Source organism: Aegilops tauschii, chromosome 7 (assembly GCF_002575655.3).
Source record: "Aegilops tauschii subsp. strangulata cultivar AL8/78 chromosome 7, Aet v6.0, whole genome shotgun sequence".
NCBI classification, from domain to species: domain Eukaryota; kingdom Viridiplantae; phylum Streptophyta; class Magnoliopsida; order Poales; family Poaceae; genus Aegilops; species Aegilops tauschii.
The window spans coordinates 335,320,729-335,392,817 of record NC_053041.3 but is presented as its reverse complement, the minus strand read 5'-3'; the positions used below and the strand labels follow the sequence as shown (position 1 = coordinate 335,392,817).

Sequence of the window (72,089 nt, the reverse complement as noted above, 5' to 3'; positions counted from 1 at the left end):
TAGGTTCCACGATTTCCTTCCTGTTTGCTCGATGTTCTACGTCGGCAGGGCCCGACCCCGCGCATACCTCAGCCACTGTTGGGCCGTCCGGATCACCAGGACGGGACCAAGGGGTGAGGTGCTACGTGGCCAGTTATGCTCCTGAGTCGCGATGCTCAGGAGTCCCCCTTGATGCGCAAACAACCTGCGGGGAGGAGATGCAGAAATAGGCCTTAGAGTTCTACGTTGGCAGGGCTCGACCCCGCGCAGACCTCAGTCGCCGTTGGGCCATCCGGATCACCAGGACGGGACCAAAGGGTGAGGGCTACGTGGCCAGTTAGGCTCCTCAGTCGCGATGCTCAGGAGTCCCCCTTGACACTCAGACAGACCTTCCTACCTTTTCCTTCACCGAGGCTCCGCTCGGGAGGGACGCGTGACGACCAGGTCCGAGGGACCTGGTAGGGTGGCGCACGCTCGGGCGTGACCGAGGAGCCCCCGTGCCCAGCCCCCTCGCGCGACTCTCCCGAGGGGAGGTGTTGCGACGAGGCTGGACACTGAGCCGGGAGGCTCCCTGAGGTTGGTACGGCCATGGGGCCGCCCTCAGCTGTTTATCACCAGCGCAGAGCGTAGCGCTTCCGCACTTGCACGGGCATAGCCGCTCCTCGACCGTGTCGACTTCCAGCGTGGAGCATGGTGCTTCCACTAGTGCGTGGGTGAGGGCTCCCTTTTAGTGGAGCCCCCGGGGCGTGTATAGCCCCGCCCTGACACGTGGCTTGCACAGCAGGGCTAGACGAGGTGTGTCTGGGCACTCTTTAGCCAGAGCGGGACTCACGAGGCCCTACCTGAAGGCGGGTTGCGCCTAGTCTTGATTCTTGATAGCTTCAACGGTCCTCCGAGATGGTTAGGCAACCTGTGCCGGACGAATCTCCTGAGGTGATCACATGAGAAGGCCAGACACCAACAACCCCAGGAGGTGACGTGAACGGGGCCGGCCCGCTAGACAGAGCTCAGTCGTTGGATTTATCGATGCTGCAGGGATGGACCCGAGCACAGACACCGTGCCTAGCCTACTCATGTGAAGAATCCTAAAGAAAGACAACTAGCGCGCAACTCCTTTGGTAACGAGGGCGGTCGCAGGTGGGGCATCAAAGTACCGGATAAACAGGTGACAATCATAGAACGACTCAAGCACAGAGGCAGGTTAGCTTAGATAGATGCAAGAGCGATACATGCCACTGGGACGAACCCGAGCGGCCTGGGGAAGATGCAGCCCGAGGGGCGCTCCCAGCAGAGTAAGCTAAAGATGCAAAAGGATACACATCGCAGGGATAGACCCGTGCGACTTGGGGATAATGCTACCCGAGGGGCGCCCCCAACTGAATGAACTGGAAAGAGTCACCTGATACCGTAGCCGGATCGACATTGGAGTAGCCGAGGATGCATGCCGAAGAGTTGTTCTTCACGAGCTACCAGGGTCCTGAGCCTCGGGAGGCTCCGCGGGCCCTGGTGGCTCCTGGGGAACCGTCGTGATCTCCTCCAGGACGGCGTGATGTCTGACCTCCTGAGCCGCCAGGATGCTCCGCAGATGGCGCTGGAAGGTGACAGCCGCGTTCGGCAAGCCGAATGGCATGCGAACATAGCTGTGAGGTGGACCCTCACACCCTCCAACGCGCGAAGGCCAGAAATGTCCCTGAGATGCGGCCCTGTTGAGCCCTGGAATGTCGACGCAGACGCGCAGCCCGCCGTCCTCGCCAGGATGGGGAGCTGCGCCGGGTGGTGGGCGGCGGTCGCCGCGTATGGCCCTTGCTTCTTGAAGCTCCTGGATCACCTTGGTGATGAACTCCCGAGCACTAGGCACTCCATGCCTCGTGCCCTCTTGAGGGAAACATGCAGCAAAGCACGCCTCCACGTGGTGCCCGAGTGCCTCCCTTGTGACGTTGGCTAGGTCTGAGGCCCTCCAGAAGAGAGCCCCCGAGCCCAGCTCGAGGAGGGCGTCGGGCGCGCCTTCCTATGCGAGGGAGGGAGGTGCCCCGGCAGCAGGCGCAGATCCTGAGGTGGTGCCGCTGGAAACGCCACTCTCATGAGGGCCTAGGTGGAACAGCTGCTTCTTCTTCTAGGGATGGCCTCAGGAGGGTACATGATGTCTTTATTGTCAGGGTTTTCGACTGCCGTAGCCTGGTAGGCTCGCTCGAGGGAGCACACCACATCTCTTTCTTCACATGGAACCGTGATGATGCCGCCACTCCCAGGCATCCTGAGGACGTTGTAGCCGTGGTGGGTCACTGCCATAAACTTGGCCAAGGCTGGATACCCAAGGATGGCATTGTACGGTAGGCGGATGTGGGCGACGTCGAAGTCGATGAGCTCGGTCCGGTAGTTGTCACGCTGGCCGAAGGTGACAGGGAGGCGGACCTGCCCTATTGGGGTGGTGGAGCTGTCGGTCACTCCTGAGAAGGGCTTGGTAGGCTGCAGCTGATCGTATGGCACTTGAAGGCTATCGAATGTCTCGACGGACAGGACATTGAGCCTTGCGCTGCCGTCGATGAGGGTCTTGGTGACTTGGACGTTGCTGATGACGGGTGAGCAGAGCATCGGGAGGGCGCCAGCTGTTGCCGCGCACTTGAGCTGGTCTGATGAGCTGAAGGTGATGGCGCATTTGGACCACCTTAGCGGGCGCGTGGCTTCGAGCCTGGGAAGGGCCGCGTTCACCTCTCGAGCTGGGGCTTCTGCGCCACCCAAGATGCAGGCGATGGCACGAGGCTCTTGGAAGCCCCCAGCCCCCTCGTCCTGGTGATGGTCGTCGTTCCTCCTTGGCAATGGGGCAGCAAAGGGAGCCCGGCGTTGCCCTAAGGGTGGTCCTCATCAGGCTGGTCTCTCCAGGCGCCCTCGCGAGGCTGGTCCTGCTAGTGGTCCTCACTAGGCCGGTCCCTCCATTCCTGGCGAGGGCCGCAGTCGTCCCAGCGTCCCTCACTTCGTCCTCCTCCTTGGTCGTAGCCCTGGTCGTTGCGCTCGGGGCGTGGACTGAAGCGTCCATCACGAATGGCCCTGAGCTCCTTACAGTCATTGGTGTTGTGGCTGTGAACGTTGGGGAAGGTGCAGAATGGGCGGTTGGCCTTGGACGACTCGGGGTGGTCGCGACCGCGCTTCATCTCTGGCTCTGCCGCGAGCACGGAAGCCCCCTTGCGCTTCACATCCTTGATCTTGGGCTTCTTGTCCTCCTGGTCGGCAGCTGGGAGCTCGAGGAGGGAAAGGCTCCCCTCCTCAGCTCTCGCGCACTTGGTCGCCATGTTAAACATTTCCAGGGCCGTGCATAGCTCCTCGTGGATGGCGAGCTCCTCCTTCCTCTTGACGTAGCGGATGCCATCGAAGCACGCGGAGATGATTGCTTCATCCATCACCTTGGGGATCTTGAGGCGGACGCTGTTGAAGCGCTGGATGTACTTCTGCAGGGTTTCCCCTGGCTGCTGCTTGATGCGCCCCAAGTCACCTGCCGCCGGTGGGCGGTCGCGAGTGCCCTAGAAGTCGGCGACGAAGCGCTCGCGCATCTCGCCCCAGGAGGAGATCGATCCCGCGGGCAGGTTCAGGAGCCACGAGCGCGCGCCATCCTTGAGGGCCATAGGGAACCAATTCGCCATGACCTTCTCGTCGCCGTTGGCCGCCTCGATGCTTAGCTCATAGAGCTGTAGGAACTCTGCGGGGTTGGGGGTGCCGTCGTAGCGCGGAGGCAAGTCCGGCTTGAACTTGCCGGGCTAGACGACACTACGCAGCTCAGGAGTGAAGGCACGGGAACCTGCTGTGGTCACCGGAGCCCGTCGGGGGGGGGCAGAGCCTGGTCTTGATACCCATGCACCGTCGCGGCAGGTGGCGCACGGTCTTGGCGCTGGGAGCGCAGGAGCATTTTCTTGTGGCCGAGGGACTTCTTTGCAGCTTCCTTCTTCATGCACGGGCGCCCGGCGTGGCAGGTCAAGCCGTGGGACCGCGTGTCTTGGTGCGAGGGCAGCTTCTTGATGCGGAGGTGGTGGAGGTGCTTCGTGGGCGATGTCGCCCGTTGTTGGAGGTGGTCGAGGTAGCGAAAGGGACGATGCAGGAGAGCCCCCAGCGGCGCTAACAAGCTCGGCGATGCGGTCGAGCCAGTCGTAGAGGTCGTCGACTGGACGATAACGCAGGAGCTCGCGTGCCATGAGCAGTGCAGCCTGCGCGTCCGTGGGCGCGCGACAAGAGTGGGACGACGAGCCGGCCAGAGTCAGCGACGGGGTGGTGGTGCGTCTGTCCCGCCGCACTGAAGGGTGCAGCGATGAAGCTTGCTACTCATTCCCTGCCGGGCCGGTGGCGATGTTGGCAGCGGGTGATGGAGAATGGCGGGGAGGCCCGCCGATGGGAGCCGTCTGAGCGACGCGGGCGGCGAGGGTGGCGCGGCGCTCGGCACGAGCTCGGCGAGCGTCAGCCATGGATTCGGCGGAGCAGTGGAGCGCAGATCGACAGAAGAAAGGGTTCAGCGCACCCCTACCTGGCGCGCCAAATGTCAGATTACGGGTTCCGGCAAACCCTTGAGGTTCGAACACTGGGGTGCGCATGAAGATCTCTCTCTCTCTCTCTAGCTCGCTCTCGCAACGATCTCAAGGCCTAACTCGCCGAACCCAAAGAACAAGTGACACAAGGGTTTATACTGGTCCAGGCCACCGTTATGGTGTAATACCCTACTCCAGTGTGGTGTGGTGGATTGCCTTGTAGGCTGAGGACGAACAAGTACAAGGGAAGAACAGCCTCCTGAGGAGAGGTGTTCTTGAGCTCGGGGAGCTTATGAGCTAGCCTTGGTGGAATGGATCCGGTCCAAGATCCCATCCCCACTTTGGTGGTGGCTAGTCCTATTTATAGAGGCCCGGGTCCTCTTCCCAAATATTAGGCGGGAAGGGATCCTACAACGACCAATTTGAAGGGGGACAACTAGTACAAGTTATCCTGACAAAAGGTGGTCTTCGCCTGCCAAAGACTCTGGTGGTGACGCCGTCGTGGGCTCCGTGATGACCTCCGTCCTGCCGTCCTGCTGGTCTCGGTCTCGTTGCACCAATATGGAAACCTTTGCCTGATGCCTCGGGACTCCTCGCCTGCGCTTGCCCCTTTAGCACCAAAGAGGCAACCAGTACACTGCGCCCGCTGGCGCCCGCCTGGCCTTGGTCGTCATGGCTCACGTCACGCGAACCTCTCGAGGTGCCTGAAAGTGCGTTATATCGACTAGAGGGGGGTGAATAGGCGATTTTTATGAATTCTTCACTGAGGAATTTGCGGGTGAGGAAATTCCTTAGCGAAGAACTACTTGCAGCGGAATAAGTACTCAAAAGTAAACATAACAGAACACAAGCATAGTCATCATGATGAAATGAAGACAAGCACAGAGTACAGAAAGTGTAAGCACAGGATAACACAGGATGAAGACAAACAGACTGAAGAAATTGAATTGAGGAAATTGAGAAAGTCTTCAGTCAAAGTCTTCAAACACAGATATGAGGAAATGAAAGAGTTGAGGAAATAGAACCAGTATGCTTGGTGAAGATAATGATTTGGTAGACCAGTTCCAACTGCTGTCTCAGTTGTACATCTGATTGGAGCGGCTAGGTATTTAAACCTTAGGACACACAGTCCCGGACACACAGTCCTCACCGTATTCTCCTTGAGCTAAGGTCACACAGACCTCGCCCAATCACTCATGGTAAGTCTTCAGGTGACTTCCGAACCTTCACAAACTGGGTCACTCGGTGATCCACAATTCCTCTTGGATGCTCTAGACCATGACGCCTAACCGTTTGGAAGAAGCACAGTCTTCAAAGGTAACTACTAGGAAAAGGCCTGTTAGTGGCGCACCTGTTTTGCCCATTAATGGCGCACTAGAGGTGCACCACTATTATCACGCCATTAGTAACTAATACTAATGGCGCACCCCTGGTGCGCCATCAGTATACCAGACAGTAGTCGCGCACCAGGCGGTGCGCAATTAGTATGTCCCATGGTGCGCCATTAGTATGCCTCCCAGGGGGCCATATTTACCTTGTGCTCTGGGTTACTAATGGCGCACTACTAGACAGTGCACCACTAGTGTGTTTATTGCAGTGCGCCACTAAAATGCTGTGTGGTGCGCCACTAGTATGGATATTAGGAATATTTTTTTCTTTTCTGATATTTGCGCAGGTTACAAAATATATTAATGCACAGAATATAGACAGCACAACATATAAACAGAAGATTTATCGAATACAATAGAAGATTAGTCTCCGAATACAATTAATCATATTAGTCTCCGAATTCAAAAGACCGAACAAAGTTAGAACATTACAAGTCTCGAGACCGCGAGTAGCGAGTTTGTCTTCACATTACAAGTCGATATCGATCATCTAAACTACCATCACATAGAAGAGAGCTGCGGTCATCACGATGAGCATCATCGCGATGAAACTGGTCTTCATCCGGTTCCTCCTCCGCTCCCTCCTCTCTCCCACTAGATAGCGCGCGTATCTAGCTTCCGCCTCCGCCCTAGTGGTGTACCCTTTGTAACTGTTACCGCTGAAATGGTGAACCTGTCTCCGACACTCCTCCCAGTCGTCGTAGACTCCGGGAACCTTATCCTTGTACACGACATACGACGGCATCTCTATGCACTAGCCAAACAAAACGTTAGTAGCAATTCACAGACAATACATAAGCAATATATAAGTATGCAACAAAAGGATCGGAAGAGAAAAGCAAGACATTAATAGCACAATTCATGGTCCTACTAATAAATAGCATCGATTACATATAAGTTGAGCGACTGTCCAAACCAAAGAGACATACAAGTTCATTAAAGTTTAATTACAACATGAGCTATCGATATTTCAGAACTACATAGCATCACTACTTTCGACTCGACTCAGGGACCGGAGCGTGGATGAAGCCGCCATCTGTCATGATGGTCATGAAATCGCGGGCGTTGTCAGCCTGCATTTGTAGCGTTGTTTCTATCTCACTGTTGGACGGTTGATATCTGAGGTAGAACTGCCCCGAGGTACGAAGGACATCTTGATGGATGATTTCCGCAAACTCCGACTGGATGCGAAAGAATTTTTGTCTGATGTCCGCGTCTTGGATTGCCAACAAGCGTGCGGCCCAATCTTTGAGATTATTTGGTAGCAGAAGGTGATTATGGTCCCGTACGATCGCCCGCATGTGATGGAGGGCGTAGTAGGCATCCTTCTGACTGCTAGGCGGCTGCTTGACGCAGGGGAACGTCGTATTGTGGGTGAACACGTGCTTGCCGTACCTACGAACTGGCCTGCTGAAGGTGCCTCCAGATCTGGCGTAGCCGGGGAGAACATCATCAAGAACTTTCTTGATATTTGTGTAGTCTTTCTTCGACTGACGGTCCGAGTCGAAATACGTGGCCATGGAATATTTCGGGCTTAAGAGGATGAGTGTGCAATGTGTGTCACTGCACAAAACACGGAATGTTAGAAAAAAAAGAACGATCGAAATCTAAGAAATCATATGTTACGGGGCGGTGAGGGGATGACTTACTCGGGAAAGTAAGGCACGAGGAAGTTATCCTTATCTGGGTTTGCCAGAATGATGCCTTCGAGGTATAAACTCGCGACTTGCCGGTCCCCAGCGCTGCCCAAGATCTTGGCACGCATGTAGAAGGGGTCAACTATCATGATGTCCGGGGTCTTTTCTCTAATGATCCGCATCTCCGTACTCAACGAAAATAGCCGAACGAAGGTGTAGTGCAGCGGATGAAGGTTAAACATAGCGAAGATGTCATCAAACCGCAGGACGATCGTACCCCCGATTGCACTATCCACAAAGCCCTTGCCCTCTGGCACCTTGGCCATGAAAACCGGGTATGCCACATCATTCTCGGAGAGACGCCGCTTCTCCAAAGAAAGAACACTGTCATGCAGACTCCGCATAGCACCGGTTGCAGCATTGAGCAGATTAGTCGGTAGCATCAGCCTACCCGCCACATGCACCCTCCTCGAGATATCCTTAGGTGAAGGTGGACCGTCCTGAGCACGGATCATACTCGGTACCGGCTGGCTCGCACCCTTGTTAGTCTTTCTTTTCTGTCCCTTCTTCTTCTGCTGTAATGGGATCGAGTTCTGCTCAGAGACCGCCTTCTTGAGTGTGTTGGGGCTGATAATATTTTGCACCTCGGCTATCTGAGGCTCGGTGAAGGCGGCAGCTGGAGGCGTCTCCTGAGAACTGAATGCCGGACGACGCCTGTTGCAATTGGGTTTCTCCGTGGTACCAGCTAGATCGTCTTTTGCAGGGTTGGGTTCTTGAGAAGGAGGCCCCAAGAATTCTTCACCGTACCCATGTTCGTTGAAGTACTTATCGACGTTGGTAAATGTACCGTCGTCGTCGTCCGGATCCTGTGCCATATGCATGTCCGGATCCTGTGTCATATGCACGTCCGGCATGTCCGGTAGCGTTGCGGGGGTCTTGCCATGGCTTGGCGCCGGCACGACTGGCGGTGTTGTCTGTGGGGTGGTGTCCCCGGCCCCCAAACGAATCTGGCTCTTCGGCCAAAGCATGGGCCAGCTTATGCAGGCGCTGAGGGTCATCACATCATCTTCGTCGACCCCATGGGGTCGATACGGAGGTAACATGTCGTCGAAGCCCGGCAGCACCCGAACCAGTTGAACCCTATAAATGGTGGGTGGCATCGGATTACCGTGGAACACGCGGCTGCCCGGTTGAACGATTCTGCCCTTGGCGACATCGACCAACTCGTCGTTCACGAAGTGCAGGAGAGTGCACGGAACGTCGGCGGCGCCCTGTGAAAACATGTAGGGCGTTAGGGATGCCCAGTTAAAGGCAAGGAGATGAAGTCATCAGCCAAGAGGCTTAATTACTTACCGTGATGGCATCGAGCTCGGCTAATGTCGAGGCACCGCCAACGACGGGCGTGCAATTCACGGAGGGGCCGCATGCTGCCGAGGTGCCGGCCGGCGTATTCTTCCCACACCCAAGTGCATTAAGCTGCAATGCCGGCGCCACCGCGGGAGACACCAATGCCGCCTCCTCCGGAGACACCAATAGCGCCGCCGCGGGAGACACCAATGCCGCCTCCGCCGGAGACACCAATGGCGCCGCCGGCGCGTTGCGCGAGTTGCTGCCCGTGAAGCTGGAATCGGGGGCGGCCCCTGTTGGCCGCCTGCCACCCACGACTGCAGCCTAGAAACCAAGGTAGGTATAATGGCGGTGATCGTCGCTCCCAGTTGGTCTCGCACTTGCTCTTCGACCATCTCTGGAATCCACGCCACTTGTGCCTTGAGTTGTTCAACCTCGCGCTGCTGACTTTCCGAGCTGGTCTTTCTCTCCTTTCGCCCAGCGGTATAGTATTCCGACCATTTCATGGACAAGCCTTTGCAGGCCACACGGCCAGCTGACGACGGCTTACTGAGCTTATCCTTGTTTTTCATTATGTTCAACTCCCTATTTAAAGGGGTGTCGAAAGGGGAGCTCTGAGACGACCCCACGCTACTGCTTTCAGTTTCCTGCGGAAGGAACGTGAACCATTTAGAAATTTGGCTTCATTAACTAGAATGCAACCATATGGAGCTAATTACGCGGGGGTGTATTCCTTACCAGAACATGCTCAAGCGCCTTGGTCTTCGGATCCGTGGTAAGCTCCTTGGTTACCGGGTCAATCTTGTACTGGGCCCTGACATAGTTCCTAGTCTGGTTTTCACGGTATTTCTCGAAGCGGGGCGGTAGGCCTTGCTCGGCACGCTCCGCGTCCTCCTTGTCCCATATAGGTTCCGCCACTCTGTAACCGCCGGGACCGTGTTTGTGGACCCCTAAGTTCAAGTCCCGCATCTCTTTCCCCCACTGACTTGATTCCTCGGATGCGCCGCTCTCGCACTTGATCTTGAACTCCCGGTAGTCAGCTTCGCTGATCGAAGGATTTTTCTCCTTGATCTCCTCATAACTATCACCTTTTTCAATCATGCTCTTCACCGCGCCTCTCCAAGTAGCCAAGGCCTTGCTCATCTTCGTGAGGGCGACACCGTTCACTTTATTTCCTGAGAGGCGTGTGCTTGCGAAGTCACCGGGGAACTTGTATCGTTCGTGCAGCTTCGTGAAGAGGAGGTTGCGCAAATTCCCTCGGTCACGATGCCTTAGGTTCTCGGTGTTGATCGAGACGGTGCTCCGGAGAATGCACCCGAGCTGTCCCGCGTACCCCTTGACTATTTCTTTGGGCGCCGTTAGATGCCCCTCGGAGGACACTTCAGTAAATTCCTCCTTGATGGTGCTGAGCACATTCGGGCGCTGGTCCTTCCGTTGCCTCTTCGGTTGGCTGCCATCTGTGCGTGCGCCGCCATCATCAGTGGTGGCATCCTCGGCGGCACCATCAGTGGTGTCATCCCCCACGCCACTAGGGGTTGTGTAGTCAGGATCGGTGTCTTCCGCGGCATCCTCATAGCGCTGAGGTTCTTCCTCCATCTCCTGGGACAGCTCCCAAATGCCTTGCCGCCCGAACCGCCGGCCTCATCGTTGTGGGCCATGTTTTGCTCTAAATAGGAAAAAAGTTTGGTCAAAAAGTTGGTTATTGTCAAGGAACAAGATCTCATCATTTGGGGTTTGTGAGGAATTATCATGGTCTCATCATTTAGGGTTTTTCGACACCGAGGCATCCTAAAAGCTAAGCTTTTATCATTTAGGGTTTGTCGATGCCGAGGCACCCTAAAAGCCTAAGCTTTCATCATTTAGGTTTTTATCGACACTGAGGCACCCAAATAAAAGCCAAGGTTTTATCATTTAGGGTTTGTCGACGCTGAGGCACCCTAAATGCTAAGTTAAGTTTTCATCATTTAGGGTTTATCGATGCCGAGGCACCCTAGGTTGACTGATATATATGGGTACTCTAAATGGCAGATCGCATCGGCAGCACCGCCTACTCGAGTGCCTAGGAAAAGAGCGCTGGTGCTTCCGATCATGCTACCCCCTCACAGCCAGAGAAACAGAGAAGGCAACTTGCAGGTTAACCTATCCCAAACAGAGTATTATATCACACACACACACACACACATATGGTGACAAATAGAGTAATAACTATGAGTTGATATCACACTTCTATATGTATAACACAAGAGGCAGTTGATCCTACTTAATTAAGTACTAAGATACCCCGGCCCATGCATTATTCGCAAGTACCCCATATGTCCTATTTTTAGCAAAGTCATGCTAAAATTCACGGAAAATTTCAGCATGACCTTTGCTGAAAATAGGACATATGGAGTACCCGAATTTGCCGGAACGGAAGTTAATCGACATTCCGGCAAACTCAAGGGCCTCTCGGGGTACTGACAAAATCATCACGACACGATGGTCGGAGACAAAACCCAGCAAACTACTTCCCTTCACTCGGGGTACAACAATATATCTTCTAGCCATGAAACCGTACCCTGATTCTCCTTTCTTCCTCTTGCCGAAGAGAAGTTGGCTGCAGAGGATGGTCCAACTCAGATCAGCCTGCAGAAGTTCATTGTATAATTCTGTTTAGTTCCAAGCATATACGAATACTCTTCAGAGTGGGCACAAAGATGGAAGCAAACTAATAGCACAAAGTGAATAGCAAATCGGCTACTGAAACTATATTGAAACCATGCTGAAACTTTACTGAAACTACTCCTTGCAAGCAAACTAAAACTACTCCTTGGAAGCAAATTGTCTTGGAAGGAGTATTGTGTGCACAAATCTACTCCAGCTAGTTGCTTTCACTTAGAGATTGTTAGGTAGCCGATAGCACAAACATCACGAGTCATTCTTCAGACTGTTACAAATAGAAACAATGGCAACCAAGGTTAAAAACCAACAATCCTATATATTATTTTGAAACTTGATATATTGAAATCACTTAGCACTCTCTTCCTATGTTCATTCAACACTTAAAATTGAGAAAAATAATACCAACTAGGATCGGTATGACCTTCGTTTTTCATTTTCTGTATGATCAATTAAATCTTCTGCAAGCTTATATGAAAAGGCTCAGCAACTTGAAACGTAACTCTTGCTTGGTGTTCCAAATCATTTCATTTATATTTTAAATAACTGTAGGAATTATTTCATAATAGAATTTACCCCAAAAACAAATTCCTTTAATGCCATTTTCAAACTGTGAGTTGCCTCTGTTGCACTAAAACTAATTCAAATAATTTTTATAAAATTGCCACAAAATTTTTGGGAGACCCTATAATTCCTATAAATCATTTTTGAACAAAGACCCATCCTACTCTTTGAAATTTTTGAGAGAAACACCCACTTTTCCATTCTGATCCATTTTCAGTTTACAACTACAACCCTATTTCCCCTAGCTCCTAAAAATCTGCAAAATTATCCCAACACAAGAACAGTACCTACACTCCTTTTTCCGAAACATCTCCTGATCACAAGTTCTAAATTTTCAATAGGCCATATGGATTTGCTGAATCAGCATAAACCTTTCAAGTACCAAAAATGCAGCATTTTGTCATGACCGATTTTCAAATAAAACGTTTATTGAGAAACCGATCCCTTTAACGGACCAGTAGAGAAGAATCCTTCTTACTGGTAGACAAATTCTTGATTACAGAAAAATCCAGGAGTACTAAATATAATACAAAGTTGAGCGGAGACTGCTCAACAATTTATTACAAGCACGCCGATATTAAACATAAAGGCGGATATGGTGGCATAACTACTGACTCGTAATAAAAGTGGTGGTGGATATGTCACAGTGAAGTGGGTGACATGACTCCGGAATCTTACAGTTCATCGAGCGTCGGAGTGAGGCTCGAGGACTCTTATTTGGGTGGCGGAAGCGTATATAATACAAGTGACCAAATCCAGGATCGCACGGGACTGACTGGGACTCCTCTAGGCGTCGGACTCGCTATCATACTCATCATCCATGAGATCGCCTTCGTCAACATCTGGCCAAATCAACAAGCCAGGTGAGTACTATGAAAGTACTCACAAGACAATTGGGACATAAGATATAACAAATGTAAACATGGTGCATATGAACAGATTAATAAATGCGCACTCAGACAATAAAATAGCAATGCATGGGAAATAAAAAGGAAGTCGGGCGGTAGTCCTCCCGAAATCCCAAAGTAATACTGAATGCCAATCGAGTGTCTGAATTGACTCCTCGAAAGGATACAAATAAATTAACAATGCCGCAGTCGGGCGTCAAGGCGACACCACATAAAGGGCTTATAATGGAATATAAATGACAGTGCGTGCCACAGTCGGACGTCTGAGCGACATCACGTAAAGGGCTTATATCAAAAGTAAATAACGAGAGTGCCACAGTCGAACGTCTGAGCGACATCACAAAAAGGGCTTATATCAAAAGTAAATAATGAGAGTGCCATAGTCGGACGTCTGAGCGACATCACATAAAGGGCTTATATCAAAAGTAAATAGCAAGAGTGCCACAGTCGGACGTCTGAGCGACATCACATAAAGGGCTTATATCAAAAGTAAATAGCAAGAGTGCCACAGTCGGACGTCTGAGCGACATCACATAAAGGGCTTATATTTCATAACTCGATATATCAGTAGCTCGTGAAGTTAAATCATTTCAAGGTAATACTCAGGTACGAGATAATAAAATGGTTAGTCCATCCACAGGAATAACATTCAACCGGGTTTACCACTCAAGATTGTTCACCGAGGATTTCCACGGATACTGACACAGGGACTGACACTGAGACTGATATGGATATGTTGACCAAGGTCCTTGACCATGGACACGATGACTCGGAGGGTTTTGACTCTGCAGAGTTTGTACTCTTAACCACAGCCAACGGATTTCAGTAGTCACAAGGGACTAGTTCCGTTTACGGTATTTTAGGAGAAACACATCTAACCAGTACACACCCATTCCACATTCCGATGCCAGGAATCACCCCAAGCAACGTTCAAGAAAAACTTTGAGACGGGGAGGCTACAACCTCGCGTAGCATGGGATCAAATTTATATCGCGCGCTCTAAGGGGTGCCCCCCCTCTCGGTCCCAACCGGAAACACCCATGCCCCCTGACCGGATGACTGGCTTTAATCCAGCGCCATGGAACCCTCATCCCGGCCCCTCTATTTGGTGTGTACAAGGAAAGAGGTTTGCAACTTACTAAACCGTATTCTTTGCAGAAAACATGTGGCAGCACGGGAGGGGACGAACGGTAACGTGGCTCGGTCCACGTTAATGTCGGAGTTTAATGGATGACATAAGACTGGCATGCTACAACAGTACCATCTTACTACCTCTCATGTCACCACATGATAGGTCATCTCTCATCAAAAGATCACAGCAAACTTCGAAGCACACGGTTAGTTGCCTTGCATGCAACGTAACACTCACCGATGCTCATATGCCATGCACAAACTATTCAAGAAAACATGCAAAACACCCATCATATCAAAGGTTCAAACATGCTTGCCTGGTTCGGAGAAGTCGGAGTCTAGCTCGGCGAAGTTCGCGGCTCCGTCACCTCTTCCGGAATCTACGGTATAAAGAAACCGTATACTAACGTGAATACCGTTGCGCGCATAAAAATTGTTCCAATTTTTTTCCAAATAAATACTATAAAAAACTAGACAAAAATATAAGACTGACAGAGAAAGAATCAATCAAAAAGCATCTTTTGTTTAAAAGATATAAAGGTTTTAGTCCAAGGACTAATCTATGATGAAACAGAAAAGATCCAGGGGCTTGTTTGAAAAGGCAGAAAACGCTTCGGTACGAAATACGTCAGCCCAGAGAGAGAACACAGTTTGCCCGAAGGCGCTTTTAGAAAACAATTCGAAGGGAAAAAGAGAGGCTGACGGGGGGGGGGGGTCCACCCGTCAGGTTTAAACTCTGAACAGAGCTCGCCGGCGCCCGAAGGCTGCGGTGGTCGCCGGCGTTGAACCACGGCGAGGCAGAGTGATCGGAGGGTACCTACGGGTTCAGGGTGTTCTTCCACGTCGGTGGGTGGTGGATTTGACAGTTGGCGAGCACCACGTCGACGGCGACCCTATCTCCGGCGGACGGTGGTTCGGGAAAGGGTGGAGCTCTCCGGTGGATGCTGCAAACTTCAAATTGGCGCGCGGGTCAGCGATGTGGATGCACTAGGAGGCTACTGGCAAGAGTTAAGAGGCAGGGGTGCACGCACGGGAGTGAATCGTGCTGTATCCCGAAGCGGGTCGAGGCGGCCGGAGTTGGAGAAGAAGACTCCCTCGAGGCTCTCCCAGTGGCTTGGCGTGGTACTTGTGGGGTGTAGGGATGGTGCGTGCTCGAGTTCGAGCTCGGGACCTCCTTTTATAGGCGATCCGAGGAAGTGGCCGTGAACGGGATAACGCCGGCGAGAAATTACGGCGAGGCAGAGGTTGGGCAGGGGGTTTAGGTGGCTAGGCATCATCGTGGTGGATCACTGGCACCGTTTCTCTGCTCAAACCTTGGTCGGGCTTGCGTAATACACTGGCCCTCGACGGAATGGCCGTACGGGCACGACGGCGGCAGGGAGCGCGCTCCGTGCCTCCCAGTTCACGACGACGGCTCTGCGGCGCGCATAGAGGAGGGGACGGCCACGCTGTGGCCTCTGGTGGCTTGGGCGGTGCTGGACGGCGCCGTCCCACGCTGCGCCTCTCTCGCAGCCGCAGCGGGCGCTGCTGCCGCCGCGCATGGGGCGCTGCACCTCGGCCAGCCCGCCACCGACGTCCGCAAGTGTCCAGGCGATCGTGCGGCGCAGGGATAAGAATGGGGAACAGGGAGCAAGGCGCCACCGTGGCTACTGGCGAGATCGAGGTAAGTTTCTGAAGAAAACGACACCGGCTTTCTGAAACTGTTTACTGAACTTTCTGAACTTTGACAGGTACAGTGCCCTCCAGGTGTTCGACGAAAAGATTTGGGCATGAGGGAAATGTTTCTAGAGCTGGGACTTGGTGTGGTGACCTCTTGATGCATCCAGAGGCTGCCTGAATTTTCTCAGATTTTTAGGAGGAGAAAACAATTGAATTTCATCAAATTTGACAAATATGGTCCAAACTTGCAGCAGGCTCATTTTGAAATTTTTGAACTGGAGACTATTGGATCTTCCTGGATCTTGGTTGAGGGTCCTAAAGACTAGCCAGGGAAATTTTTTTGGAGGCAAAACTCAAAGGAGAAATTGTGGTTCCTTTGTAAATCCTCAAGGGTCAAAATAGAGGACAGAAAAAGTTTTTGATTAGAAATAAATGGAGATAAAATCATGGGGGAGTTCAACTTGCTGGATTTGAAGTATAACTTGACACAAAGAGGAGGAAATGGCTTTTGGGAGGGGATTTCCCCTTAGGTCATGGCAAGAGGAGATTTTGAAAGGGGAAAGGATCACTCCATAAGCCATAGGGCTATTTTAAAAAGAAAAGATTTTCAAAAACTTTTCCAATGAAAAACACTTGTGTTGAGTAAACATAAGATGAAAAACCTCCAAGACCAAAGATCAAGTCTTGGGTGAAACCAAACAAAATACTTGTCATAAAAGAAATTTTTTGAGAAGGAGAGTTCTTTAGAAGAAAATTTAAATATCCTCCTTCAAATCAAATAAAGATTTTGATAAAACCAAAAATAAAATTTTTGGGTGTCACACATTTTCTTGGCATGACCAATCTACTTCACGGTAATTCATCTTTTAAGAATTCTCACATTTCATATATCGTCTTTTTCAAAACAAAAAAAGTATCTATGGGGGCTGCAGCTGCATGTTGTGTATCAATGTACCACGACCAAAACCTTGCTGGCCATGGTTATTCACTTCTGGCCTGTTGTCCTCGTCAATATGCCAGCAGCAGCACGCAACACGCACAAGGGGAGGTAGTAGGCGATGGGGCAGCAGGGCGGACGGTGCGCCGGCTTGCAGAGGCGGGCGCCGGCGTGGCGTGAGGCCAGGACACGTGGGACGCGGGTGGCTGTGCGAGGACAGGCAGCAGCGTAGCAGAGCAAGCAGCGTCAGCAGTGGCGGCAAAACAACAGAGCAGCGGCAGTAGAACCATCAGCGATGGGAGCAACAGGGGGAAGGGGCGGCCGATGGGGGCGACGGGTGCACGCGACAGAGGGGGAACGGGGGGATGGAGGAGGCTCACCACGGGGAGGGCTGGAAGAGAGCTCGACGAGGCCGGGGACGAGCAAGAGCAGCGGTTGGGGCGACGAGATGTGGGCGGCCGAATGAAGAAGGCGGCGATGGCGGCGGCTACGCGGGACCCCGGCTCGAGTTGGTTCCTTGAACGGAAGAAGCCAAACGCGGTGATCCTCCTGGACGTCTTCCCGCGCGACGACGACGACGGTGGTCGTGGCAACGACAAGGGGGCCGCGGTCACCACGCGATCTGATGAGTTCAAATCGAACTAGAGGGATGCTCGGCGGTGGCGGCGGCTTGCAGTGGTGAGGGGTGGAAGAGCTGCGGTGGTGATGGGTGGAGGAGCGCTGGAGGTGGGGGCGGGGCGCGCTGGAAAGGGGTCGTCGGCGGCGAGAGGGAAAGGGATCTGGCGCGGGGGGCGAGGAGGCTAGGGATTTGATCTGGCGCGGGGGGCGAGGGGGAAAGGGATAGCAATGGCGCACCATCCAGGGGTGCGCCATAAGTACATCCATAGCAATGGCGCACCACCGAGGGGTGCGCCATAAGTAACTTTTTTTATTGATAACAATGGCGCACCCTCTCCTGGTGCGCCATTAGTAACTCTTTTTTATTTTTTTTATTGATAAAAATTATTACACTATATAGAGGAGATGAGTAGAGGAGGGAGGGAGGGAGCCTTTACATTCGTTGACGAGGCGGTGGTTGGCGTCGCATCGGAGATGCAGACCGTAGAAGGAGGAGGACGCCGGTCGTGGTCGATCGTGGTCGTGGGCCGGCCTCGTTGCGTTGCGTCAGCATTCGTTGTCAGCCGTCGATGGACTGCGAGTAGCCCCGCCGAAGTCTCCACCTCCGGGCTCCGGCTTCCTCGTCACGGCGGCGGAACGAGGTGCAGCTGCCGGTGGGGTGGGGTGGGGCGGCTGCGGCGAATGGGGTTGGGGCGCGACGCGACCTAGCCTAACCTAGGTTGGAGCGGGGGAGGGTGCGGGGGGTCGTCGGCGGCGGTGGAGCGGGGGAGGGTGCGGGGGGTCGTGAAAAAATATTTAGTTTCATCTAATATATTTTTAGAAAATGACAAATCAAATTTGAAAACATTTATGAATGTGAAAAAATATCATCAAATTTCTTATTTGAAAATATTTATGAATATGAAAATATATCATCAAATTTGTTATTTGAAAATATCATCAAATTTGTTATTTGAAAATATTTGAATAAATATCATAAAAATTTAAAAATATTCATCAGTTCACAAAATATTAACAAATTCAATACTTTTTGTGAGTTAGAAATTCAATACCATAATAAACACAAATAAATATTCATGAGGACTAGAACAGAAGAAATATCATTTCAAAATGTCGAAATACAATGGAGAAATGAAGACTACGATTTAAATACATTCGATCTTAGCTAGCTATCTTTTCACAATCTTCTTGCCCTTCTTTTTCGCAAATGGAGTTCTTCTGTGGAACGGACGTCCTTTAGGTATGGTGGTCCTGCTTCTTCTTGTGGTGTATGGCACTTCATCGTCGTCGTCATGTTCCATCTTCGGGTCACCGTACTTGTCGAAGTCTTGCTCATTGGCGCTCCATCCATTCCGATGATCTTCCTTTTACCTCTCCTCACGACAACACGACTGGGCTTTGACGGGTCGGTAATGAAGAAGCATTGGTCCACTTGGGAATCCAGTACCCATGGCTCATTTTTTTGCGGTGACGTTTGTGCCCGCGGTCTTGGATTTGGCTTCGGGTATAACCATGGTGGTGAAATACCTGTCTTCTTTTAGGACGCTATTGGCCCATCTGACACGGAACATCGGGACCTTCTCTCCAGCGTAGCTCAGCTCCCAGATCTCCTCGATCCTTTCGTAGTATCTGTCCTTGTCGTTACCGGTGTAGGATTCCATCGTTACCCCGGAGTTCTGATAACCATCGCTCTTCATGTTCTTGTCCTCGGTGTAGAATGTGTAGCCGTTGATATCGTACGCCTCATAGGTCATCAGGTTGTGCTCGGCGCCCTGTGACAAGGCGAATATGAATTTTTCTTCTGCGGAAGAATCCTCGTGTAAAGGGTACAACAGAAGCTTCTCCTTGAACCAACGCGTGAAACATGAGTTGTGCTCTTTGATTATATCTCCGTCCGTCCTCTGTTGGCCTCGGTCATTGTACGTCTTCTCAATAAAGGTTTTGTGCTCTACCACCCAAGGATCGACCACGTCTATGTGTTGTAGCGCGACTAGGTTTGCTCTTTCAAAGTCGGTGAGTCGACCCTCAAAGTCAACATGCATTTCGCGGCGACCATCGCGATGACCCCATCCAGCGAGCCTGCCGAGGTGCCTGTTGACGGGCAGACCAACGGGGTTCTCGATGCCTAGATAATTCGTGCAGTAGGAGATGCACTCTTTGGTCAGAAAGCCCCTGGCTATGCTTCTCTCTGGACGTGACATGTTGCGAACGTATCCTTTGATGACACCATTCATCCTTTCGAACGGCATCATGCTGTGCAGGAACGTCGGCCCGAGTTGGATGATATCCTCCATGATATGGACCAGCAGATGCACCATAACATCGATGAATGCGGGTGGGAAGTACATCTCAAGCTCGCATAGTATCACCACGATCTCTTCCTGTAGCCTTCTGAGTTGCCTCACGCCAACCGACTTCTGAGAGATGACATCGAAAAAGTTGCATAGGCCAAATAGCGTTTCACGGGCGTGCGCGTCCATGATCCCATGGATTGCAACTCGAAGTATCTGCGTCATCAGCACGTGACAGTCGTGATCTTCATCCCGCTGAACTTCTGCTTCGCTGAGTCTAGGTATTTGCTTATCTTCCCCGCGTAACCGTAAGGAAGTTTTACTCCTACGAGGCAGGTGAAAAACTGCTCGATCTCCTCCTGACTTAGAGTGAAGCACGCGGGAGGGTAGTCATTTCTGGTCTTCTTGGCCTTTTTGCCTTTGCGATGACTTTCCGTGTCCTGCTTCGCCTCATCATCATCATCATTATCATCATTAGCGTGAAGCTCCTCCCTGATGCCCATTGATTTCAAGTCTGCCCTTGCTTTCGGCCCATCTTTGGTCCTCTCTGGCATGTTGAGCAGGGTACCAAGCAGACTCTCGCACACGTTCTTTGTGATATGCATGACATCAAGGCTGTGAGGCACACGGTGGATCTTCTAGTATGACAAGTCCCAGAAAACAGACCTCGTTTGCCATACCTTCAGCAGCGGCTCTGGCGCCTTTTGCTTCTTTCTCGGCAGTGGGCAATGTTTCCAATTTTCAACAGCTCGTCTATTTCCTCGCCGCTCCTCGTACGCGGGCGTCTTCGGGGTTCAGTTTCACCATCGAACAGATCCTTGCGTTTTCTCCATGGGTCATCATCGCGAAGCCACCTTCGATGTCCCATGAACACGGTTTTCGAGACCCGAGATCTCTATCTAGCTGGCGATACATTGTGTCATCCATGCACTTGACGCATCCAGAAAATCCGTGGACCACCTGCCCCGCGAGATATCCGTAACCGAGATAGTCGTGCACCGTCGTGAGCAGTGCGGCTCTCATAAGGAAATATTCTTTCTCTGCAGCGTGCCATGTATTGGCTGGCGTTTTCCACAGCGTGTCTAGCTCCTCTTTCAGCAGCCCCAGATACAGATTGATGTTGTTCCCTGGTTGTTTCGGCCCTTCAATTAGCATACTCATGTGAATGTACTTCCTCTTCATGCACAACCAGGGGGGAAGGTTGTACATCCACATAAACAAAGGCCAGGTGCTATGTGTGCTTCTCTGGCTGCCAAACGGATTGACTCCATCGGTGCTCGCGCCCAGCATGATGTTCCTTGGATCGTCCCCAAATTCTGGGTGTTCGAAGTTCAACGCTTGCCACCGGCTCGCATCCTTAGGGTGACTCAGCATCTTGTCTTTTTTATTTATCTCCGGATCATTTCCGTCATCTTCTCGCTTCTTCTCCTCCCTATCCGCGTGCCAACACAGGAGATTTGCTAGCTTAGGGTCCGCGAAATACCGCTGCAGACGAGGAGTGATCGGAAAGTACCACACCACTTTTCGAGGAGCTTTCTTCCTCTTCTTGTATCGAGTGACGCCGCACATGGGACATATGGTAGACTCCGCGTGCTCGTCCCGATAAATGATGCAATTGTTCATGCACACATAGTATTTCATGTGCGATAAATCCAGAGGACACACGATTTTCTTCGCCTCCTCGAAATTGGTCGGGCACTTGTTCCCCTTGGGAAGACGTTCGTGCTAGAATGACATGTTCTTGTCGAAGCATGCGTCGGTCATTTTGTGTTTTACCTTCATCTCCAGAGCCATGAGCGTTACTTTCAGGCAGGTATCCTCGGGCCTGCATCCTTCATACAATGGAGTAACCGCGTCTATCTCCAGTTGATCCAGCTTGGCTTTCTCTCGGGTGGCAGCTCTTGCGTTATCCGTCTGCTTGAGAAGCAGCTCTTGAATATGAGGGTCCTGCACCCAGCCCATCGATGGTCCATCGTCGTCTGCTCCGGCATCTTCATCTTCATGATCATGCCCTTCGTCTTGATCTTCCTCATCATCATGTCCGGCATCTTCTACATGATGACTGTGTACTGCATCACTGTCGTGATCATGTCCTGGAGATTCTTCGTCTTCTCGCCTGCCCTCGCCGCGGTGGTTGTCTTGCTGCCCTTCCTCATTTCTTGCCCGGCCCCCATGGACGACTTCATAGTCATCTTCATCACCTTGCCACCGATAGCCATCCATGAAACCACGCAAGAGCAGGTGGTCCCGCACCTGCCCGGAATCCGGGTCCGCAATAAGGCTCTTCAGCTTGCATCTTCGACACGGACATCTTATCTCCGTCTTGTTCTTTTGAAGCATCTCGGCCTTCGCGGAGCTCAAAAACCTATTCACGATGCCTTCGGTCATCGTGCGGACCATGGTCGCCTGCGGGGTAGAGCAAAACGATATTTTAGAACCAAGAAAAAATTTGGCATGACTTTGCCTAAAAATAGGACCAAAAAGAATGCATAGTGCCAAATTCTCGCCGAAACGGAAATGAATCAACATTCCGGCAAAATATTGGCAACTATCGCATTTCAAATACCGGTACCTGCAAACACAAACATATATGCAACACCACAAACATACGTAGATCTAGCTAGGCCATAAAAAGTGCATGTGCACGTTGTTGGAGGGAGAAAAAAGTAGATCTACAACATAAAGAAAGCTTTCCCCTTACTTACCTATCAAAAAAGGTAATTTAACCACTTAATTTGGGTGAATCTATGGTGCAAATGAGGTGAGGAGGAGGAGGCAGCCGAGGCAAGCTTGGAGGAGGAGGTGGAGAGAATGAAGTGGGGAAAGTGAGTGTGGTAGGTGGCTGTCGAAAATGTCTAGCTGGTCTCAGGTTACTAATGGCGCACCACCTACAAATGCGCCATTAGTAACCCTTGTTAGGGGTGCGCCATTACTAGTTTTGCAAAAAAATATAATTGTTAGTAGTGGCGCACCGTGGTTGTGGTGCGCCATTACTAGTTTGAACTAGTAATGGCGCACTTCACACAGGTGCGCCATTACTAGTTTGAAAAAAAGTAAAAAAAAATGTCACTAGCTAGTAATGGCGCACTGTGCCATGGTGCGCCATTAATAGTTTTGGAAAAATAAAAAAAATATAAAATTTGCTAGTAATGGCGCACCATGTGTCTGGTGCGCCATTAGTAATGAGGACACTAATGGCGCACCTGCATCCGGTGCGCCACTGCTATATAGCACTGGCGCACCACATACATGGTGCGCCATTAATGTCCATATCATCTATAGCCCTTTTCCTAGTAGTGTATGACCGTTAGGTGGGTAGATATTTTGGGACAGCTGGCGCATAGCACAACAACGGTCAGAAATTGAGTATCAAATTCCTCAGGGCTATCATGTTCCTCGCTATGTAGGCAATCCGCACTGGCGAATTCCTAACTCCTCAGTGAGAACAAATTCCTCAGAGACCAGAAGAACTTCGTCTCTGTCACTGAAGAATATGACTGAACTGTATGAGATTTCCAATGGCTTCACTCGAAGGGATTGGTAGGTGTAGGATTTTGAGTTGAGCATCACTTGGAAATTTTTCCTTAGTATTTCCTCGATCCCCTTTAACAGTACGGTGTTTCCTATGACTCAAGGGAGAGAAAATGAAACTACGAAAACAAAAGTCTTCACGCTTCATGTTCCTCGAATGAATACCAAGTCTTCAAGGTCACACCAATTTCTTCAATTTCAAACTCTTCAGAAAGTCTTCAGAAAGCCAAAGTCTTCAGTCGAAGAACTTCATTTTTAGGGGTCGACTTTCTCTGTAAATATCAAACTCCTCATAGACTTATAGACCTGTGTACACTCATAAACTCATTAGTCTCTTAACCTATAAGTCTTCAATACACCAAATTAACTAAGGGGCACTAGATGCACTTACAATCTCCCCCTTTTTGGTGATTGATGACAATATAGGTTAAGTTTTCAACGGGGATAAACATATGAAGTGTAAATACTGATATTGAGGAATTTGATTGCAAGATATAGAAGAACTCCCCCTGAAGATGTGCATACTGAGGAATTTGCTTTTGAAGCAATGCACACTTGAAGAGTTGAATCATGGAGATCTCCCCCTATATCTTGTAATTCATACACGCATTTGACATATAATATGAAGAATTTGAAATGCATGATGAAATATGGTGACTGATGTAATTCAGCATGCGTGCAATAACATTTAATGAGGAATAAGCATGCAGAAGAAACAGCAAAAGTATCAGGCCACCATAGAGTTTAAGTTTACAACTCGATCCAGCAAAGTCATCAGAAGAACTAGAGTTGTAACTTAGCAAAAAAAACACCCATATAAGATAGACCCGCTTGAAGACTAACTCAAATTTCTCCCCCTTTGTCATCGAATGACCAAAAGGGTTGAAAATGAGGACTAACGCCCCTGAAGAATATCATATTGATGGAGGAGTGCCAGCGTTGTTGGGGTCGTTTGTCGTAGTAGGGCCTGCCGCAGTGTCGTCCAAGTCTTCATGCTCGTCGGTGTCGCGCGATGAAGAATAGGAGCTGGCCACCAAGGAAGGAACCTGGACCTTCTTGTATTTCTTCGGTGGAGGTGCAGACCAGTCAAAGTCCTCCTTGAGACCCATGTTCTTCAGATCTTCTTCACCATATACATGTGACAGAATAACCCAGGTGCGATCGAAGACTTCATGGAGGTAGTAATGGTTTTTCTTCACTGCATTATGTGTAGCAGCCATGTTGTGAAGAATTGAACCAAACTGACGCTTAACCCATTTATGGTTTCGATCCACCTTCTGGTGAAGACTTAGCAGAAGCTCACGGTCAGTCATCACATGAGGAGCAGTGGCTTGAGGATATGGCTTGGAGGCATGGGCAGCAGAATCATGAGTGGCAGAGTCATCATTGGTGGAATAAGATGCAGCTTTGCGAAACTGACCATCCAATGGACGAATGCCTTCATCAATGACAGCAGGAACCTTGCCCTTTTCATTAGCTGAGGAATAGGTCCGCTTGAGGACTTCAATCGGGGGCAAGTAGCTAAGGTGATTCTGAAAATCAGCCTTGTAGTTGAGTGAAGACCTGGTTCTGAGGAATCTCATAATCCATGGTGCATAAGGCTTCAGCTCAACCGGAGAAAGTGCAACATTTGCCAGAGTCCTCATGAAGAAATCATGATAGTTGACGGGTATGCCATGAATGATGTTGAATACCAGATTCTTCATGATGCCAACAATTTCCTCATCGGATGAGTCGTGGCCTTTGATTGGACTCATAGTCTTCGTCAGAATGCGATAGACTGTCCTTGGTACATACTGCAATTCCTTCACGAGGAATTTTGTCCTTGAGGCTTGACCAGGTTTCAGAGGCTTCATAAGAACTTGCATATAATGGGCAGTCAGTTCAGGCTCTTGGTACAGGCAACGAGCTCCTTCAGGTGGAGGACTGATAGGCAGGGCATGAAGTAATTCAGAGGCCGGTGCTTTGTAGTGAGTGTTTTCGGTCATCCAGTCCAAAACCCAGGAGTTCACATCGTCAGCATCTCCTGTGATGTGCAGTGTTGCGTAGAATTGAAGAATGAGCTCTTCATTCCAATCAACTATGTCTGTGCAAAAGTTGAGGAGGCCTGTGTCATGAAGCACACTGAGGACAGGTGTGAAGCATGGCAGTGATTCCATGTCCACATGAGGAATATGCTCGTGGTCGAAGACTTTGTCCTTGTTGAAGAGCACCGAGGAATAGAAGTTGGCCTGGCTGGCGGTCCAGAAGCGCTTCCTTCTAAGACGAGCAGAATCATAGGGATTGTAGTCAGTGAAGAACACGTGCTCGCCGAAGAAATCATCAGCCTTGAATTTCTACTTCTTTGAGAATGGATCCTTTGGCTTGGGCTGAGGAGTGTCAGTCAATTGCATTATTACCTCAGGAATCGCAATCTTAGGCTCCAAAGGCTGAGGAATTTCAGCTTCTCCTTCAGTGACAGCCTGGGTCTTCAATTCTTCATTTACATTTTCTTCAGCACTAGTGGCTGGAATTTCTTCATGGACAGACGGTGTGGCATGTGGTTCATCAGATCCCATTTGTACTGTAGTTACTGGGGACTGAGGAATTTGTTGCAATGGTGTGAAGAGTGGAGAGTTGGGGTGCTGACTTTCCCAAAAGTCATCATTTAGCACGGGTGTGGTACAGCCAATGTCCACATCTTCATCTTCCATTTCTTCAACGCCGACCTCTTCAGCAGTAAACTGAGGCATAGGCGAGGAGACAACTGGTGTTGAAGGGATTGCATCCACTTCAATTTCTTCATCCAACTGCTCTGACGAAGCAGCAGAAGGATTTTCTTCATCGGATTCGCTAGGAATCACATATTCTTCATCATAAGGAACAATGTCCTTTGATGGCATGGTTGAGATAGGAATGACATCAATGGGGTTTGCAAATGAGCTGGTCAGAGACTTCATCTTCTTCGGAGCTGAAGAATCTGATGAAGTTGATGCCTTCCTTTTCTTCACTGCTGCACGCTCTGCAGCCTTAGTCTTCTTCACGTTTGAAGCAGATGGAAGGATCGGAGTTGGGGTAGGCGCAGGAGGAGCAGAGGAATTTGGTTGAGTTTCTTCAGGCACAACTGATGCAGTTGCCCTGACCTCTTCATTTTCTTCAGGCGCACCACTAGTGGATGCCCTGGCAATTTCATCAGCGGCTGGAATGCAGTCATCAGCCCTGGAACTCACATTTTCTTTAGCAGTCTGAATGTCATCAGCGGTGCTAGAATGTTCTTCAGTCGGCTGAGCAGATGCTTCAGCCTGAGGAATTTCTGGTTGCGATGGAGCTGCAACATTTGGAGTGAACTTTTCTGTCAACTTCACAAAACAGACTTTGGCTCCAAGCCAGTCAGCATGGTATACATCAAATTCATCACTGAGTTTCTTGATCTCAGATTGAATATTGACAAGTTCTTCAGTTGTCATAGAGACAACGTGTTTCTTCAGAAAATGCTCCTTCTTGTACTGCGCTTTCTTGATTTGCCTGGCCTTTTCAAATTTCCATTTCTCCTCTTGTATGAAGGCAGTCAGAATATGACTTTGGCCAGGAGTCAACTTGAAATCAGGCATAGGAGTGTTTGGGTCCTTGTGCCAGAGATCAATGTAGTCAAGGATCAACTTTGGATCCAAAAGCAGTGGCACATTTGTGCCCTTGGCTCTAGCGGCCCTGACTTGCCTATCCCTGATGATTTCGGCAAGTTCCTCATCATCAGCTTCGTCTTCATCAGACGGCACTTGGAAGGCGACCTGCTTCTTGTGAGGACTTGGGCGAGAACCTCGTCCAGCAGTGGCCTTTGTCTTCAACAGAGAGGGGCCAGTTGAAGAATTCGGTGCAGCTGAGGAACTAGCAGAAGCTCCTGAGGCAATAGAGATGCCTGTAGTCCTTTGGCACGTGGCAAGATGCACAAGTGCAGAGGATTTGGTCGGAGCAGCTGAGGACTTGAGCGGAGGAGCTAAGGATTTTGGAGGAGCAGGAGCAGCATGAGGAATTGGCCGTGAGGGCTTTGAGGATTCTGGCCGTGAGGACATTGAAGAAGAAGCACTTGGCTTGTGAGAAGGCTTCTTTGACATGGCCTTCTTAGGCTTGACAGAGGCCTCAGTAGCAGCAGCAGAGTCTTCATTGAATTTCCTCACTGTTTCTTTTGCCTGTTTGGCCAACTTGGCCTGACGCTTGGCCCATTCTTCAGGATAGTCCTCACCACGCTTGAGGCTGGTGGGATCAGCTATTTGGCCAGGTGCCAATGCGGGTCTTGAGCATGGAGGGGTAACAACGAATTTCTTCATGTATTTTGGAGTAACATATCTGTAATCCCTCCACTCTCTTGCCCATCTCCTCTCAATCTTTTGAATGCGCACCTTGCGCTGATTTTTATCTTCCTCAGGGGGTGTGCAGTACCCAGCATAGATGTCCTCATGGATTTCAAAAGCAGTGTTGACCTCAGGCCTCTTTCCTCCTTTCTATGGCTTGTTTCCACAACCATTTTCTTCAGCTGAGGAATTTGAATAATGGAATTCTCTGAAGATGTATGCAACTTTTCTTCGAGGAACGCTGCAAATGAGTTAAGTTGATGAGAACCTAGTGATTCAGCAGCGGACATGAGTACCTGTGAACAGAGTATAGTTGCGAGGAATTTGGAGAGGTCATATGCGTTCTCAGATGGTTTTGTAAAAAGAACAAGTTTGAGGAATTTGACCAGATGAGTCTTGAAGAATTTCACTAAGCGTTCTTTGTCTTAAGTTCCAGAGTTGTATGGATAAAAATCCACACAATTGAGGAATCTTGAAGAAAAACGCAGCTTAGAGAAATGAATCAAGAACAGACGACATGTGAGGTGTTTTGTGTGTGAAGAATTTAAAAAATAAACACCTTTGAGGATTTTGTAGAAATCATTTGAATCAAAGATGGCAGTAAAAGTAACTTTTAATTACCCTGAACGAAGAACATGACGAACTGGGATGTGGAGATGTGAAGTTCGTCAGTGCAGATCTTCCACGCCCTAACTTGGCGGAGGAAGACAGCTACGGTGGCGGCGGAGTGAAGAAATTCGTGGCCGGCGCGAGTACGACAGTGACGAGGTCGAGGCAGTGAAGCTCTTCCTCACCGGCGACGATGAAGTAGGGGCGGCGCTAGGGTTTGAGAAGCTCGAGCTGGAGAGAGGTCGAGCGGAGTAAAAGAGAAGTGAGGAAGGGGAGGGGATATTTATAGCCACGGTGAAAAACTGTTCGCCCGAAGAATTTGGACGAACGTGCCCCTGACCCTTCTCATTCTCTTGACATGTTTCACCCACGTACTGAGAAGTGGAGATCGTGGCTGAATAGATAAGTATTTCGTGGGATGCGGAATGGTTTGAGCGGCAACACCGAAATTTTTGAATAAGATAAGTTTTAACGTTGCGTTCGCAAATTCTTCAGCTGTCAAGGACACAGTGAAGATTTTGAACGAGTTTCAAATAGAACGCACATGAAGAATTTGTGAATAGGGTGTGTTGAGTTTAGCATAGAGGGGGAGGGGTCCGATCACATTCATTTACCAGAAAAAACAACTTGATGAAATAGCAATAAGTGAATGCTGTAGAGGACATAAACTCATATATATATATATATATATATATATATATATATATATATATATATATATAGCCAATGAAGAAAAATGACAGAAACAGTGAAGACAATGCAAAGTTGAAGAAAATGAACAACTGAGGAATTTTAAAACTGAGGAAAAACTCAAATTGAAGATTTTCAACTTTTGGTGGTGGCGTGACCCACCGTATAAGAATGATGATTTCAGACACCGCGTACAATTGTCGTAGGGTTCTGAGAATCAAATTCTTCGTTAATTTCTTCACACTAAGAGTGTTAGTCTTCATTGATTGAAGAAAAACTTTTCTTCATGTGTTGCACATCTAAGTCATCAATTTTGCATATGTGTTAGCATGAGTGTCCTTTTCGAAGAACATTCAAAGATTCTAAGATATTTAGCTCACACCACAACTTGCTAAATCTCTTCTCATCCAAGGGCTTTGTGAAGATATCGGCTAGCTGTTCTTCAGTCTTCACATGCTCAATAGAAATATCGCCCTTCAACACATGATCACGAAGAAAATGATGACGAATCTGAATGTGCTTTGTCTCCGAGTGCTGAACTGGGTTGTGAGCAATCTTGATGGCACTCTCATTGTCACAGAAGAGAGGCACATTCTTCACGTAAACGCCGTAGTCCTTGAGAGTTTGCTTCATCCACAGCAATAGAGCACAACAAGAACCAGCAACAATGTACTCAGCTTCAGCAGTAGACAGTGATACGCAGTTCTGTTTCTTCGAGGACCAACAGACCAAAGATCGTCCGAGGAAATGACATGTACCAGATGTTGACTTGCGGTCCACATGATCACCAGCATAGTCAGAGTATGAATATCCAATGAGATCAAAAGCCGAGCCCTTGGGGTACCATAATCCAAGTGTTGGTGTGTGAGCTAGATATCGAAGAATATGCTTCACAGCCTTATGGTGTGATTCCTTCGGTGTAGCTTGAAATCGGGCACACATGCAAACACTAAGCATAATATCTGGCCTAGATGCACATAAGTACAATAAAGAACCAATCATGGAGCGGTATACCTTATGATCGAAGTCAGTACCATTTTCATCAGTGCACAGATGGCCATTTGTGGGCATAGGAATTTTGACGCCTTTGCAATATTGCATGCCGGATTTCCTCAGTACATCCTTGAGGTATTTCTCCTGATATATGAATATGCCATTGCGCTGTTGACGAATTTGAAGACCTAAGAAGAATTTCAATTCTCCCATCATAGACATTTGATATTCTTCACTCATCATATAGGCAAATTCATCACTATAACGTTGGTCAGTACAACTAAAGATAATATCATCAACATATATTTGGCACACAAACAATTCACCATCATAAGATTTAGTGAAAAGAGTAGGATCGAGTGAACCGGGTTTGAAGCCTTTCTTCATGAGATATTCCTTCAAGGTATCATACCACGCCCGAGGGGCCTGCTTGAGGCCATAGAGGGCCTTATTGAGTCTGAAGACTTTGTCAGGATGCTTTGGATCTTCAAAACCTGGGGGTTGAGCAACATATACTTCTTCCTCAAGATTACCATTGAGGAATGCACTTTTCAAATCCATTTGATATAAAGTGATATCATGATGGTTAGCATAAGCAAGTAATATGCGAATAGCCTCAAGTCTAGCAACAGGTGCAAAAGTTTCATCGAAATCAATTCCTTCAACCTGTGTGTAGCCTTGAGCTACTAGCCGTGCCTTATTCCTCACCACAAGGCCATTTTCATCTTGCTTGTTGTGGTAGATCCACTTTGTGCCAATGATATTGTGCTTGCGAGGATCTGGACATTTGACCAGTTCCCAGACGTTGTTGAGCTCGAACTGATGTAATTCTTCTTGCATGGCCTAAATCCACTCAGGCTCCAGAAATGCTTCATCTACCTTAGTGGGCTCTGTGATAGAGACAAAAGCATAGTGCCCACAAAAGTTAGATAAATGTGAAGCTTTTGAGCGTGTGAGAGGACCTGGTGCTTTAATGTCATCTGATCTTTTCAACTTGCACTTCTTTTGCAACGCGAGGATGAGCTGGTTGTTGTCGAGGATTTTGATCATCATTTTCTTCAGCACCATTTTCTTCAGGTGCATTAGCTCGACGTTCTTCACGTTCTAGAATGAATTCTTCAGCACATTCTTCGGTAGGAATGACATCCTCAGTAGCCTTGAACGTGATAGATTCCTCAGGTGCTGGTTCATCTATCACAGAAGGTAGGTGCTCTCTTTGCGAGCCATTAGTTTCATCAAACCGCACATCTACAGTTTCAACAACCTTGTGAAGAACGTTGTTGAAGACTCTGTAGGTGTGCGAGTCCTTTCCATAACCAAGCATGAAACCTTCATGTGCTTTCGGTGCAAATTTTGAGTTGTGATGAGGATCTCTAATCCAGCATTTAGCACTGAAGACTTTGAAATAACTCACATTGGGTTTCTTGTCAGTGAGGAGTTCATAGGCAGTCTTCTTGAAGAATTTGTGAAGATATACTCTGTTGATGATGTGGCACGTAGTATCAATTGCATCAATCCAGAAACGACAAGGCATTTTGTATTCATCAAGCATAGTGCGAGCCATCTCAGCAAGAGTCCTGTTCTTGCGCTCCACGACGCCATTCTGCTGAGGAGTATAAGGAGCAGATAGCTCATGAGTAATACCAAGTTCATCAAGATAGTCATCAAGACCAGAATTCTTGAACTCAGTTCCATTGTCACTTCTGATGTGCTTGATCTTCACACCAAAGTTGGTTGAAGCCCTCGAGGAAAATCGTTTGAAGACATCCTGCACTTCATGTTTGTAAGTAACAATGTGTACCCATGTGTATCGAGAGTAATCATCAACAATAACAAAGCCATATTGAGATGCATCATTTGAAACTGCGGAATAATGGTTAGGACCGAAGAGATCCATATGAAGCAATTCAAATGGACGAGTAGTGGTCATGATAGTCTTCGCTGGATGCTTAGCCTTTGTCATCTTCCCAGCTTCATAGGCTCCGCATAAGTGATCCTTGAGGAATTTGACATTCTTAATGCCAATGACATGCTTCTTCTTTGCAAGCATGTGCAAATTCCTCATGCCTGCATGACCAAGTCGTCGATGCTATAGCCAGCCTTCTGAAGCTTTTGCAAGTAGGCACACGGCTGGTTGTGGTCCTGTAGAGAAATCAACAATATACAAGTCTCCTCTCCTAAAGCCTTCGAAGACTTTGAATTGTCAGCTTCCATGATCACAACACAACGATACTTGCCAAAGACAACAACCATATCAAGATCGCAAAGCATTGAGACAGACATGAGGTTGTATCCTAAGGACTCGACAAGCATGACTTTGTCCATGTGTCGATCCTTTGAGATCGCAACCTTACCTAGACCCAATACCTGACTTTTGCCTTTGTTAGCGAAGATGATATGCTTTAGATGCGATGGTGATAAGGGAGCATCCATCAATAGATTCTTTTCACCAGTCATGTGATTTGTACATCCACTATCGAGGACCCACTCAGTTGCTTTGGGTTGATCATCCTGCAGATGAATTAGTGCAGCTTATGAACTCATATACTTCATCAGTGAAGAATATGACATCAATTCATCAGATCAATTTCATCAAGCAATAGAACATATAAAGCAGTACGAGGACATGAGAAATGAAAGTTAATTTCTTCATGATTAGCCTGCGTCCTTTCAGGCACTCTCAGGTCTCCAGCAAATTCTTCAGACGTTTACGCATGTCTGGAGACCTGACCCTGCATAAGAGATTAGTTCTTTTTCTTCACCACCCACATCTGAAGGGGTGGCAAAGAGTTCATCATTCTGCGAGCTCCATACGAGAAAGGTGGCATAGAAGCCAATCCATTTCGTTTCACATAAGAGGAGTTAGGGTAAAGCATATGAATAAGCAGAGAAATTCTTCGAGGACTTATGAACATAACGATTAGAAGAATAATGCTCATATTCATAGCCCTTAGCTCTTCCCTGCGAAACAGAGTTGTTAGCATGATGATATTCATATGAGGACTTTGATCCTTTTGAGGAATTTGATCCACGTGAGGAATTTGGTCGGTATGAGGACTTGGATCCATATGAAGAGTTTGGTCCATATGAAGAATTTGATTTGGGGTTCCTATTCTTCACAGGTGGTGTCATGAGGACATTCACCTGAAGACTTTCAAGGCACCTTTTGGGAACCCTGATTTTCTTCATAGGGGAACCATTCCTGCTGTTAGGGCCAACATATCTAGCAAATACTTCACCATTCTAATTTTTGAACAATTTATAGTTGGAGTCAAATGACTCATCAGAAGAATGAGAAGATTCACATGTAAAGCCAGATAAATTGGATGGATCAACTGGAGGTCCCTTTGCAGCAACCCACGAGGTTTTGGGGTACTGCTCAGGCTTCCGATATGTACCATCAGCATTGAGTGTCCTCTCAAAGGCAATACCCTCTTTCCTAGGGTTCCTGTTGAGGATCTGCTTTTTAAGCACATCACAAAGAGTCTGATGCCCTTTGAGGCTTTTGTACATGCCTGTCATGTACAATTCCTTCAGCCCTGCATCGTCAGTGATACTAGCAATGTCCTCATATGAGGAATTAGTGATAGCAGAGGCAGGTGAAGAATTTGTAACATTAGAAGCATTTGAACATTCAGGTGAAGAATTAGCAGATTCACGTTCAATGCATTTCAAACATGAATGAACAAATTCTTCCTGAGCAGCGCTGATTTGTTGAGAAAGTAATGAATCGCGCTCCTTTTGAAGATCTTCATAACTCACTCTTAGCTTCTCAAGATCTTGCTTTCTTTGAAGAAATTCATAAGAAAGCTTCTCATGATCAGATAAGAGAGTGTTATGATGACCTTGAAGGTTGTTAAACCTAGTCTGAAGTCTCTTAAGATTTTCAGTCAAGGTTTGAGTGCGATCCATTTATTCACCCAACATATCATCACTTTTGCCTAGCATGTTTTGAACCTTTTCAAAAACCCTTTGTTGTTTCACAGCAATTTTAGCAAGTTTAGAATAGCTGGGCTTGAGGTTTTCATCAGATTCATTCTCACTTGATTCAGAAGAGGTATATTTGAGTACCTTGGCACCCTTTGCCATCAAGCAATAGGTGGGAGCATAGTCATCATTGCCTTCATCAGCCATGTTGGTGAGGTCATTTTCTCCAGAGCTGAAGATAGACTTGCTGACAAATGCAGTAGCGAGAGCTAGGCTCCCCACACCGGATTCGGACTCCTCAGATGCCTCCTCTTCCTCATGTTCCTCAGATTCAGCCGCAGAGTCCATTTCCTTGCCAATGAATGCCCGAGCCTTCTTGGAGCTACTCTTCTTGTGAGACGAAGACTTCGAGGATTTTGAAGATTTTGAGGATTTCTTCTTTTTCTTCGCATCATCAAAATTGTAATCCTTGTATTTGTTCTTCTTTGATTCCTTTTCCCACCGAGGACAATCTTGAATGTAGTGTCCAAGTTTCTTGCATTTGTGACAAAGCCTCTTCTTGTAGTCACTAGATGAGGAATCATTGCTCCTTGAGGATTTTCCAAAGCGACCACGTCTGGAGAACTTCTGGAATTTCTTCACGAGCAGTGCTAGCTCATGGCTCAGTTCTTCAGGATCACCAAGGCTGCTACCAGAATCTTCATCTTCAGATTCAGACACTGCTTTGGCCTTTAGGGCACGTGATCTGCCATAGCTCGAACCATAGAGATCTCTCTTCTCAGCAAGCTGAAACTCATGAGTATTTAGCCTCTCGAGGATATCAGCGGGATCAAGTGACTTGTAATCAGCACGTTCTTGTATCATCAATGCTAGAGTATCAAATGAGGAATCAAGCAATCTCAGCAATTTCTTCACCACCTCATGGTCGGTGATGTCAGTGGCACCAAGTGCTTGAAGCTCATTTGAGATGTCAGTGAGGCGATCGAAGGTTTGTTGAACATTTTGATTGTCAAGTCTTTTGAAGCGGTTGAAGAGATTGCGAAGAACATCAAGTCGAGAGTCACGCTGTGTTGAGACTCCTTCATTGACTTTGGACAGCCTATCCCAGATAAGCTTAGCAGTTTCCAAAGCACTCACTCTTCCATACTGTCCTTTGCTCAGATGGCCACATATGATATTCTTCGCTTGATAATCGAGTTGCTTGAATCTCTTCACATCAGCAGCATTCAGAGAAGGTGTAACTGAGGGAACACCATTTTCCACAACATACCAGAGATCGTTATCAATTGCCTCAAGATGCATTCGCATCTTATTCTTCCAGTAGGGATAGTCCGTCCAATCGAATATAGGACACCCAGCAGAGACCTTGATCATACCTGCGGTCGACATAACTAAAACTCCAGGCGGTTAAACCAAAATCACACAGAACAAGGGAGTACCTTGCTCTGATACCAATTGAAAGTGCATTATATCGACTAGAGGGGGGGGGGGGTGAATAATTTTTATGAATTCTTCACCGAGGAATTTGCGGGTGAGGAAATTCCCTAGCGAAGAACTACTTGCAGCGGAATAAGTACTCAAAAGTAAACATAACAGAACACAAGCATAGTCATCATGATGAAATGAAGACAAGCACAGAGTACAGAAAGCGTAAGCACAGGATAACACAGGATGAAGACAAACAGACTGAAGAAATTGAACTGAGGAAATTGAGAAAGTCTTCAGTGAAAGTCTTCAAACACAGTATGACGAAATGAAAGAGTTGAGGAAATAAAACCAGTATGCTTGGTGAAGACAATGATTTGGTAGACTAGTTCCAACTGCTGTCTCAGTTGTACATCTGGTTGGAGCGGCTAGGTATTTAAACCTGAGGACACACAATCCCAGACACACAGTCCTCACCGTATTCTCCTTGAGCTAAGGTCACACAGATCTCGCCCAATCACTCGTGGTAAGTCTTCAGGTAACTTCCGAACCTTCACAAAATCGGTCACTCGGCGATCCACAATTCCTCTTGGATGCTCTAGACCATGACGCCTAACCGTCTGGAAGAAGCACAGTCTTCAAAGGTAACAAGCGTCAGATCCACGCAGGATCAATCTCTTCAGTGATGCTCAATCACTTTGGGTTTGTAGGTGTTTGGGTTTGGGTTTTCCTCACTTGATGATTTTCGCTCAAAGTCCTCGGTGGATGGGATGCTCTCAAATGAAAAGTGTCAGTTTCTCTCGGAGCAGCCAACCAGCTAGTGGTTGTAGGGGGCGGCTATTTATAGCCTAGGGAGCAGCCCAACATGATAAGACATAAATGCCCTTCAATGATATGACCGTTAGGTGGGTAGATATTTTGGGACAGCTGGTGCATAGCACATCAACGGTCGGAAATTTGAGTATCAAATTCCTCAGGGCTATCATGTTCCTCGCTGTGTAGGCAATCCGCACTGGCGAATTCCTAACTCCTCAGTCAGAACAAATTCCTCAGAGACCAGAAGAAATTCATCTCTGTCACTGAAGAATATGACTGAACTGTATGAGATTTCCAATGGCTTCACTCGAAGGGATTGGTAGGTGTAGGATTTTGAGTTGAGCATCACTTGGAAAATTTTCCTTAGTATTTCCTCGACCCCCTTTAACAGTACGGTGTTTCCTATGACTCAAGAGAGAGAAAATGAAACTACGAAAACAAAAGTCTTCATGCTTCATGTTCCTCGAATGAATACCAAGTCTTCAAGGTCACACCCATTTCTTCAATTTCAAAGTCTTCAGAAATCCAAAGTCTTCAGTCGAAGAACTTCATTTTTAGGGGTCGACTTTCTCTGTAAATATCAAACTCCTCATAGACTTATAGACCTGTGTACACTCATAAACTCATTAGTCTCTTAACCTATAAGTCTTCAATACACCAAAATCACTAAGGGGCACTAGATGCACTTATAGTGCCCCTTGCAAGATATCTCCGCTCCTCGGGAGCCAGCCTAGGGAGGCCGCCCCGGAGGAGGTCTTGCGTCGTCCGCCTCGCGAGGCTGGGCCCTCTAGAGCATGTGTGTTTCTGTGTGAGAGACTTGTAGGACAGGGTAGAAAGACGAATTCTAACCTTGACGGAGGGAGAAAAATAGATGAAGTGCGCGTGTGTGATTCTGATGCCCACGGAGAAATGAGATATGTATGCGTGTGAGAGAGATTGCACAATTCATTCATGTATCATTATCTAGCGATCGTGGGCGTGCATCACTTGAACATAAATCAATATCTACTTCGTATCATGGCCAAATATACAATATCGATTCAACGCTATAAAGATTGGACACTCCATATCATTTTTTTCTTCTAAATAATCCTTTTCGATTGTGCATGCCAAATTTACAGTGATGTTTCTTCAAACAACCAATGTAACTATCATGTACATGCATCATTGTTAGTCTTGCATTCAAATTCACAATTCTTGGATGATTTAAGGTTCTATTATGAAGTAATATATGTAATATTCATATATGAATTCAACAGGTACAGAATTTATGAAATGGAGGCTATACAATCATATGAGGTAACACTCTTAAGTAGCGGACTACAATATCCATTTCTTTTGTGGGACTACAATATCCATTTCTTTTTGTGCGCCTCTACAATAACACGTCAATGCATTATGTTTAAAGTAAATAACCAATGGCACTAAATTATCTATTTACACGAGAAATACATAGGCTGAGCATTTGATCCCTTTTTTGTGAACGCGCCTCTACACCCGTACGATTGGTCGCGCCCGTATGAACGTCCAATTGATCGGTGCATCATCCCGAGTTATTGTCATTTTTTCTGGGGTGGACTTCACACCAGTTATTACCTGCTGATGTGTGCCCCGTGTACACAATCTCGTATGACCTTCCCGCTAGCACTGTCCAAAATTAGTTGAAACTGGATACGAACGATCCCACGGGAGGCAAAATCTCCCGCCTCCTTCTAAAATTTCCACCACTTAGTCTTTAGCATGCAAAATTCCCCTTTTGTCCTTGGTGCGAAGAACAACAGTTACAATACGGCCCTCATTTACATAATAGTGCGGGGCTGCTTTCGTAACTTCCGGTTCCCCCACCACACGGCACCCCCATTTCATCTCCCCCTCCTGCAAAAACCACTAACTCCATAGCACGAGAGCATCTTACATCACGCTGTCCATACTTCATCGGCCTTTCTACCCCTCCCCTCTCGAAACCCTAGACTGCTCATCCACCGGCGTACCTGAGCCCATTCACTGCCAGCGGCGTCCACCTCGCCGGATCTGCTTCTGCGGCCGCATCTACCCCTCCCACCTCCCGTAGAAACAAGTAGACTCCTCATCCACCACTGTACCACAACCCATTTAGTGCCGGCCTTGTCCATGGCGCCGGATCTGCTTTGCCGGTACTCTCGTCAATCGTAGTGCATCTGTAGTGGCTCCTTCGTACTCCCCACCGAAGATGCTTCGTCCACACACCCCAGAGCCGCCCCACCGACGCCCCCGTCGACGGCCTCTGGTCCTCTTCGCCAACACCTTCCTCAACCCTACCGGAGCCGCTTCGCCGACACCATCGTCAACCCTACCGGAGTTGCTTCGCCTATACCATCCTCAACCCTGCAGGGGCCGCTTTGCCAACTCACAATCCACGGCGAGATCCGCTTCGTCGCATCCTTGTCCAACCTACCAGAGCAGCTTCTGACGCCCCATCCACGGTCGTAGATCCGCATCGTCGACACCATCCTGAACCCAACCACCGGAGCAGCTTCACTGACGCCCTCGTACATGGCCTCAGACCCGCTTCGCCCACAACATAGTCCACCCTACCGAAGCCGCTCCACAAACACCCTACTCGACGGTTCTAGATCTCCTTACCGGACCCCGACAGCCAGCGCAGCGTCATCACCCTTGACGTTTCTAACTTGATTCCCACCGTCTGGCAAGATGCCAAGCACCCGCTGAGGGAGTCCTGGATTAGGGGGCCCCCGGACAGCCGGACTATATACTTTGGCCAGACTGTTGGACTATGAAGGTACAAGATTGAAAACTCCGTCCCGTGTCCGGGTGGGGCTCTCCTTTGCGTGGAAGGCAAGCTTGGCAATTCAGATATGTAGATCTCCTCCCTTGTAACCGACTCTATGTAACCCTAGCCCCCTCCGGTGTCTATATAAACAGAAGGGTTTGGTCCGTAGGACAACAACAATCATAATCATAGGCTAGCTTCTAGGATTTAGCCTCTACGATCTCGTGGTAGATCAACTCTTGTAATACTCATATCATCAAGATCAATCAAGCAGGAAGTAGGGTATTACCTCCATCGAGAGGGCCCGAACCTGGGTAAACATTGTGTCCCCCGCCTCCTGTTACCATTAGCCTTAAACGCACAGTTCGGGACCCCCTACCCGAGTTCCGCCGGTTTTGACACCGACATTGGTGCTTTCATTGAGAGTTCCACTGTGCCGTCGCGATAAAGGCTTGATGGCTCCTTTGATCATCGGCAACGATGCGATCCAGGGTGAGATTTTTCTCCCCGGACAGATCTTCGTATTCGGCGGCTTCGTACTGCGGGCCAACTCGCTTGGCCATCTGGAGCAGATCGATAGCTACGCCCCTGGCCACCAGGCCAGGTTTGGAAGCTTGAACTATACTGCCGACATCCGCGGGGACTTGATCTTCGACGGATTCGAGCCCATGTCAAGTGCGCCGCACAGTCACGACGAGCATGACTTAGCTCTGCCATCGGACGGTGTTCGGGAGACCACACCTGCGGCTACTCCGGCCCTCAATCCGGAGCAGATCGTGCCATCCGAGGACGGGTGGATGGACCCCGCCACTGAGGCCGCACACTCAGCGGCGGTAGAGCCGAATACTGATTTCACCTCCTATGAGACCTGTGTCATCGGGCCCTTGGATTTGTCCCCGGCCACAGGCTCCGAACCGCTTGCGTCCGTGCCTATCGAATCTGATTGGGCACCAATCATGGAGTTTACCTCCGCGGATATCTTTCAGCACTCGCCCTTCGGTGACGTGCTAAATTCATTGAGGTCTCCCTCCTTGTCAGGAGACCCGTGGCCGAACTATGTCCGGCTTGAGTGGGAAGCGGACGATGAAGAAATTCGTTCCCCACCCACCACCCACTTAATAGCCACTGTCGACGACCTATCCGACATGCTTGATTTCGGCTCCGAAGACATCGACGGTATGGACGACGATGCAGGAGAAGAACAGGAACCACTGCCCACAGGGCGCTGGATAGCCACCTCATCATATGATATATATATGGTGGACACCCCCAAAGAAAGCGATGGCAATAAGGCAACGGAGGATAATCCTCCCTGAGAAGCAATCTAAGCACCGGCGTCATCGGCGCCGCTCTAAGCCCCGCCATAGCAGAAGCAGCGATACCAGCACAAGAGACAATAACACTGTGAATAGTGCCGAAGACGAAGACAATCCCCCCCAGCCAGGCTTCGAGCGGGAAGATGGGCAAGCTAGCCCTAAGGAACAGGCGACAGACGGAGAATCAGAGGATGACAATTACATGCCCCTCTCCGAAGACGAGGTGAGCCTTGGCGACGAAGAATTCATCGTGCCCGAGGATCCCGTCAAGCAGGAGCACTTCAAGCGCCGGCTTAGAGCCACAGGGAAAAGCCTGAAGAAAAAGCAGCAGCAGCTTCAAGCTGATCAAGATCTGCTAGCGGATAGATGGACCGAAGTCCTGGCAGCCGAGGAATACGAACTCGAGCACCCAACCAAAAGTTACCCAAAGCGCAGGCTGCTACCCCAACTCGAGGAGGAAGCACTAATGCCTACACTACCAGCGTACGATGTGGCTGACCGGCCACCTCGTGGCCGAGACAAAGCGACGTATCAGCCCGAAGTCCAGCCCGCACCCCGTCGCCAGTCAAACAAAAACACCAAGGCTCGGGGCTACACGCAGGACCTGCGAGACGTATTGGACAACAAAGCAGGACATACAAGATCGATCTAGGGATCACGGGGGCGCGCCCCAACGCGCGATGACGACCGTCACGCTGGATATACTAAAAGCAAATCCGGCCGGGCCGAATACAGCAGACAAGACTCGTATGAACTGCGCCGCGATATAGCCCGACACAGAGGCGCTGCACACCCCCTATGCTTCACTGACGAAGTAATGGATCACGAATTCCCAGAAGGGATTAAACCCGTGAACATTGAATCGTATGATGGTACAACAAACCCCGCGGTATGGATTGAAGATTTCCTCCCCCACATCCACATGGCCCATGGTGACGATCTACATGCCATCAAGTACCTCCCACTAAAACTCAAAGGGCCGGCTCGGCATTGGCTGAATAGCATGCCAGCAAACTCCATTGGCAGTTTGGAGAACTTGGAAGACGCATTCCTTGACAACTTCCAGGGCACTTATGTGCGACTACTGGATGCTGATGACTTGAGTCACATAACCCAACAGCCCGGGGAGTCAGCCAGGAAATTTTGGACTCGGTTCCTAACTAAAAAGAACCAAATTGTCGACTGTCCGGATGCCGAGGCCCTAGCGGCATTTAAGCATAATATCCGCGACGAGTGGCTCGCCCGACACCTCGGCCAAGAGAAGCGGAAGTCCATGGCAGCCCTCACGACACTCATGACCCGCTTTTGCGCGGGCGAGGACAGCTGGCTGGCTCGCAGCAACAACACATCAAGAAATCGTGGCAATTCAGATGCCAGAGATAGCAACGGCAAGCCACGTCGCAACAGACACAAGCGTCGCAACAACGGTGACAACGCCGAAGACACGGCAGTCAATGCCGGATTCAGTGGCTCTAAGTCCGGTCAGCGGAAAAAGCCGTTCAAAAGAAGCAATCCGGGCCCGTCCAGTTTGGACTGCATACTCGATCGCTCGTGTCAAATTCACGGCACCCCCGATAAACCAGCCAACCACACCAACAGAGAATGCTGGGTGTTCAAACAGGCCGACAAGTTGAATGCCGAAAACAAGGAAAAAGGGCTGAATAGCGACGACGAGGAGGAGGCCCGGCCGCCGAACACAGGAGGACAGAAGAAATTTCCTCCCCAAGTGAAAACGGTGAACATGATATACGCAACCCATATTCCCAAGCGGGAACGAAAGCGTGCACTAAGGGACGTCTATGCAATGGAGCCAGTCGCCCCAAAGTTCAACCCATGGTCTTCTTGTCCGATCACTTTCGATCGCAGAGACCATCCTACTAGTATCCGTCATGGCGGTTCGGCCGCATTGGTCCTTGACCCCATCATTGACGGATTTCACCTCACTCGAGTCCTTATGGACGGTGGCCCCAGCATGAACCTGCTCTATCAGGATACAGTGCGTAAAATGGGTATCGACCCCTCGAGGATCAAACCCACAAAAACCACATTTAAAGGTGTCATACCAGGTGTAGAGGCCTCTTGCACGGGCTCAATCACACTGGAAGTGGTCTCCGGATCTCCGGACAACTTCCGAAGTCAGGAGTTAATCTTCGATATCGTCCCCTTCCGCAGTGGCTATCACACGCTGCTCGGACGAACCGCATTCGCCAGATTCAATGCGGTACCGCATTATGCATACCTCAAGCTCAAAATTCCAGGAGCACACTACGGCCCTCGCAGCAGAAGTGCAAAGCAGCCTTCTGAGGCAAACCGCCAATTCAGCGGTAAAGCCCCCGGACACCTTCAAGCGAGTCCGGAGTACCCCGCAACAGGATCGCCCGGCACGTCAAGAGCTCGCCTAGCAATTCGGCCTCCGCCCTAGTCCCAGTCAAGCGGCGAAATTTGTGCCGCGCGTACATAATTATGCACTCAAGATACCCTGGGCATAGGCGGAGGCACGGCTATGGCATGACCCACAATGTGGCTCAACTGCCTCAGGACCCGTATATCTTTACCATTTTCTTCCTTTCAGGACCCTATTCTCTGGAGGCCCTTTCCGATAGCCTGATTATCGGACCCATCATGGGAGGGAAGCACCAAGGAAGCAAGAAGCTTTGACGTACAAGGGAATCCCCAGGTGGTCTCTGATAACGATCGCTATACCTGCTTTACATACCCACACGCAAATTGCCCTTGGATAGGACATGTCAAATAGTCCTATTTTTACTTATTGCACTACTTGTATACATACGCTTTGACGTATCATTCAAATAACAATGTACAACGTTATCTTATTATTGCATTTCTTCATCTTTTTTCCTTGTCTGCTTATTTACGACAAATTGCACCCGTACATTCTGGTACGTCCAGTGCGACAGGGGCTTCAGTGTACCCCATAACACGGCAAGAAAAGTCCGAACACTTTCGACAGTGCGGCACCCCGAACTTATAGCATTATATGCATTAGCTCCGAATCATGTCTTGGGTCAATAGTTGGGTTCGCCCGGCTCCCATGTTTTGGTACCTTACGTTCCGCTATATCGGCTAAGGTAGCACTGGGAGAACTACTGTGATTGTGTCCCGGTTCTTCCGGACGAGCACCTCAGTAGAGAAAGCCGAAAACTGACTGTCATGATGCGGCGAGAGCTGGTCGCTGTTCGAGAGGTCTCAAATCCTTAAAGATTTTTTCCGCTTCGGGCGAGGAATCGGCCTTGTCAGATTTAGGCGTATATAGCGCCCCAAGTTCGGCCCTCCGAATACTAGGGGCTTCGCCGAAATTTAAAATTGTAGACTTCTATGGCTAAGTGAGAGTGATAAAGCTGTATAGTCCGGTTGCCTTGTTCGCTGCGCTAAACACCTCCTTAAAGGACCAATTTTTTTGGATAAAGAGTGTTTAAGATTTATCCCGAACACCTCAGTACTTGTTACATGGGGGCAGAAGCCGACGACTAGCCAACTCTCAGATTTTATACACGGCCGCACAGAAGGTAATATTTTAAATCAACACGCGTTATATAGCGCACATGAACTCGTTTTCATATTACAGGATCACATGAGTACATTCACTCAAATATTACATCCTTAGCACATTCCTCCGCCACAAGGCGGGCACCCTTCAGGACACTGTCATAATACTTTTCGGGGTGGCGATGCTCCTTGCCCTCCGGTGGCCCCTCCTTCACCAGCTTTTCGGCATCCATCTTCGCCCAATGCACTTTCGCACGAGCAAAGGCCCTGCGCGCACCCTCAATGCAGACGGACTGCTTTATGACTTCAAGCCGTGGGCAGGCATTCACAAGCCGCTTTACCAGGCCGAAGTAGCTATCGGGCAGGGGCTCGCCAGGCCACATCCACACTATGAGACCCCTCATGGCCAGTTCGGCCGCCTTGTGAAGCTCGACCAGTTGCTTCAGCTGGTCGCTCAAGGGCATCGGATGTTCGGTCCCAGCATATTGAGACCAAAACAACTTTTTCGTCGAGCTCCCTTCCTCGGCCCGGTAGAACTCCGCGGCATCCGATACACTGCACGGTAGATCTGCGAACGCTCCTGGAGAGCTCCGAATTCGGGTAAGTAAAAGGAAAGTCTCCTTCACATGCTTGCTTTGCATAATGAATGCCTTACCCGCCGCTATCTTCTTGACCGCCTGAATCTCCTGGAGGGCCTGTTGGGCTTCGGCCTTGGCATTTTTTGCGTTCTCGAGGGCCTTCGCAAGCTCGGACCCCTGCGTCTTAGAGTCACGCTCCAAGGACTCGTATTTGTTGACGTAATCCTGGAGCTCTTGCTGAACCTCGCCGATTCGGGCCTCTTGCTTCTCGCGCTCGATGCGCTCCTTGGCCGCTCTGTCTCCGGCCTCGGACAGCGCCCTCTTCAGGACCGCCACTTCGGTCGTGGCCCCTAGTAAAATTCATGATGATCCTATGATCTAAAAACCACTTTTTTCTTTATCAATATACAGACGGGGTATCACTTACCTTTGTTCTCTTCGAGCTGCCTCTTGGTAAGGCTGATCTCTTCCTCGGACCGCTCAAGGTCCCGCTTCAGTCCGGAGACCTCTGCAGTACGAGCGGCAGCGGCCAGTAGTGAAGCCTGCTTATTCACATAGACATATTCTGATTAGACTCCTGTGATTGTTATTCGATCCTCTGTTCGGCCTTTCTTTCCAAATACCAAACAGAGCATCAGGGGCTACTGTCTATGCTGTGATATTTTCTCATAATTTGATTGCTTACCTCAAAGCCTGTTAGGAGGCTGGCACAGGCTTCGGTCAATCTTCTTTTGACGGACCGAACCTTCTCGACCACCGCACTCATGATGGTGCCGTGCTCTTCGTCAATGGAAGGGCCGCGAAGCGCTTCCAGCAAGTTGTCCGATGCCTCTGGATGGACAAAGGCCATTGGCACAGACGGCCCGCCCCCCTTAGCGAGGGGTCGCCTGTCAGAATCCGGAACCAGTGGAGGTTCCGGCGCAGTATCCAGCTGGGGGCCAAACTTGCTGCGGCCCCCGCCCCCAGAACCCATGGGAGTCTTACCCCTCATGAGCCCGGCGTCTGGGATGTCGCCTTGGGGCGCCTCCAGAATTATCTCCCCTTGGTCCGGTATCCTTTGAGACAACACCTCGATGCCGTCCATGGGCCGGGGGGAGGTGGCTGTCGGGAGTGAATCGCTGTTCATCGCCGACTGACCCAAAGACCCATCCGAAGAGGATACGTCGATGTGGGCTTTGGACGGACTGCACGATCATGTTTGACATGATAAGAAGCAATAAAACAAAACATACCAGAACTATTATAGTATCCGGATACTCACGACTTCGCCAGGGGCTTGCCCCTGGGCAACCACTCCTTGTCGTTGTAAGCAGCTGTTGTGGAGTGGTCCGGAAGGAGGGTCCTTCCCTTCTTGGACCCTTCGGCCTCCCTAGATGGGGCGGCCTTCCTTTTCTTATCCCCCACTTTCCTCTTCCTCCTCCTCGTTTTCGTGGGAGGAGTGCGCCTCGGTGTTTTCGGACGATGAGTCTGATACAACCTTGCGCCGAAGTCCTTTCCTGGTCCCCGCGGCCTTCTTCTTGGCCTTCTTCTCTGGCGCCTCATAGGGCGCCGGAATCAGCATCTCCATTAAGAGAGCCCTTGCTGGATCTTCGGGCAGTGGGACCGGATAGTCGATCCACTCCGCTGTCGCTACCCAGTCCTGTTAAAATGGCGTGGAGGCTCAGATCCCTCACATGATTATACTGGGGAAAGGAACATCTTGTGAGATATAAAAAGCTTACCGGATTGGCAGAGCGCTTTGCGCTGAGTCCGCGATCCTCGGTAAGGGGAGGAGGTACCACGGCGGCCTTGAATAGCACCTTCCAGACGTCTTTATGCGTCGTGTCGAAAAGCTCTCGTAGCGTCTGGTGCTTGGCCGGGTCGAACTCCCACATATTGAATGCCCAACTTTGACACGGAAGGATCCGGCGGAAGAGCATGACCTGGACCACATTGACAAGCTTGATTTTCTTGCTTATCATATTTTTGACATAGTTCTGGAGTCCGGTCAGCTCCACCGATGAACCCTAGGATAGGCCCTTCTCTTTCCAGGAGGTGAGCCGCATGGGGGTGCCGGATCGAAATTCGGGGCCGCCACCCAGTTGGTGTCGCGCGGCTCGGTGATGTAGAACCACCCCGATTGCCACCCCTTCATGGTCTCCACATAGGAGCCTTCGAGCCAGGTGACGTTGGGCATTTTGCCCACCATGGCGCCTCCGCACTCCGCTTGCTGGCAGACCACCCCCTTCGGTTTCACGTTGAAGGTCTTCAGCCACAGGCCGAAGTGGGGCTTGATGCGGAGGAAGGCCTCGCACACGACGATAAACGCCGAGATGTTTAGGATGAAATTGGGGGCCAGATCATGGAAGTCTAGCCCATAGTAGAACATGAGCCCGCGGACAAATGGGTGGAGGGGAAATCCCAGTCCGTGGACGAAGTGGGTGAGGAATACAACCCTCTCATGGGGTTCTAGAGTAGGGACGATCTGCCCCGCATCTGGGAGCCGGTGCGTGATATCTGCGGCCAAGTATCCGGCTTCCCGGAGCTTCGTAATGTCCTCCTCCGTAACGGAGGAGGCCATCCACTTGCCTCCCACTCCAGACATGTTTGGAATGGCTTTGCAGAGAAGATGAGAACTTGGGCGCTGGAGCTCGAGTGCGCGAGAATGGATGGGCAGGGGAAGAAGAAGGCATGGGTGAAAAAGAGGAGTCCTTGTCCCTTTATAAAGGCGGCAGAAACTGTGCGCCTCCCCACTTGCCCCGTAAAATCGCTTATTCCCCAAGCTCCGCGATTGATGGCATGGTTGGGTTACCCATACCCGTATTGATGAGAATCCCGTGATAAGGGGAACACGATCTCTGCTTCGACAGGACGTGCCAGTAAAACCGCCTCGCAACACGTGCAGTGGCAGGCTGGGAAAAATGGTTCGTAATGATCGGACCACGGCTGGATGACACGTTATGAAAAGTTGTCAGCAGATTAGATTTGTGGAATATTATACTCTCTACGGTGGTATGTGGAATTTGTTTTACACAGCTGGACACGATCCTTGTGTTCAAAATCTTCTATGGAGTATTCGGAGAAGGAACCCGCCTTGCAATGCCGAAGACAATCTGCGCGCCGGACTCATCGTCATTGAAGCCTGGTTCAGGGGCTACTGAGGGAGTCCTGGATTAGGGGGTCCCTGGACAGCCGGACTATATACTTTGGCCAGACTGTTTGACTATGAAGGTACAAGATTGAAGACTCCGTCCCGTGTCCGGGTGGGACTCTCCTTTGCGTGGAAGGCAAGCTTGGCAATTCGGATATGTAGATCTCCTCCCTTGTAACCGACTCTGTAACCCTAGCCCCCTCCGGTGTCTATATAAACCGGAGGGTTTGGTCCGTAGGACAACAACAATCATAATCATAGGCTAGCTTCTAGGGTTTAGCCTCTACGATCTCGTGGTAGATCAACTCTTGTAATACTCATATCATCAAGATCAATCAGGCAGGAAGTAGGGTATTACCTCCATCAAGAGGGCCCGAACCTGGGTAAACATTGTGTCCCCCGCCTCCTGTTACCATTAGGCTTAGACGCACAGTTCGGGACCCCCTACCCGAGATCCGCCGGTTTTGACACCGACACCCGCCACGGCCTAGGTACTTGTCACTGTCGGATTCGGGGCTCCACAGATCCAAGATAGATTCGAACTCTAGGGTACATGTGAAGAACTCAACCTCCCTAGTCAGCCAACTCATCGATCTCACGGCCTAGCTCGATGAACTAGAATGGAAAGGGACATAGCAGTTTACCCAGGTTTAGGCCACCTTGCGGAGTAATACCCTACTCCTTCTTTGTGGTGGATTAGCCTCGAGGTGGGCTAAGGATGAACTGGTACCATGGGGAGAACCACCTCATGAGGTGTGTTCTTGTGTTTGTGTGAGCTGGTGAGGGTGCGGATGGTCTGAATGATCCGTCCCCCTCTATGGTGGTGGCTAGGCTATATTTATAGTGGCCTTGGTCCTCTTCCCTCAAAACGAAGGCGGGAAGGGAGACAACTAGTACATCTTATCCAGACGAAAGGTGGTCTTCGCCTGCAAAGCTTCTGGCCGTGACGCCGCGGTGGGCTCGGCGATGACCTCCGTCTTGCTGTCCTGGCGGTCTTGGTCTTGTAGCACGGAAATGCAAACCTTTGGTTGATTCCTCGGGACTCCGCACCCGCGCTTGCCTCTTTTGCACCAAAGAGGAAGCCCGCTGTACTGCGCCCGCTGGCGCCCACCTGGTGTTGGTCGTCATGGCTTGCGTCACCTCAACCTCACGTGGTAGGCGCCTACATAGAAAACTCCGTTCCTCAGGAGCCAGCCTAGGGAGGCCGCTCCTTCTGGTGGTCTTGGCGTCGTCCGCCTTGAGAAGCTTGGCCCCTCGCAAGGGTCTTGTGTTATTGGTGCTGAAGATGGGCCATACCAGGCCGTCGATCGAGCCACGCCGTGGGCCGCAGGTAGGCAAGTCTGGGTACCCCGGTTCCCAGAACGCCGACAGTAGCCCCCGGGCCCAAGGCGCGCTCGGACTTTGCTTCGAGGCGACGCCAAAGGGCAAGGGCGAAGCGCCGCCACTACAAGAAATATGTCAACTTGCGACCATAACCATTGGTCGCTGAAAGATCATTGTTTTTCATTTGCGACCTTTTTGTGACAAAAAACAGATGGTCAAAAGCTGACGGTCGTTAATGGAAATTAACGACCTTCTTTGTGAGAAGGTCGTGGAAGGCAACGACAAAAATAAAAGGTCATTGGTTCAACGACCTTCTATTTTGGTCGCAAGCTGACACGGCAAAATTGTGACCAAATGAAAAGGTCGTTGATAAGAATCAGCCCTATCCGATTCAACACTTTACTTGGGCCAAGCCCACTAATTCAGCCTGTTTATATTTTTTCATCAATTTTTTGTCGGGTTCATGGGCCAAGCCCAATATTGCAGCCTTCTTATTGTTGGGCCATGGCCTTCTTACCATCAATTGATTTTATATTTTTCATTCATTATATTTTGGAGTTGGTCCCACTAGTCAGACGAGTCCCACTAGTCATAATGACATACATCGGTCCCACATGTCAAAAATTTCAAAATTGCTCAGATTATATTCATAAGTGGGACATAAATTGGTCCCGCTGGTCAAGTTTCCATTTCACATCTTTTTAACATACATAAACATTATTTCAAATAGGACGAGACAAATATAATTCATCAAATAACACTACATTAGTCTTTTAAAATTTGTTACAATATTACAGTTTATAGTCAGACAGATCAAACAAATCTTTGCTGAATAGGGCTTCACTGCTTGCTTGGCTTCACGGCTTCAAACTTCAAAAAGAATAGGCCTGAAGCTCCTGTAAGAGAGTGAACATAAAGGCTACCAGCATTAGATTGTACTGCTGGTGAGACCAGAACCAAACAACTTCAATGGCAACACTACTGTAAGCAGTACAGTAGATCTTAAAAGGTAAACAAAATATGCATTATGGTACACTTAAGAAGATGTGATAAATGTTTAGCAAAATTATTCATGGGAGTAACCTTAGTCGTTCAAAATCAGAGTTGAAAATGCAAGGAAATCAAGTTACATAAGACAATTAGGTATTCTATGTACGCAACATTGTCAACACCAAATACAATTCTCTACGAGCGACAAAATTCGTTTTCTTTACATCGTTAATCCGACCAAACCATAAGCTGTCTGGTTATTAAATAGTTCGAGTTTCCATGATGGTAATAGCTAGTAAATGTCATGGTCAGGTAACAGCCATGATCAAGATCAAAAGAAGTGATCATTGGTAGTTAAGACAACACATTCGGAAATGATCATGGTAGAAGTCAGAGAAGACAAGTGAAACAAGATTGCAAAACAGAAGGCAAAGGAAAATTTTGGATGGAGAAATCAAACAGAAAACTAGTACAAAACATGGTCCTGTCATATTGCTGCAATTTATTCAAAAACACCAGACTTAGAAATTGCATCAAGCAATTCGTAAAAAAACAAGAACGTGAGCAGAATTTCATTTCACAAGACAACAGTTATTTGAAGATAAGAAATCATCAGACTTTAAACTACGAATCACAGGAGTGTAACTCCTGTCATATTGTTGCAGTTTCCCATCATCACTTGAACCACAAATGAAATCAAGCAACACTTTAGATTGGAACTACAAATGGTAAATATCTTTGTTGTGGAGATAGTTCAATTTATAAACTCGTTCAAGCAAAATTATATTTGTTTTGAAGATAGCAAGACTTCCTTCAGTATGTGGATAGCATAGAAAGCCACAAACATATCAGGGTGTTCAGGTACCATCAGAGACTTAAATACTAAGAATCAGAGGAGCATAGCTCCATCATATTGTTGATGGTTTATTCCTCATCACTTGACCCTCAAACATATAAGCATGCATGGACATCAAGAAAAAAGGCTATAACAATTTATAGTTTGGCAACTATCGGTATGAAATGCAAACATTATTGCTCAGATTATGAAATATCTTCTCATCAATGCCAAATGGCATCTCTGAAGTCTGACATACGTCGTAGATTTCATGATTCATCACAACATTTTGCAAACCGCGGAAACGGCACTGAGAAACCAGATGCAACCGAGGATCTCGTGACCACAGACATCACCATTCACTAATAATTCCCATTGGGAGATCATACTATGCATCCAACAAGCTACATCAACAGGGAATGCCGAAAAGTTATGACCCGAGATGACGAATCAACTGGGTGCATCTCAATTCGAACAACCACGGTGAGACAACAACCACATATTAATGCGGCAAATCAAATCTACACGTAGGAGCAGCGCCGTTCGTGGCATCCACATGAGGACACGCAACATCAAGAACGTGGCGCATGACACAATAGACCTAGAGATCTAGAACGGAGGGAGCGGGAGCTTACACTTGCAGATGCGGGCGCCCGGGTAATCGCACGAGGATCAGGTGCCCTTCTGGAGGTGGAAGCTGCGGCGGCCGCAATGGAGGCAGAATTGAAGAGGTTCCTCATGTAGCAGCAGCAACATGAATAATTGAAGACCGACCAACAGAGCCTGTACTGCAAACAGAGCAGCGTGAGGAAACTGAATCCAATCACATCAAATCAAATCGAGCTGCTGCACCTTGACCTTGAGGAAAACAAACCTCATCTCATCTCAAGGAAGAATAAGAAGAAGAAAAATCCATGGCTACTGGTCCATGACCATGACCTTGAGTTGTTCCTGCTGCACTAGATCAAGGAAGAAGAAGACCTGCAAAAAAACAATAACTAGCAATGCGCAAGCATGAATATGATATAGAATTGAGCATATTAACACTAAGAATTGGGTCTTCCAACTTGGTACAGAACATATGCAGTTTTGTGAATGAATACAGTTTCACTATGTAGGGTCTGAAATACGAGAGACATATGGTAGACAAACTTTCACCAAGGTTCACCTTGATGCCTAGACATCAAAGCTGTAGCTTGTGGTATGCAAGGCCAAACATCCAGATACTGTTTCTTAATGCCCCAACTACTGAACAACTCATGGTAGTTCTAACAATATTAAATTAAAGGACAAAGTGAAGTCATGGTGAATTGATAGTTCCATCTTATAAAGCTTTCTGTTCATCATATCCTAAATCACAGTCTGTCTACCAATATATGAACTCTTTAGTTTTCAGAACTGATGCTCACATATTTTGGCTGATTTGTACACAGCCAAGAAAAACTTCTTACAAATAAATTCATGGCAGCATATCATCCTTTCAGTCCCTCACCCATATCTCCTAGTAGTATTACACACAAACTAAATTTTAGCATAGGGAGGTTCAGATTATCTTCATCGTATTTTTAGTATTTTTGTTTTACTTGAGACAAACTAAATTCTAACATCAATGACAACAAGACTTGAACAGGGTACTACTCCATGGTTCAGGTTACACTAATAAACAAAATTATACAAGCGACTAGACTAGTATCGTAGAAGTAACTAGGCATCAAGATGAGTAGGAAAGGTGAGTAGAAGTAACTAGTACAGGGAGCAAGTATGCTGGAAATGCTAACATCAAGTACTACAGCTTGATGCAAGGCCAAACATCCAAGATTTAGGCATACCGCACTACAACTATAGTACCAAGGCCAAACATCCAAACAAGTACAGGGAGCTTGCGACTAAATAGCTAAAAATAAGTAGTAGAAACTAACTAGTACAGGGAGCAAGTACTCTGAAATTCTGAATCTTACAGACTACATATCTCAAGCTACGGAAAATTTAGAGAAGAAAGGGAGAAAGAGATATTGCGGGAGGAGGTTGAGGTAGAAGGAGAAGCAATAAATCATGGGAAAAAGGAGAAGGGAAGCAGCAGGGAGCAGAGGAGAGAAAGAGGGGCAGCGGTATGGGCGTCGGGAGCAGCACTAGTTTTCTGGTTCAGAGAAGATTAGGAGAGCAGCAGAGAGATGAGCAGCAGTGGTAGGGGATGAAGAGAGAAGGCACATCAGTAGGTGAGGGAGATTCAGAGCAGCATAAAGGCAGTAAAGAACAGGGGCAGCAGCAGCGGAGATGAGGATGAAGAGAAGCAATAAGGGGTCGAGAGGATGAGGAGCTGCGGGGCAAAGGAAGAAAGAGCATCAGCAGCGACCTACAGAGAAGGAGAAACAGCGACCTGGACAGGAGCAGCAGACGGCGCGGCGGTAGACGAGTACGACGGGGCCATCGGGGAGAGGAGTTTGCGAAGGAGTACCACTGCCATGGCGCAAAGCTCAGCGGGGGTGGCTGTCGCCACGAGCGACGAGGAGAGGCGCAGCGCGCGGAGGCGGTGGGAGCGGCCTCAGTGGCCGCCTGGTCGATGTTGGAGGCTGACGGGTGAGCAGCGCGCCGGGCGCCGTCGGGTCACCGCCCAGTAGAATCGCACAGATGGCTCGGCGTGTGATGTGTCGGCCCACGCAGTGCGCCTCCAGCGCCTCTGACGGATGGATGCGGTTGGGGGCGCACTCGATCTGATCTGGGATGAGGAAGAGGCGCGCCATGGCCGTCGGGTGCCGGAGGCAAGGGGAGAGGTGGAGGGCGAAAGGAAGGGGAGGACGGGGCGGCGGGGAAGGATCTGGAATGGGGGAGAGGAGTGGGGGCGGGGAGGGATCTGGATCGGCTAGGGTTCACGCTCGTGTGAGAGAGAGAGGTTGTAGTGGGTTGGATGGAAGGATGGATGGATGGATGAACTGATGGACGAATATGTTTGCCACGTCATCGATCCATGCCTCAATGGATTCCACTAATCAGAATTCAGCAGTTTTTATCCTCTTATTTAGGGCAAACATTCAACATATTAACCACTTATAGTTTGTTAAAATGAATGAATACTATGCACATGTGTGTATCTTGTGATGACACACAATGTTGATCTGGAGAGTTTTCATTTTCATTGCACAAAAGAGACATTCTCTATTTTTCGAGTGCCCGGAATGGTTTTTTTAAGAACCTACCAAATCTTTATTTCAAATGATCTCATTTTGTGCACAAGTATGCATCTTGGAATGGCAAAAAATGTTGCCTAAGGAAGTTTTCATTTTTTTGACGAAAAAATCATTTTTCATTTTTCGAGTGCCCAAAATGAGTTTTTTATGAAGGACCTACCATATATTTGTTACAAAATTGTACCAAATAAATTTTCTAAAATATTATGCCATATTTAATGCACAGTTGATCAAATGGTTGGGTGTCAAAAGCTTTGATCCACCTCTCATGAAAAAGACAAATTTCCGCCGATTCAGTAGGAAGCGGGTCAAATTTGAACTGCAACTGCCTCATAGTTTGCTATTTATTTTCCCCAAAAATCATTTTTAGGTACAAAAGTATCTATTTAATCATAGAAACACCAAAAGGTTTCCAAGATTCAACCACTAGCTAGGAACGGTCATGCCCGCCGTTCTGACCGCATTTTGAAATGGGCATGAAAAATTCAAAAAAATCAAAAAATTGGAAAACCTTCGCATTGTGTCATTATATGTGGCCAAGTTGCAAGGAAAAATAATAAACTTGTAATATGGCAATTATTTTAAAAAGTGTTCTCAGAAACGAGCTATCATGTGTGGAGACAATGGCTTTCAAGACAAATGATCAGTCTTATGGCCACATTCATGGCATAGTTTGTTCAAATGATCTCATATTGTGCACAAGGGTGCCTATTGGAATGGCAAACAATGTTGCCTAAGGAAGTTTTCATTTTCTTTGGCCGAAAAAATCATTTTCCATTTTTCGAATGCCCAAAATGAGGTTTTTTTTGTGAAGAACCTACCAAATAATTGTTGCAAAATTGGACCAAATCAATTTTCTAAAATACTAGGCCATATTTAATGCATAATTGACCAAATGGTTGGGTGTAAAAAGCTCTTATCCACCTCTCGTGAAAAAGACAAATTTCTACCGATTCAGTTGGAAGGGGGTCAAATTTGAACTATAGCTGCCTCATAGTTTGCTCTTTATTTTTTTCCAAAAATCACTTCTAGGTACATAAGTATCTATTTAATCAGAGAAACACCAAAAGTTTTCAAGATCCAACCACTAGCTAGGAACGGTCATTCCCGCCGTTTTGACCGCATTTGAAACGGGCATAAAATATTCAAAAAAATCAAAAAATTGGAAAACCTTCGCATTGTTTCATTATATGTGGCCAAGGTGTCAGGAAAAATAATAAACTTGTAATATGGCAATTATTTTAAAAAGTGTTCTCAGAAACGAGCTATCATGTGTGGAGAACAATGGCTTTCAAGAAGATCAGTCTTATGGCCACATTTATGGCATAGTTTGTTCAAATGATCTCATATTGTGCACAAGGGTGCATATTGGAATGGCAAACAATGTTGCCAAAGGAAGTTTTCATTTTCTTTGGCCGAAAAAATTATTTTCCATTTTTTAGTGCCCAAAATGAGGTTTTTTTGTGAAGAACCTACCAAATAATTGTTGCAAAATTGGACCAAATCAATTTTCTAAAATACTAGGCCATATTTAATGCATAGTTTACCAAATGGTTGGGTTTAAAAAGCTTTTATCCACCTCTCGTGAAAAAGACAAATTTCTGCCGATTCAGTATGAAGCGGGTCAAATTTGAACTATAGCTGCCTCATAGTTTGCTCTTTATTTTTTCCAAAAATCAGTTATAGGTACATAAGTATCTATTTAATCAGAGAAACACCAAAAGTTTTCAAGATCCAACAACTAGCTAGGAACGGTCATTCCCGCTGTTGACCGCATTTTGAAACAGGCATAAAAAATTCAAGAAAAATAAAAAAATTGGAAAACCTTCGTATTGTGTCATTATATGTGACCAAGTCACCAGGAAAAATAATGAACTTGTAATACGACAATTGTTTTAAAAAAGTGCTCTCAGAAATGTGCTATCATGTCTGAAGATTCATGGGTTTCAACCGAGATGATCAATCCTATGGCCACATTCATGGCATAGTTTGTCCAAATGATCTCATATTGTGCACAAGCGTGCATCTTGGAATGACAAACAATATTGCCTAAGGAAGTTTTCATTTTCGTTGCACGAAAAAATCATTTTCCATTTTTCGAGTGCCCAAAATGAGTTTTTTGTGTGAAAGACCTACCATATATTTGTGGCAAAATTGGACCAAATCAATTTTCTAAAATATTAGGCCACATTTAATGCGCAATTTTGTAAAAAGTTTTTATCCACCTCTCGTGAAAAAGACAAATTTCTGCCGATTCAATAGGAAATGAGTCAAATTTGAATTACAGCTACCTTATAGTTTGCTCTTTATTTTTTCCAAAAGTCAGTTCTAGTTACATAAGTATCTATTTAATCAGAAATACATGGGTTGGTGGCGATACATCGAGGTTTGGACGGTGGCCGAGGGCCCCAACTCCAGAGCGCGTAAACTCGCATGCCCTCCACGTGGTCACCACGTGTCCGTGGCGTTGCCATGCGTTCTGGGCAGCCTAGGCATGTGTAGTGGGTTGCACACTCCCCAGGTAGGTGGTAGGAAGAAAATTACAACATAATATTCTCAGGAGGATGACCATCTACTCCCCAGGTAGGTGGTAGGAAGAAAATTACAACATAATATTCCCCGAACTATGCTCAAACATGAATTAGCGGACAAGTGTTTGATTAGCGGTACGGGAAATGCACATGGCCAATGGGCGTGAGTTTCGGCTGAGGATGACCATCTACTAAGAAGACTGTCTTCACAAAGTTTTAGCTCAAAAGGGGGAGCCTAGGTAGTACTTGCTTTGCAAAGTACCACACTGGACAGAAATATGAATGTTGAAGCTGGGCTCAAAATAATGAATGGATTGAGCTGAAATTTGGTGGAGGATGGTTATTTAGGCATAGGAAAACACTATAGAAAATTGATACCATTTGGACATGCCAAACTGGCACTTACTTCACAATGCTCTTCTCTGGACAGAAACTTGGGAAAATTTGTGAGAGAAATTGGATAAATGAAATGAGCTCAAATTTGGTAAATTTTCAGATCATTTGGGTAAGCCTAGCTAGTACTTACTTCACAAAGTTTCTCTCTAGATAGAAACTTTGGAAATTTTCAGAGGAAGATTTACCAGGAAAATGGAGCTGAATACTATCATGTGGCAATGATTTGGGTATGGAAGAGCACCCAAAAAGTTTGAGGGTAATAGGAGGGGTCTAGATAACACTTGCTTTGCAATGTGCCAATCTGGCCATAAAATAGAAATTGAACCTGGGCTCACATAGATGATTTGACTGAGCTGCAATTTGGAGGAGGGTGATAATTTGGGCATATGAAGGAACTGTATAAATTTCATGTCATTTGGATATATAAATTGGTACTTCCTTCACAATGCTCTCCACTGAACAGAAAATTGGGAAAAATATTGAGGGAAAATGGTTAAATTAAATGAGCTAAAATTTGGTGGTGGGAGATTCTATGGGCAGGGTCATATCCTGGTAAAGTTTCAACAATTATAAAGAAATATAAAATATAGTTGCTTCACAAATTGAAAATATTACAAGAAACAAAGATTTGATGGTGATCTCTCATGAATTGTTAGATGGGGCTAAACTTTTGTGGAGAGCTATGATATGGGGATCAAATCGATCAGGCACTTGCCATCTATCTTCATTGTTCAACTCTTTGATGAAAAGATGAAAAAACCAAAAAAAAGCTCTGCCCTGTGGCAAAAATTCAACTCATTAGGATATGCATAGCTAGTACATCTCTCACAAAGGTTCTAGGTGGACAAAAACTTTGGAAAATTGTTGAGGAAGATTTACTTACAAATGGAGCTGAATTTTGTCATGAGGCAATGATTTGGATAGGAAAGAGTGCCCAGAATTTTTCAGGGCAATCAAGAATATATATATAGCACTTCCTTCACAAAGTGTTGTTGTGAACAGAATAGGAAAATGAATACTGTTGAATTATTTTTGAACTATGCAAGGAAGGGTTTTTACATATTTGACGAAGATATGACCCAAAGAAATTTATGAGATTTTTTTGGGAGTTTTGGGAATGACAGAAATATAAGTTGCTTCACAACCTAGGGCAAAAATTGACACATGGACATGACACATAGGCAAAACTGATGAGGTGGCACTTGGTCATAGCAATCCACCACAATTTACAAGGTTATGACCATCTATATTGGTCGTGATCAGCTAGAAATAAGGCAGCAGACCAGCGCTGTCTGCTTTATGATCATTTCACGTAAGGAAATTACGACCTTTCTGACCAAAATGGTCGTTATAGTTTAGGGTTTGGAGCCCCCCGAACAGCTTTTGACCAAATTGTCTCAAATGGTCCTAGATTTATGACCAATTCTTCTAGGGTCACTGATAGAAGGTCACGAGTTGACATATTTTTGGTAGTGCGCGGGCCCCAACCACCTGCGGACCCGGTCGATGCATGGTGCTTGATGGGACGTGGGCGTCCCCGCTTCCCCACGTTGCCTAGGCAACCGTCCTGGCCTGACAAAAATGTTGGCGCCTGCCGCTGAGCCTTCATTGCCCTTCCATCATCTTGCTCCAGAACCCTTTCTATCCCTGCTCAGAGCGCCTCCAGATCTGTCGACCTGTCCCCGAGCTCGCCACCGATGGCAACTGAGAAGGCGAAGCCCACCGCTCCTTTCACGCGCTTGGCCTCCTCTCTTGAGCCGGCCCTCAGTGCATCCACCATCACCAAGGAGAAGCACCTTGCCGCCGTGCTCCCGCTAATGGCGATCAACGGCAACGAGGGGAGGGATACGGAGCTTTGGATTGGCTCCGCCAGGCGGGACACCTTGGGGGAAACCTTCTATCCCTTCTTCCTGCACAGCGTCTTTGCGGGGCTCGTCCCCCCTTTCTCCAATTTCTTCTTCGCCGTCCTCAGCCATTATCGGGTCCACACCCTCCATCTCCATCCCAATTCCATCCTCCTCCTCTCGATCTTCGCCTTCTACCGCGAGGCGTTTGTGGGGGTGGCGCCCACCATCGCGCTGCTCCACCACTTCTTCTATCTCCGGATGCGCAGCATGACCGAGTGCTCCGGGTGCATCTGCTTCGTCACATCCCAGGGCAGCAACACAATCTCGAGGGTCGGGAAGAAAGTGGACGATTTTCGGGGCAAGTGGATATTCATGGACGCCAAGTGCTCTCATGCTCGGCTGGAGCTGCCGACCCCGATGCCGGCGAAGCTGAACCGGTGGGCTCACGATAAGCTCACCGACCCCTGGGCGGTGTCGATGCTTGAGAAGATGACGGTGGACCTGGAGGCGGAGAAGCTGACAGGGGCCATGCTCATCAGGGAGTTCCTGATGCAGTTCCTGGCTCCGCTCCACGTGCACTCGCGCCCTTTGTGGAGACTCAAGGTGCGGAAGACGACCTCTGGCTGCGCCCGGAAGACTTGTCCGACAAGGAGCTGAGCAAGGGCGTGCGCACCTTGCTTGAGAAGGACCCGGGCGGCCTTCCAGTGGCCTACCTCCCACTTTACCGCCGCGATGACGGGGTGGAGGTGGCCGCCGCCATGCCTGCCTTCAACGATCAGGGGCTCATGCCGCTCACTCTCCCCAACTCCCCGGTGCCGGTGTCCTCCAGCGAGATCTCCTGGAAGGAAGGGGAGGGGGACTCGGAGGCGACCCTGGAGGAGGTGGGGGAGAGATCCCCCCTCGGCAGAGCAATCTCCTCCGTGGCCTCTCCGATGACGATGACATCGGTGAGTACCTGGTCGAGGGTTCCCCGCAGTCCGCCGGGGTCGTCACAAGGTCCAGGGGCACCCCTCTGCGGAGGCCGATCCTGAGCCAGCCACTCCGCACCTGGCCAATCCTGAGGGCGCGGCGAGGCTTGTGCCCAAGAAGCTTGGAGGTGCCGTGCTCCTGGCCAAGAGGAGGGCGTACGTTGCTAATGACGAGTAAGTATTTCACCTTGTTTTTGCTTCTCATATGGGATGCCATGCTCATGATATCCTCGTCCTGGTGGTCAGGCTGCAACCGGTGATGAAGAGGAAGAGGGAGGAGGCCAGGGCCTCCGAGGCCACGCGTCTTGCTGTGGCCGAGGCGACCTCAGCACGGGAGGAAGGGCCCGCCTCGCGTCTGCCCATGATGGAGCGAGCCTCTCAGGGCTCGGCTGTGACACCCCGAGTCCGATGCGCCAGGTGTCTTCCAGTTATTCGTCGTCGTTGCCATGTCATTTGCTTGCGTGTTGCACGTTGCCATGTCATCATCTGCATTCCATCTCATGTCATCATGTGCATCTCATTTGCATTCGTGTTCGTCTCTTGCATCCGGTCATTTTCTCCGTTGTCCGTTTCGGCATCTGACACTCTCACATGCACCTGCCACACCTTCCAGATCTCATTTCATGAGCGGGAGGAAAACGTTCTCGGAATGGGCCGAGAGTTGACGAGCAGTCTTGGTATACCACCGGTAGACCGCCTATCAAATTTCATTCCGTTTGGACGTCGTTTGATGCCCCAATGGTTAACCACGTCAACCGCCGGACCCCTTACTCTTTGCAGCCCAGCACCCTTCCACAACAGCCCTCTAGCCCATCTAAACCCCCTCCATGCTCTTCGCCGTTGGATCACGATCGTGTGGGCGAAAACTGCACCTCAATAGCCCTCTCCTAGCTCCCTCTATATATATAAACACCCCCTCCGAAATTTGCGGCAAACCCTAGCCTTCTTCTTCCACCGCGCTGGACATGTCCACCCCCGCCACCGGATGCGTCCACCACCGTGCTGGACACGCCCGCCACCCGCGCCTCCCACTGCCGCCGGCCCGCGGGGCCTAGATCCGGCCTGGTGCGCCCCTTCCCCGACCCCCCGACGACCTCTCCCGACCCTGCCGTCCTTCTCCTCGCCGACCTCGTCTCCGACGAGCTCGCCGCCACCTCGGAACCCTAGATCCGAGAGGTGATAAAACTTTAAGTCCTAGTTTTTTCTTCTCATGTGCACTTGTTTGACCTAGCGTAACTCCGTGCTCGTTGCTTCGATTTGTGCATATGATATGTCGAAATGTTCATCTCTGAATGCTCTACAAGGTGATATAATTTGGATGCATGATTCTATTCACCTTGATGCCTTAATCCTCGTTGCAAAAGTGCTAACTATTATAATCTGTTGGAAATTTTCATAACTTGCTAATGTATTTCATAACATTTTGTGTGATTATCTTTTGAGCATCATGTCAACATGTTTTAGGAGCATATTCATGCCATCTTTACAGTGGTGCAATCCATCTATTTTTATGTGCCCTGTGGTGACTTAGTGTTTTCTGCTAAGTCTGAACCTGCTATATTATGTTGCCATGTTAACTTGATGCTACTAGTGAATCCGTGCATATTTCGGAGATGCTCAGTAAGGATGTTTTGTAAATCTTGTTATGCTCTATAGGTCCGTGCCCTTATTTGCAGTTATGGGATACTCTAGCTTGTCATTACCATGCCCTCATTTTGCTAAATAATGTTGCTGTCAGTCTATTAACAGTAAGTTCATTTTTGCCATCTGAATAGCTAGTGTTCTGTGCATCATATGGCCATGTTCTTGCCATGAGTAGCTGCAAAAATATTCCTTCTTGCTTTTGGGCACATTAACTTGCCATGATATGGTTTATGTTGAGTTAACCAAGTTAGCAAACATGTCTACTTGTCGCTGTTTCTGCCATGTACAGTAAATTCCACTGTCTGAATCTGTTATCATTTGCATTCTTGCCATGACATCTTGAGCATGTTCTAGTGTTTTATAGCAGTAGCTCAGTGTTCACGTTTTGTAGCGCTTGACATGTACAAATTTCCCATGCTCTTTGATGCCATGAAATGTTCCTGTAGCATGTACTTTTGTTGTCTCAAAGTGTGTATTGTGAATCTGTTTTTAGCCTTGCTCTGTTTTTCACCAAGTCCGAGAATCTGTTATGACTTGCAATCTTGTCTTGATAAATGCCATTGATCTAGAGTCTATATGGAGATGCTTAGTAATCATGTTTTGCCATGTTTAACCTGTAATTTAATGCCACACATTTTCTTGTTATGTTCTTGCCATGTAGCATCATTGTTTCATGCCTCCAACATGTTAACATGTTATTCCTACTCACATGTATGCCCTATTTTTCACTGTCATAATATGTGTTATTAAGTTGCCTTTTGCATTGATCTCATTGGATTAATCCTGATGCCTATGAACCTGAACCTTGATGTTATTGAAAGCATGTAATCTTTAATTTGAGTGCATATAAAGTTTGTGTCCATATGTTTCCTTTAGCATGTTGTTTCCTTGATTGCAAAGTGCTTAGTTGTTGTTTTGGGCAGATTGTGTTTGAAACTTGTATTGAGTGTATGTGTTGAACCGTGGCTCCGTTTGGAGCATGCTCTACATGAAATTTGCTTGGTTTTGCATGTAGTTTCATCATGCCATGTTTCATCCATGTTTTGGAGTGCTTGTGATTGTGTTTTGCTTGCATTTGCATCAATGCCATGTTTAACTTGTTTTGCTCATATCTTCTAGGCCGTAGTTCCAAATTAATTGAACCTTAGATGTAACTTGACTAGAAAGACGTGTAGATCATCTTGGTGCACCTTAAATTGCTTTTTAACAAATTTAACATAATGTTGTGTTCAGATCAGTACCAAATTTGAAATTTGCATTTGGGAAGTTCCGGAATTGTTTTATGTTGTTTCCGGCCTCATTTAAACTTGCTTTGATGTGTTGTTCTTGTATGCATCATCTCTTGCCATGAGTAGCATCATGTAGCCTTGTTGTCGTGGTTTTGTCACGGCAGATGTCCTAGAGAAAGGACTTAGTCGTGGAGCCATCGCAACGGGTTAGCTTAAAGGGGTTAAAACGGACAAGGGACGCAGAGAGTTTATACTGGTTCGGCCCCTTGCGGAGAAGGTAAAAGCCTACGATCCAGTTGTTGTGGGATTGCTTGGATTTCGATGACCAGGGAGCGAATACGCTTTGCCTGAGTCTCGAGTTGTTGTGTGTCGTCCTTAAACCGCCGCCGGGTCGTCCCCTTATATACATGGGTTGACGCCCGCCGGTTTACAGGGTTCCGAGGCCGGCTCATAAACGTGTCCGGCCCGGTCTCTACTTATTTCTGCCTTGTAATACAAGCTTATATATAAAGGTCAGTTTATGACTACATGCCTTAATCCACCTTTGGGCCCTGGGCCTTCTTGAAGCGCCATCATCTCTGTCTTCATGGGCTTCAAGTATAATAACTCTTCATAGGGATAACCCGGCCTTTCCTGGCTGGTTTACGCCCAGTAGTAATATCCCCAACATTAGGTCCCAGATTGATTTGAACTAGTTCATGTCAATCATCAATACTTAAGAAAATTTCTTCTTCAATGCCTTCGCATAAGTCTTGTAAACCGTCCTGACGTCATCCTCCAGGATCATGATAAACCGTCATGACGTCATCTACTATTAAAAATTGCATAAAGCTCACCTTTTTTAATGAGCCTCCGACAATCGAGGCGACAGCTCCGCCTCCTATCCAAATTTTAGACTCCTCAATTTTCGCGCCTGTCACTTATCGCTCTGCCTTTATAAATAGGGCCAGGGGGTCTTTCCATTTTCCCCCTCATGCCTCTTCACATCATCTTCTTCGTCGTGCCGACCGAACCTTCGAGCTCCGCCGCCGCCATCGATCTTCGCATCTGCCTCAACGACGGCCGCTGCATCAACCTGATCGCACCAGAGAACCGCGGCGCTCCTCCGCTGTTCCCTCAGCATCAGTAAGTTCTTCTTTTCCTCGCTCTAGATCCACCATTAGGTTTCAGTGTTCCTTGGAGTTCTTCGAAGTTCTTGGAGTTGTTCTTCCTTATCCCTCTTCAGCAGTACCAATGGCTAGTTAAATCTGATACTTTCCAGTGCCCTTATAATTTAAACTCCTTTTTCCTCATTAGGGCATCTGCTTTATATAAAACTCATCTGAACTTTGCCGAACTGTTCGAGCACTTGAAATTAGGTCAGAATATATTTTGATTTTCCAACGCACGGCAGATCTGAAATTACCATGCCAAGCTGTGAAACTTGTTTGTCCTTCACTTACGCATCTTAGATCTGTAACTTCAATACTAGATTAGGCGGTTTAATCTTATATATAAAAAATGCTGATCCAGTAAGTACCATTAGTCCCCTGTTGAACCGCCAATGCATTTGTCTTTGCACTTTCTCCATTGTCAGATTCCGGTTTACCAATAACAAACTCCGGTTTAACAACATGCATATATCCTTGCGCCGCTTTATAATTTGTCCATGTGAATTTTAAACCGGCAATAATCATGTTTCAGCTTCCCATTGCAGTGGCCAAGCAAGTCTATGAATGCAACTGGGTTCCTTCTCGGGTCATCGAAGATCAGTTAAACAGATCGCAATTGGCGCTTTAGCCAAAAAAGAGGTCATCCATTGGAGGGCCCCTGGTACGGAAAATCTTCCTGAACCCAAGGACGGAGAAGTGGTCGTTTTTGTTGATCATCTAGGTCGAGGCTTTAGCCCTCCCGGTTCAAAATTCTTCCGAGATGTGCTTGCCAGTTTTCAGCTTCACCCTCAGGACATCGGTCCAAACTCTGTGTCCAACATCTGCCATTTCCAAGTCTTTTGTGAGGCTTATCTTCAAGAGGAGCCCACAGTTGAATTGTTTAGGGATTTCTTCCACTTAAACCGTCGCACAGAGTTCACAGATGGACCCAATACCGAACTTGGCGGAATGGCGGTTCAAAAAAGGAAGGAAGTCAGCTTCCCTCACGCCAAGCTTCACAGTCACCCCAAAGAGTGGAACCAGACTTGGTTTTACTGCAAAGACACATCTCCAACTAATGAAAGCCCTTTGCCGGGTTACCGCCCTCACCGTCTTAGCAATACACATCCCTTTCCTCAGAGATTATCTACAAAGGAAAGGGCCAACTATGCCCCACAGCTGTCAAAGCTTAGAGCCTTTGTGGCGAACGGTTTAACAGGTGTCGACTTTGCTCATTGTTGGATAAGCTAGAGCATTCTGCCCTTAAGCCGGCGCCCCGGTTTGATGTGCGAATACACCGGGAGCTTGAAAGACCCTCAACGACACATTAATATTCAGCTTACAGATGCTGAAGTTACCGAGGCTGTGAAAAATATGCTAAATGAACCGGAGGCTGCCTGTAGCCAGACCAGATTAAGTCCTTTCTGCAACTCCAACAAACCGCCAGCTGTAAGAATCATATGACTTCTTTGTTTTCAGTTTAATCCCTTTTAAAATACTCTGTAAACTTTGTTCATCTTTGCCAGGGTGATGATCCATTCTGGAAGAAAAAACCATAGGATAAACCGGCAAAACCACAAGACAAACCGGCAAAGCCACTTCGCCCGAAGACCAAGGTTGTTAACAAACCTGCCAAAAAAAGGACCACCGCGTCTTCCGAGCCAAATGCTGATGCCGATGTAGCTAATCCGGACTCAGAGGTAGAACTTGACTCTCTTGGTTGATTTTTCATACACCTCATTGACAATGACTATTATCAGGACGACGCTGAAGGCAGTCAAGCTGATGACGTAGAGGTAAACATTCTTTCCTCCGATTCAGATCCTCTGCCAACATCAAATATCCGTCGAGCAAGCCGGAAAGTAAATTTTCTCACCCCTTGCTTACTTGGACCCAAACTTTCTTTTGAAGACGCAGCAACACGAAGCTCGCCGCACAACCCGACACATCGGCTAGGTAGTTACCTCCGCCGGTTTACCAAACACTCCGGTTCGGAAATGCCGATCAGAGGTCTCTTATACCCTTGACACTTCTTGCCCCAAGGTGGGTTGTTTCCGTCAGCCTCTTAACCCGTCTGATTCAAATTATCAGGGTACTTCCCACTCATCTTCTGGCGAGTCATCAGCCACAAAGCTTCCACCCCTCAAGACAGTTCCTGGGTGAGTCATACTTTTAATTTTATTTTCAACGCCTTATGTTTGACACTATATCTTAACCTTTTATATTTGTTCTTTTCAGTGCCAAGCCAAGACCCAGCAAGAAGGCTCGGCTAAATAAACCGGCTGATGATAATGTGGTGATTGAACCAGAAAAGACCCCAGATCCGGAAGAAGCCAATGCTGATGCCATGCTTAGTGATCCGCCGCCTCAAGACCATGACTTCTTTGCTGAACAAGTAGAAGCTAACACCACAAGCCATGCTGACAAGCCGACCAGCCCTGTCCGAACTGATGATAAACCGGTCAGTCCAGCTAAGGATACTGATAAACCACCCACTCCAGTGAAGGCTGCTAATGATAAAGAGGTTGATATCATGATTACTGGCATTGGCCACACCACTCCTGGCAATCCTGTCGCTTTGTCAAAGCATACTGCCAAGGACGAGCTTTCTGCTATCGGCAAAGGCAAATGGAACGCCGATTTGTCAAGCTATGCCCATCTCAATGCTCAAGACATTCACTCTGGCTTCTTGAACAGTCTGTACACCAGCCGTGACTATGAAGCCGGTTTGGTTAACTTGATGAAGGAGCGATATGAGGTAACTACATAACTGTTTCTCTCTTATGTCCAATTGCAATTTATCAACTCCAGTAGCCCCCAAGTGACGGTTTATGATACCAATCTGAACCGGGACTTTGTAATATCTCAATTTTGCATGCTTAGTCTCCGAGGGCCGGTTTAACTTATGAAGATGAACCGGGACTGTGTAGAAGGAAACCCACAATGTCACTTTGAGCAAATATACATTAGCCCCCAAGTGCGAAGAGCAATACTTGTATTGCGCTTGGGACTTAGCAGAAATTTTTGACCCAGAGCAAATATGCATTAGCCCCCAAGTATCAGGTGCATAACTTGTTATGTGTTTGGTACTTCAAATATGTACTATCAACTCATCATACGTCTGTCTCTTATAGGCTGAGTTGACCAAAAAGGAAGCTCAAACCGCTGATCTGCAAGAAAACATCAAGTCCCAGCAAGCCGAAACCTCCAAAGCCAAGGATGAGCTGTCCGGTGCTTTAGCCGCTATGGAAAAACTGAAGGAGAGTTTCAACAAAGAGCGGGCGGATTGGGACACAGAAAAATCCGCTTTACAAAAAAGAGCCAAAGATGCAGAAGCCACTCTTAAACCGGTGGTAGATGAGCTGACTGGCGTAAAGCGGCAGATACATGCCATGACTGCTGCTGTGTTCGGTAAACATCCTTGCTTTACACTTTTAACATATCATCCCATACGTTGCCGGTTTACTGACGCTTCTAATGATGCAGGAACTCGCATTAGTCATTTGGGCTCTGACGTACAGAAGAAGCTGAAAGCTACCTACACTCTGATAGAGCAGTTGTATACCGGCGCGCAACGAATCATCTGCACCGCTTCTCACAATAAACCGCCCCCAACGCTAATCAAGGATACCTTAGAGAGGCTGTCTATGCTGCCTGCCCGGGTAGAAGAACTAAAGAGATCTGCTGCAAGGGCTGGTGCACTGACCGCACTAACCCGGGCAGAGGCATGGGTGCCTGACCTTGATTCGGAGGGTGTCAGCAAAGGCTATTCGAGCTTAAAAGAAGACGGATCAGAATTCGGAAATGAGGACCTCCGAGCCATAAACCGGGAAGTACGTCACTGGCTTGCCAATTAGCTGAAGAAGCTGATCTTTCACATTATCAGGCGAGTTATGACGTCCACAACAAACGGTTTGCTGCACCAACTCCAGAGATTCAGAATCTCATCCCGCCAATTCGTAAGCATACCTATGCCCCTGACATTGAACCGTCCACCCTTATAAGCGACGAAGGTGTGTTCCAAGCCCTAACTAGGATCGACTGGACAACTATTGACTTCCAGCCGCAGGGTAGAGACGAAGAGGATGAACCGGTGCAAGATGATCCGCAGCCGTGAGGTCAAGCTGGAGACGAATCATCATCCGGAGGCCGACTTAGTCTTCCACGTGCTGCAATGCTTATTGAGAAACAATTATCCTTTTGGGCACTGAAACGCCTTGTAATAGGCTAGTTAAAACACTTGGTCTGTTATGCCTTCGTGCATATTGATTTGTGCCTGACACTTGTTAATCCGCCATGGCTAAGACATATTATGTTCATAATCCGTAGCGATTTACTCAAGCTATTCCTGCACACAAGAAGTTGATAGCGTCCTTAGACCTTGAGTCATAATGTTGGCTGACCAACTGTTGTAATGAGCGTAATAACCCAAATCTGGAGTAACAACAACTCCTGTCAGATGATGCCGGCTTATAATAAAACCGTTCCGGGTTGATAAACACCGGTTTATCCATATTTAATTCTGGCGACTTATAGTCAAAAACAAGACCGGGCTGATAGTCTCCAGTTTATAACTGATCATACACTGACAACTTGTAGTTGAAAGTCAAGCCGGGTTAATGAACACCGGTTTATCAAAACATTAGAAATCTCATCAAAGGAGAATTTTTTTAGCAAATAAAAGCAGATGAAACACTTGTAGTCGAGGCTTTTCACGGGCTGCCAGGCCCCAAATTCGATGCTTTTCATGGGCTGCCAGGCCACTGAGTTAAACCATTTTACAAAGCCTTTTAAGATGGTCCTCAATCCTTAACCAATCATCATTTTAACTTGAAAAGTTCAGGGTCTTATCAGAGTAACTTGTCAAAGTTTGATGGGTCATACCAGGTTTACCTGGGCGGAGTGACTTACTTAAAAAGGCAGGCTAACCCGGGGTTTTAGGTGTATACACCAGGCTTCCAAGCCAGGGCTTGATAGCCTATTACAAGTGTAGATTCTTTGTTCATTGTGACAACAAAGAATCCCCAAGTAAAATTTTGAGCTGTGCTCAGTGGGTGCCTATGTTTGAGTTGTTGTTTTACAACACTCTCTTTGGCCCCGGAGTAATTTGGCTTTGAGCCGATCAAGAGGTGTGACTATGGTTCAGATACGACCAAGCCCCCAAGTGATATTGTGGCATTGCGCCGATCAAGAGGTGTAGATATGGTTCAAATGCAACCAAGCCCCCAAGTGATTTTTATATAAAGCTTTGATAAGCTGAATCAAGGGGTAAACCGGACGGCGCTTTATGAACAGAAGCCCCATGTAACCACACATGATGTAAGAAAAACAACAGATACCCCGCTTTAGCTGAGGTTCCGGTTTATTATATTGATCATAATATATACATTGTCATAACTATGAACAAAAGCAGAGCCTATGGCTCAAGTATAGTAGGGCCGAAGATGAGCGATATTCCACGGCCGGTGGGTCTCCTCCTCCGATTTACGTGAGTCTTTGTGCTCTCGAACATCGATTAGGTAGTATGACCCGTTATGTAGATTCTTGCTCACCACAAAGGGTCCTTCCCAAGGGGGGATAACTTGTGCATATCAGTCTGATCCTGGATGAGTCGGAGCACCAGATCACCTTCTTGAAAAGTTCTGGTTCTAACCCGGCGGCTGTGATAACGACGCGGATCCTGCTGGTAAATCGCCGAACGAGCCGCTGCAATGTCACGCTCCTCATCTAACAGGTCGAGTGCTTCCTGCCGTGCCTTCTCATTATCAGCTTCGACATACGCCGCCACACGGGGCGAGTCATGACGATGTCACTAGGGAGAACCGCCTCTGCTCCATAAACCATGAAAAAAGGCGTTTAACCCGTGGATCTGTTGGGCGTGGTATTGATGCAACCCGGCGTCCGTTGCAAAGGAACCATAAGCTGGGGCTTGATGCCTCTCAAGATCTCTTAATTGGCTCTCTCCGCTTGACCATTAGACTGGGGGTGAGCCACTGATGATACGTCAAGCCGGATGTGCTCACGTTGACAGAATGCCTTCATAGCTCCTTTGGACAGATTTGTACCATTATCAGTTATAATGTTGTGCGGAAAGCCAAACCAGAAAATCACCTTCTTGAGGAATTGAACCGCCGTAGCTGCATCACACTTACTGACTGGCTCTGCCTCCACCCACTTAGTGAACTTATCAACTGCCACCAGAAGGTGGGTCTTCTTGTCCTTGGACCTCTTAAAGGGCCCAACCATATCCAGCCCCCAAGTTGCAAACGGCCAAGTGATTGGAATCATCCTCAATTCTTGAGCCGGTATATGAGCACGTCGTGAGGATTTTTGGCATCCATCACACCTTTTGACCAAGTCCTCGGCATCAGCATGAGCTGTCAACCAATAAAAACCGTGACGAAACGCCTTGGCCACCATAGATTTTGAACCGGCGTGGTGACCACAATCTCCTTCGTGGATGTCATGCAAAATTTCACGGCCTTCTTCAGGAGATACACAGCGTTGAAACGCCCCCGTCACACTGCAATGGTGTAACTCTCCATTGATAATAGTCATGGACTTTGACCGCCGGATTATCTGCCTGGCCAAAGTTTCCTCTTCTGGTAACTCGCCCCGGTTCATATATGCCAGATACGGAACCGTCCAATCCGGGATAACATGAAGAGCCGCCACCAACTGAGCCTCCGGATCAGGAATAGCTAAATCCTCTTCGCCAGGGAGCTTGACGGACGGATTATGCAGCACATCCAAGAAGACATTGGGTGGAACCGGTTTATGCTGGGAACCTAAACGGCTTAAAGCGTCAGCCGCTTCATTCTTCCGCCGATCCACATGATCGACCTGATAACCTTCGAAGTGACCTGCAACAATATCCACCTCTCGACGATACGCTGCCATGAGTGGATCCTTGGAATCCCAAGTACCGGACACTTGTTGAGCCACCAGGTCTGAGTCACCGAAGCACTTAACTCGGCTTAGATTCATCTCTTTAGCCATCCGAAGACCATGGAGTAAAGCCTCATATTCAGCTGCATTATTAGTGCAAGGGAACATTAAACGGAGAACATAACAAAACTTATCACCTCGTGGGGAAGTTAACACGACTCCAGCCCCCGAGCCTTCCAACTGCCTGGACCCATCAAAATGAATAGTCCAATAAGTATGATCCGGCTTCTCTTCTGGCGCTTGTAATTCTGTCCAATCATTGATGGAATCCAACAGTGCTTGAGATTTGATCGCCGTCCGTGACATATACTTCAACCCATGAGGCCCAAGCTCAATAGCCCACTTGGCAATCCGGCCAGTCGCTTCCCTGTTCTGGATTATATCCCCCAAAGGAGCAGAACTGACCACCGTGATGGGGTGACCTTGGAAATATTGCTTAAGCTTTCGGCTCGCCATAAAAACTCCATACACCAGCTTCTGCCAATGCGGGTACCTTTGTTTGGACTCAATAAGTACCTCACTGATATAATAAACCGGTCGTTGAACCGGACACTCCTTTCCGGCCTCCTTGTGCTCCACCACAATAGCCACGCTAACAGCCCTGGCGTTAGCTGCCACATATAGCAACAATGGCTCTTTGTCAACAGGAGCAGCGAGAACCGACGGATTAGCCAGCTGCCGCTTTAAGTCCTCAAATGCTTCATTAGCAGCGTCACTCCAGACGAAGTTATCCATTTTCTTCAGCATCTGATATAAAGGGATGGCCTTCTCACCAAGGCGACTGATAAACTGGCTCAACGCGGCAATCCGGCCTGCCAGGCGTTGAACATCATTGATACACTTCGGTTTAGCCAAAGAAGTTATAGCCTTGATTTTTTCTGGATTAGCTTCAATGCCCCTGTTAGACATCAAAAAGCCCAAGAGTTTGCCTGCCAGTACACCAAAAACACACTTGGCCGGAGGTTATCAAAGGTCTCCTTCAAGTCATCAATCAATGTCTCCTCCTTTCTTGATTTCACCACAATATCATCCACATAGGCATGAACATTGCAGCCGATCTGATCATGAAGACAATTCTGCACACACCGCTGATAAGTCGCCTGGGCACTCTTGAGCCCAAAGGGCATAGATACATAGCAGAAGGCTCCAAAGGGAGTTATGAAGGCTGTCTTCTCCTAGTCCTTGACTGCCATTTTGATCTGATAGTAACCAGAATACGCATCCAGAAAGCTCAAACGCTCGCAACCCGCCGTAGCACCAGTGATTTGATCAATACGAGGGAGGGCAAAAGGATCTGCTGGACAAGCTTTGTTGAGATCTGTGTAGTCCACACGCATACGCCAAGTGCCGTTCTTCTTGAGTACCAGCACTGGATAAGTCAACCAATCAGGATGAAACACTTCGATGATAAACCCAGCCGCCAAGAGCCTGGCGACTTCTTCACCAATAGCCTTGCGTTTTTCTTCATTGAACCAGCGAATAAATTGCTTGACCGGTTTATACTTGGGATCAACATTGAGAGTGTGCTCAGCGAGTTCTCTCGGTACACCTGGCATGTCAGAAGGCTTCCACGCAAAGATGTCCCGATTCTCACGGATGAACTCGATGAGCGCGCTTTCCTATTTCGGATCCAAATTAGCGCTGATGCTAAACTGCTTGGACGAATCGCCAGGAACGAAATCAACAAGCTTAGTCTCATCAGCCGATTTAAACTTCAAGGCCGGATCATGCTCTGTAGTTGGTTTCTTTAATGAAGTCATATCTGCCGGATCAACGTTATCTTTGTAAAACTTCAACTCTTCTGTTGCACAAACCGAC

General features: G+C 48.1%; 2 non-coding genes and 1 pseudogene across 2 annotated transcripts; all 3 read right to left on the bottom strand.

Moving 5' to 3' along the window:
* Nucleotides 1–50,165: 50,165 nt before the first annotated feature.
* Nucleotides 50,166–50,244, bottom strand: LOC120970094 (small nucleolar RNA Z199; annotated as a pseudogene).
* Nucleotides 50,245–50,418: 174 nt separating this feature from the next.
* Nucleotides 50,419–50,503, bottom strand: LOC120970092 (small nucleolar RNA Z199). The gene has a single exon (XR_005764839.1). It is a non-coding gene; the product is annotated as a small nucleolar RNA Z199 (small nucleolar RNA).
* Nucleotides 50,504–50,587: 84 nt separating this feature from the next.
* Nucleotides 50,588–50,684, bottom strand: LOC120970097 (small nucleolar RNA R64/Z200 family). Its single transcript, XR_005764843.1, has one exon. It is a non-coding gene; the product is annotated as a small nucleolar RNA R64/Z200 family (small nucleolar RNA).
* Between the last annotated feature and the right edge of the window lie 21,405 nt (nt 50,685–72,089).